The sequence below is a fragment of the Eptesicus fuscus genome, chromosome 21 (genome assembly GCF_027574615.1).
Source record: "Eptesicus fuscus isolate TK198812 chromosome 21, DD_ASM_mEF_20220401, whole genome shotgun sequence".
NCBI lineage: Eukaryota > Metazoa > Chordata > Mammalia > Chiroptera > Vespertilionidae > Eptesicus > Eptesicus fuscus.
In genome coordinates, this window is record NC_072493.1 from 47,720,183 (window position 1) to 47,787,799 (window position 67,617).

Below are 67,617 nucleotides of genomic sequence, written 5' to 3' on the forward strand. Positions count from 1 at the left end.
AACATCACCATCATCCCCATTATCACCATCATCACCACCATCATCATCACCATCATCACATCATCATCAACATCACCATCATCCCCATCATCACCATCATCACCATCATCATCACCATCATCACATCATTATCAACATCACCATCATCCCCATTATCACCATCATCACCATCATCATCACATCATTATCAACATCACCATCATCCCCATTATCACCATCATCACCATCATCACCACCATCATCACATCATTATCAACATCACCATCATCCCCATTATCACCATCATCACCACCATCATCACATCATTATCAACATCACCATCATCCCCATTATCACCATCATCACCATCATCATCACATCATTATCAACATCACCATCATCCCCATTATCACCATCATCACCATCACCACCATCATCATCATTATCAACATCACCATCATCCCCATTATCACCATCATCACCACCATCATCACCATCATCATCACCATCATTATCAACATCACCATCATCATCACCATTATCAACATCACCATCATCATTATCACCATCATCACCACCATCATCACATCATTATCAACATCACCATCATCCCCATTATCACCATCATCACCACCATCATCACATCATTATCAACATCACCATTGTCCCCACTATCACCATCATCAGCATCCCCAACATCACCAACATCTCCATCCCCATCCCTATCACCATCACCACTACCACCATCATCACCACCATCACTTTTCTCTAGTCATGGCACGGGCAATGCCCCCCTCCCCCAGCCCTTCTCACCAATCTGGGACAAAATATCGGAATGAGACAGGTGGGGTCCGAATCTCCCCTTCTTCCTCTCGCCCATCTTGTTCCCCACAAGGGACACCTGGCGTGGGGACCTCAAGTGCAAAGTCTAGCCCTGCTCCGTGGGGGTGGAGGGGAGATCCCTGGGGCAGGTTTCTGGGGACCTCAGCTTTACCTCCAACTGTGACTACCCAGGTGGTGACATCAAAGCTGCAGGTCCCCCTCCAGGGGCCTGTTTCCGCAGGGACCAGTGCGGCCTCGGTGGGACCTGTGAGGTTGCCTGGGCAGTGGCTATAAACCGCAGCCTGAGTGGGCGGGGCGGGGCGATCCCTCTGTACACGGAGTAATCCTTTGGAGAGGTTCTTCAACGCCTGGGAGGGACCTCATGAAGACGGAGCGTGGGCCCCAGCCGGTGTGGCTCAGTGGATAGAGCGTCGCCCTGCGGACTGAAGGGTCGTGGGTTCAATTCCGGTCAAGGGCACCTACCTGGGTTACAGGCTCCTCCCTGGCCCGGGCCCTGGGCGGGGCGGGTGCAGGAGGCAACCCATCCATGTGTGTCTCTCCCACATCGATGTTTTTCTCTCTCTCTCTCTCTCCCTCCCTCCTCCCCCCCCCCTTCCACTCTCTCTAAAAATCAATGGAGCCCTAACCAGTGTGGCTCAGTGGATAGAGCGTCGGCCTGCAGACTGAAGGGTCCCGGGTTCGATTCCGGTCAAGGGCATGTACCTTGGTTGCGGGCACATCCCCAGTGGGGGGTGTGCAGGAGGCAGCTGATCGATGTTTCTCTCTCATCGATGTTTCTAACTCTCCCTCTCCCTTCCTCTCTGTAAAAACTCAGTAAAATATATATTTTTAAAATCAATGGAAAAAATATCCTCAGGTGAGGATTAAAAAAAAAAGAGAGAACTTCTAAAAAAAGAAAAAGATAAGGGACCCTCCTGTTGTAAGCTGACAGACACAATAGCAGGGCCGCCTTGTAGGGACGGGGATGTCGTGGTACCTGCTCGGCCGGAGGTGGGCGCCCTCGCGGAGGGGACGGAAAGCTGGGGACCTCCCACGGCGCCGCAGTGCCCGCCGCGGCCGCCAGGGGCAGCACCGAGCCCGCCCGGCGCGCCTCTCCTCCCTCTCCTCCCTCTCCTCCCCCCAATCCCCGCCCCCCGCCCCCTCCCTCCTCCGGGCCCCGCTCCCCTGAGCCCCGCCAGACCCCGCTCCGCCCGCGCCCCGCTCCGCCAGCGAGGCTCCCGCGGCCCGGCCTCAGCCCCGCACGCCCTCCGGGGGCCATGGGGGAGCCCCCGGGCTACCGACCCTCGGCCTGGGTGCATCTGCTCCACCAGCTGCCCCGCGCCGACTTCCAGCTCCGCGCGGTGCCCAGCGACTTCGCGCCGCGCGAGCAGGGGTACCAGCAGGTGGGAGCCGCCGGGCGGGGGGCGCGCGGGGGGCCAGCTGGTGGGTCCTGGGGGCGAGGGGGCCCGGGTGACAGACCGACCCCGGGGCTCTCGGGCGGTGGGGACTGGGCCCCGACTTCGGGGTGTCTGAGGGAGGAGGCGTGTGGAGCCCCAATTCCTGGAGGTTCCCCTGGGACAGGCGCTGGGGGGACCAGACCCTCCCCCCCCCACCCCGCTGCTTACATAAAGGGAGGGGTCTTGGGGTCCGGACCCCTGGGTTCCCGAGGAGGAAGGGGACTGGGGGCCTGAGACTCCAGGGTCTGGGAGATGTCTGGGGGGACCTTGGGTGGGGGGGCAGGCGCCCTAAAAGTGACCCCTCCCTCCTGGGATGGACAGTCGTGCAGATGGGGCCGGGAGAGGGGAGCTGATGATGGTGGGGAGGGGAGAGGCTGGGGGCGCCGGGTTCTGGTTCTGGGACAGGACTGAGCCCTGACATGGGAAGGGGGTGGGGGTGAGGGCTGGACTGGCGATGAGGTGGGGGTGTGGGAAGAGGAGGCTGGGGGGGCGGTCAGGGCGCTGGAGGGGCGCGGGCGGGTGAGCTGGGGGCGAGTGGTTTGGGAGCGAAGGGACGCACACGGTCCGGAGGGTGGCTGGGGTGGGAGGCTTAGGGAGCCCCAGGTCCCTGGGAAAGGGGGCCGCGCCCGTAGGGGCCCCAGGACCGTCCCCTGACCCAGTTTCAGGCAAGTCCTTGACTTTGAGATTAGCCGCCAGCTTGGCTGAGCCGCCGCGGGGGTGGGCGCTGGCGGGCGGGTGGGTCCTGGGCCCTGCGCGGTGGGTCCAGACCCCCGGGTTCTGCTCCGGGAGCTCCTGGGACTTGGGTCGGAGCTGGAGCGCTTAGGGGGGTGGGTCCCAGGACGCGGGGCGGAGGCTGTGTGCTCCCAGCTATTTGGGTCAGGGCCGGGCCCCGGGAGCCGCTCCTCCCTGTGCTGCGCGCGCCCTCTCCCACCGAACCGAACCGAACCGAGGCCAGCCCCTCTCCCGCCGCCTCCGGTTACACAATCGCAGCCCCAGCTCCCCCCGCTGCTCAGGGCCCCGGAGCCCGGCCCCCGCGGAGCCCACACAGCCACGCGCGGGCGGACCGGTACCGCCTGACGCACCCAGCGGGCTCCCCCCCCCCCCACCCACACACACACACACGGCGGGGGGGGGGCACTGCCCCCAGGGAGGTCACCGCAATGGCATGGCTGGGACACAGGGACTGGATGACACCGAGCTGGACACACACACATACACTCAGACACACACACACACACACACTCAGACACACACATACACTAAGACACACACACACTCACACACACACACATACACAGACACACATACACTCAGACACACACACTCAGACACACACACATGCACTCAAGCACACACACATACACTCAGACACACACATACACTCAGACACACACATACACTCAGACACACTCAGACACACACACACGTACACTCAGACACAAGCATACACACATGTTCACTCATGCTCATGCAGATGCACATACACTCCTACATGCACAAACATTTTCACACTTACATGTACACACATACACAACCACACACATATTTATACACATGCATGCACATTGACATCTACACACACTTACACACCTATACATGCCCATACCCACACATATACGCTCACACACACTCACATATCCACACATTCTTGTACTCAGTCGCACACACACGCTCACACATACATTCGCACACTCATGTTCATATTTACACATCACACACCCCCTACTCACACACACTCTTTCTCTCTCTCACACACCCCACCAGAGACCCACTTACACTCAAGGAAGTGTGCCAGCAACACACAGACACCGACAGATCACTCTCACACCTGAAGGCACACACACACTCTCACCCCCACACACACACACACCCACTTAGGTGTATTATTAGCTCGTGACAGACCGAGTCAGTCAGAGAGAACACACCCATAACAGTCAGAAACACAAGCACGCCCCACAATATCACACACGCGCGCGCGCACACATACACACATGCACGCACACACGGCGAGGACAAAGGCCGAGGCCTGCTTCGCGGGGAACAGCATCACTGAGCCCCGAAGCCTGACTCTGCTCGGGGTGGGGTCCCCCCTGTGCTGTGTGGCCCCAGGCGAAGCCCTGCCCCACTCTGGGCATCTGTGACGCAGCCTCCACCGCAGAACCCCGCCCCGCGGAGCCTCGGAGCAGCCCGTTCCCCCACGGGCTTCCCACCTCACACGCTTTCCTGCCCTGCTCTGCTCAGCCTTGGCTCAGTCTCCACCGGCCTCCGTCTGTCTGTCTCCCCGGCCTCTGAGTCTCTACCTCTCTCTCTCTCTCTCTCTCTCCCTCTCTCTCTCTCTCTCTCTCTCTCTCTCTCTCTCTCTCTTTCGGCCTGCCCCCTGCTCCCTGCTCTGTCTTCACTCTGGCCTCCCAGCCTCTCTGAGTCTTGCACACACGCACTCCCTGGGGGACAGACTCACCCGTGGCGGGTGTGCAGAGCTCAGCAGCAGGGCACAGAGAGCGAGCCCCGAGTGGGGAGGACCAGCAGGGAGGAGGGAGGAGAAAGCCCCCCCCCCCAGCCTCACTCATCTCCAGGAACAGGCGCCCCACCCGCCCCCCATCCCACCGTCCCTGGGAGATGCTACATCCAACTACCTGGTCGAGGAGGGACCTGAGGCTCAGAGAGGAGAGGGGAGGGCCCCGCCCAAGGTCACACAGCCTCGGTGGGCAGAGCAGCGCTGGCACCCAGGACGTGGGCCTCCCCCCAGGACCCCGGTTCCCCAGTGACAGAGCCCAGCCGCCAACCTGGGGGACTGGGGACCCCATCGCTCCCCACAAACCTGGACACCACGGGCTGGGCCGGGCTGGCCCCCAGGCAGCCAGGGTGCCTTCCTCCCCCACTGACATGGCCCCTCCCCCAGGCCCTGCTGCTGGTGGCGGCCTTGGCCGGCCTGGGCCTGGGCCTCAGCCTCATCCTCATCGCTGCCTACCTCATCCGCGTCTGCTGCTGCCGGCCCCCCGAGCCCCCCGGCGCCAAGAGCCCCCCGCCCGGGGGAGGCTGCGTCACCTGGAGCTGCATAGCTGCCCTTCTCGTCAGCTGGTAATGGGGCCCCAGGGCGGGTGGGTGTGGGCCCGGGGCTCCCCAACTCTCTGTCAGGCTTCCGCTGGCGACCTCCCACCCCGCCCTAGCGGCCGACAGCACTGTCCTCATTGGACGGATGGAGAGACTGAGGCTCAGGAGCCCCATGCTCTGCCCCTTCATGGCTGTGCCGCCTGGGGGAGTGACCTAGCCCCCTCCTGGCCTCAGTTTCCACATCTCTAAAATGGGTATCATGGCAACACCCACCTCCTGGTGGGAACCGCGAATGGGAGAAGGCACAGCGCCCGGCTCACGGCTGTACTCGGTTCATGTTCACCAGCGACGTCACTCATGAACTCATTCATTCAGCCACCTCTCCCTGAGGACCTACTACGTGCCAGGAGATGCTGACTGAGCAAGCCTGGCCAGGTGGCTGCCCTCAAGGCGCTGATGCTCTGGTCCCGGAGACAGACAACGCTAGGGGGGGCCCAGACCACCCCCTCCTGGCCCAGACCTGAGCCGGTCCCCCCGGAAACCCTGCTGGACTCGGGGATGTTACCCCCCAGTTCTGAAAGAGGAAGGCTCAGCCCTGCCCGGTGTGGCTCAGTGGATAGAGCGTGGGCCTGCGGGCCAAAGGGTCCCGGGTTCGATTCCGCTCAAGGGCAGGTAGCTCCGTTGCAGGCTCCTCCCTGGCCCCAGACCCTGGTCCAGCTCCTGCAGCAGGCAACTCTCTCAATGATATCCCTCTCCCTTCCACTCTCTCTAAAAATCAATGGGAAAACATCCTCGGGTGAGGATTACATTTAAAAATGAGAGAGGAAGAAAGAGGAAGGACCAGGCCACATCTCACGGCCACGTGGCCCAAGTGGCAAACCCGTGGGGAGCGAGGGCCAGCCCCCGGGGAGCGAGAAGGAGAGCGCCTGACACCCCATACGCCCCAGGGGCCAGCCGGGCGCACAGCCTGCGGCAGGGCCACCCCCACCGGCCGGACAGCTGTCCTGTCCCCCAGATTAGGGCCCGGGAGACAAGCCCGGATCCGGGGGAGTGGCCGGAAGCCAGACTCCCACCCCTGGCCCTGGCCGCTCTGCCTCTCCATGGCGCAGGGACAGTCTGTGTTTGGGGTGGGGGGTGGGGGGGTTGGATGTGGGGGAGGCGGCTGGGTGGCCTGCGTCCAAGCTCTGGGGGCTCTCCTGAGTGGGGGTGGACGGGGAGGCGGACAAAGGCCCGGTGGGGGAGAGCCAGGGCCGGCTCCGGGGCCGGGAACAAGGGCAGCTTTGTGGGACGGGAACAATGGGCGGGGGCGGGGGGGGGGGGGTTGCGCGCGAGGGGGCGGGAGGTCCGAGGGCGGAGGGGGGGGGGCCTGGGCTGCGAGCCTGGGAAGTGGGAGGGCGGCCGGCTCCCCCGCCTCGGTCTGGCCCTGGCCCGCCGTGGAGGGACTCTGGGGTGCGGGGGATGGGCCCCGAGGCCGGCCCACAATGGGGCTCTGTGTTGGCCGCGGAGGGGCGGGGGCGCCCGGCCCGGCGGCCCACATTCTCTCGCTTGGCTCCCAGCTGGCCAGAAGCTTGGGTCCCGGGGTGGGGGATGGCCTGGTGGGAGCTTCAGGCTCGGGTCCCGCAGCAAACCCCAGGCTGTGGGGAGGCGGGGGCGGGGGGCGGCTGGACGGCGGAGGGACAGGTGCTGAGGACCCTGGGTGCGTGGGAAAGGATGGAGAGGGTGGGGGTGGGGCAGCTGTCACGGGTGTGTGTGGTGGGGGAGGGGGGCGTTGGGCGTGACGGGGTTCCGCTCCGTTGCCGGTGCCATGCGAGTTAAATCTGGGCCCCCCTCCCCTCGCCACCCCACCTACCATTAGCATCACAATGACGTCCCTCGGGCCGGGGGTGGGAAGCCTTCCCGTTGCCGTGGCAACCGGGCTGGAGCGGTTCTTTTCCCACGATGGGCTGGACCAATAGGTGTGGGGGGGTGGGGCGGGATTGGGTGTGTGAGGACGTGGGGGGGGGGGGGGGGGCGCGGGAACCGCGGTCCTTAGGGTCCCGGGACCCGTTGTGATTTCCCATCCCTCCTTCTCCTAGCGCGGGCATTGGCATCGGTTTCTATGGCAACAGCGAGACCAGTGATGGGGTGGCCCAGCTCAGCGCCGCACTGCTGCAGGCCAACCACACGCTCAGCGCCGTCGACTACCTGGTGAGGGGCCAGGCGGCGGAATGCAGACTCAGAGCCTAGACCCCAGACCTGACGTGCAGGGCTCCCGGCTCAGAGCTTCAGAATCCAACTGTACGGCCGAGCCCACCCTGACTGTGCAAATCGGGGCCTCCCACGTGACTCCTTGGGAACCACAAACTAGACCCCGCACTCACACTTCAATTCAGAGCCCAAACCAGGCAGAGACCAAACACCAGGGACCCCCCCACCCCCCCCCCCGCTCCCGCTCCCAGGCCAAACCGAGACTGATGCTCAGCCCAAATGCAAACTTAGGGACCCCAGTGGTGAGTCCCAGGGGCCAGACCAGGGGCCCCACTCCCGGCCCAGCCCTAGGATGAGGCCAGCCTGACCTCACACCTCAGATTCCTGTCCCCAGCAGACCCTGCACCGCGGAACCCAGATGGGATCGCAGACTCAGAGAGGCAGGTGTGAACATCACACCTGGGACCCACTGACTTCTCCTCCCGGCCCTGGGGCTCATGCCATGGCCCCCCGAGAGCTGGAGAGCCTCCTCTGGTCCTTCCTCAATCACAGTCGCCCCAGGTCCCGGTCACCAGCCATTGCTTATCCCTGATCCTGGGGCTCAACACTGAGGCCCCCAAGTTTGCATTCCTCCTTCGCATCCCCGCCCCCCACCCCTGGCCCCCAGAGCACGCCCGCCCCTGACCCAGCCCCGCCCCTGCCCCAGGTGTCGGAGACGGTGGAGAGGCTGGGCGAGGCGGTGCGGACCGAGCTGACCACCCTGGAGGAGGTGTTCACGCAGCGCACGGAGCTGGTGGCCGCCACGCGGGGGGCTCGGCGGCAGGCGGAGGCCGTGGCCCAGCAGCTCCAGGGGCTGGCCTTCTGGCAGGGGGTGCCGCTGAGCCCCCTGCAGGTGGCCGAGGACGTGTCCTTCGTGGAGGAGTACAGGTGGGCAGCAGGCTCTCCCCTGGTGGGGGTGCCCCAGCGGGCAGCGGGCAAGGTCTGCAGACACGGATGGTGGGCACACGTGGGCGTCTGGCGGGGGGAGGCCCGGGGTGCTGCTTGCTTAACACCCCACAGTGCGCGGGGCGGCCCACAGCCAGGGTGGCCCGTCCCTGTCCGCAGGGACGAGGTGAGAACGGCTGTGGAGAGACAGGCGAAGGCAGTGGTCGGCAAACCGCGGCTCCGGAGCCACATGCGGCTCTTTGGCCCCTTGCGTGTACCTCAATCAGATTGAGGGCGTTATTTTTAGCAAAGGCCAGCTTAGGAGGACCCTAATTAAGTTAATAACAATGTGCCTACCTGTATAGTTTAAGTTTTAAAAATTTGGCTCTCCAAAGAAATTTCAGTCGTTGTACTGTTGATATTTGGCTCTGTTGACTAATGAGCGTGCCCTTGTCCGGAATCGAACCTGGGACCTTTCAGTCCTCAGGATCAATGTCTCTCTCTCATGATGTTCCTAATTCTCTATCTCTCTCCCTTCCTCTCTGTAAAAAATTAATATATATATATTATTGATTTCAGAGAGGAAAGAAGAGGGGGTGAGGGACAGAAACATCAATGAGAGAGAGAATCATGGATCGGCTGCCTCCTGCACACCCCACCCTGGCGATCGAGCCTGCAACCCAGGCGTGTGCCCTGACCGGAATCGAACCGTGACCTCCTGGTTCATAGGGTGATGCTCAACCACTGAGCCACGCTGGCCGGGCTCATGGCATCTTTGGAAGTAGTTGCTGTTGTCTCTCTTCCCCCATCCCAGGCAGGGAAACTGAGGCAGAGTTACTGAGACCATGTCGCCCACAGCTAAGCAGTGGAGGCCGGGCAGGCTGCTGCAGGCACCATACCCTTAGGCTGTGCAGCAAACAGGAGGCGGGGTGGGGGTTGGGCTCCTGAGGCCGGGCCACACGGGCAGGGTCACAGGTCACGGAGCTCCTGCGTGGTCCATTCAGGCCATGGTCCCAGGTGCCCCGACCCCGGGTCCTGGGCTCTGGAGAGAAGGCGAGGGTGGCCCGCCCCCCGCGCACCCATTTCACGGATGAGCTGGGCAGTGGCCTGGGGCCCTGGTGATGGCCTGGGGGACCATGGCCTCCCGCCGGGCCTGGGGCCTGGAGCTGGGAGGCTGGATTTGCTTCCTCAGCTGCACCCCCTCCCTCCCCAGGTGGCTGGCCTACGTCCTCCTCCTGCTGCTGGAGCTGCTGGTCTGCCTCTTCACCCTCCTGGGCCTGGCGAAGCAGAGCAAGTGGCTGGTGATCATGTGAGTCAGGGCGCCCTCGCGGGCTCCTGTCCCAGTGCGAGGGGAGGAGGGGAGGGGGGAACAGAGCTCCATTCCTCTGTGCTCTTGAGCGAGGGACCCCCAGCCTCCTCCTCCGGGGCTCCCACTGGCTCCTTCCTGCATCCCATGAGCCTCCATGACCTCCATGGAGTTCCCGGGCAGGCGGCGGGCACAGGGACAGAAACCAGACCTGGAGCCGCCAGGAGGAGCCGCGGTGTGGATGAGGGACCAGAGGCGGGACGTGACCACGCGTGAGGCTGCGTGGCCTTGACGTGGCTTTCCGGCTCATTCTGTGTGCCCCACGCTCTCCTGGAACCCTCGCGCCTACCCCAGGAGGAGGCACTTTTCTTCCATTGAACGGGGGAGGGGTGGAGATTCGGGCTCAGAGAGGTTGGGCCACTTACCCAAGGCTGCCCAGCCAGGCAGTGCTGGCGCTGGGGTCCGCTCCCTCGGCCAGCCTGTCCCATTTGGAGGAGCCCTGCCTCCTGCCTGCCCCTGGGCTGCTGTCCCCAGTGGGGAGGAGGCTGTGGTCTCCACTCTCCCCCAGGGGCTTGAAGATGGTAAAACCTGGCCCTGGTGGGTCAGGGCATGGATTGGCCCCCCAGATGCCCCTCATGCCTGCTGCCCTCCCTCCAGTGCTACAGTGCTAACCACTCCCCCCTGCCTCTCCGCAAACCCCATCCCCAGAGAGAAACTGGGAGGCGATTTCAGCCCTGGAGCCGGAGTCATCTCCACTCCTGGGAGGAGCAGTCTGGGGGGCAGGTGGCTACCCAAGGGAGAGCCTGGGGGTGGGCTTGGGGACAGCGGGGTCCAGTGAAATTCACAGCCGGGAAAGGAGGCCCACCGGTGGGCAGGAGTCCCCTCAGGGTCCCAGAGGGTGGGGCAGAGCTGGGCTGGATCCTGCCGGCCCGGGGCTTTTCTCACTGCCCCCCACCCCTGGGCAGGGACCAGATGTTCCGTCTGACATCAACGACCACAGGCCCACCTACCCCTCCAACTTCTCTGCCCCTAATTCTGACCCTCCAGGCTCCAGAGGTCAGGGTAGAGCTGTGATGGGATTTAAAATATATATATATATATATATATATATATATATATATATATATATATAATTTATTTTTATTGTTTTTTTACAGAGAGGAAGGGAGAGGATAGAGAGTTAGGAACATCGATGAGAGAGAAACATCGATCAGCTGCCTCCTGCACGCCCCCTACTGGGGATGTGCCCACAACCAAGGTACATGCCCTTGACCGGAATCGAACCTGGGACCCTTCAGTCCGAAGGCAGACGCTCTATCCACTGAGCCACACTGGTCAGGGCTGTGATGGGATTTGGGGTGGGGAAAAGGACGAGGCCAGGTGGAGAGATGGAGAGATTCAGAACCCCAAGTCCAACCCCTCCCCGCCCCCCGCCCCCCAGGATGACGGTGATGAGCCTCGTGGTCCTGGTCCTGAGCTGGGGCTCCCTGGGCCTGGAGGCAGCGACTGCCGTGGTGAGTCAGAGGCCGGGCTCCCGGATCTGGGGGCATGTGGGGGCCAGGGTCACGGGTTCTGAGGTTAAGGAGCTAGTTTTCTAGGTCCTGAAGGCCTGGACCCCTGGGTCTGAGGGAGGAGGGGCTGGGGGCCTGGGCTCCTGGGTCTGAGGGAGGAGGGGCTGGGGGCCTGGACTCCTGGGTCTGAGGGGGAGGGCTGGGGGCCTGGACCCCTGGGTCTGAGGGAGGAGGGTTGGGGGTCTGGACTCCTGGGTCTGAGGGAGGAGGGCTGGGGGCCTGGACCCCTGGGTCTGAGGGAGGAGGGGCTGGGGGCCTGGGCTCCTGGGTCTGAAGGAGGAGGGGCTGGGGGCCTGGACTCCTGGGTCTGAGGGAGGAGGGGCTGGGGGCCTGGACTCCTGGGTCTGAGGGAGGAGGGGCTGGGGGCCTGGGCTCCTGGGTCTGAGGGAGGAGGGGCTGGGGGCCTGGGCTCCTGGGTCTGAGGGAGGAGGCTGGGGTCACTGAGTCCATGGGGGTGTGGCATTGGGGCAGCTTCTGGTCTGAGCCCCCCTTTCCTGCTGCCTCTCCCAGGGCCTCAGCGACTTCTGCTCTAGTCCCGACACCTACATCCTGAACCTGACTCAAGAGGAGACAGGGCTCGACTCAGGTGACCCCAGTGGTCCGGTGCACCCCCTGGATGCTCAGGCCTCTGTGTCCGGTCCTGCCTGGGGTTGGGGGTGGGGGGTAGGGTGGTGCCACGCTGTCAGCCCGGCGCCTCCGGTCCCTGAAGCTCTCAGCACCTCCGGGTGGGCTGGAGGAGTCGGAGGAGACAGAGGGGTGAAGATGCTGGGCTCAGGAGGGGGGCGGGGCCTGAGGGATGGGGCATCTGGCCACTGGGAGAAACTGGGGGTGCACAGTGTGGTCCAGCCAGGTCCTCAGCAGCAGGTGGAGTGTGGAGACTGGGCGAGTGGCCGGTCTCCGAATGCCAGGCCCCTGGGAGCTCAGGGGGGGTCCTGAGCTGGGGAGGGGGCCCACCCGGCTCAAGGCCTTCCCTCTTCCCTCCCGCCCCAGACATCCTGAGCTATTATTTCCTCTGCAACCAGGCCATCGCCAACCCCTTTCAACAGGTGAGGGCTGCGGCCGGGGAACCGGGTGGCGGGGGCGGGGCTGGGGCCTGGGGCCTAGACTTCGAGGTCCTGGGGGAGGATGAAGGCGCCAGGGACCCCAGTCCTGTGTCCGGTGGGGGAGGAGCGGGCTGGGGGCGTGGACCACGGGGTCCTCCGCCCTCTCTGCCTGTGTTCCCGCAGAGGCTGACCCTGTCCCAGCGAGCTCTGGCCAACATCCACTCCCAGCTGCAGGGCCTGGAGCGAGAAGCTGTGCCCCAGTTCCCTTCCGCGCAGGTCAGCGCTGCGCTCACACCGGGCTCCCAGGGAAAGGGCGGGGCCCGATCTGTGGGTGCGGGCGGGGCCCACCGAAAGGACGGGTCAGTGGGCGTGGCCCTGAGACATGGGCGGGGCCACGGAAAGGACGGGGGGCACCGAAAGGGCGTTTGGTGGGCGTGGCCCGGGTGTGGGCGGTGCCAGAAGGGTCGATCAGTGGGCGTGGCCCTGAAACATGGGCGGGTCGGTGGGCGTGGCCTGAGTGTGGGCGGGGCCGCTGAAAGGGCGGGTCGGTGGGCGTGGCTGTGGGTGGGGCGTGGTAATTAATGGTCTGGGCGTGGCCTTGAGGTGTGGGCGGGGCCCGGAGGGTTGGGTCGGTGGGCATGGGCGTGACCTGAATGAAGGGGCGTGGCCTGTACGTGTGGGCGGTGTCTGAAGAGATGGGCGGGGCCACGGCCACGGACAGGTCCCAGGTGGGATAAGGACCCCTTCCCACCACAGAAACCTCTGCTGTCCCTGGAGGAGACCTTGAATGTGACGGAGGGAAACTTCCACCAGTTGGTGGCGCTACTGCACTGTCGAGGCTTGCACAAGGTGACCCATGACCCCGCCCCACCTCATTCTCTGCCTGGACCCAGAAGGCCTGCTCCCTCTCTCCCACCCGGCCAGTCTTTTCCCAGAAATCCAGTTATCTGTCTTAAACTATTGTTTATATATCATATACTATTCTCTACCCATTAACCATCTGTCCATCTGTCATCTAGAATCCTTCCTTATTTTGTCCTCCTCCCTCTCTCCCCACCCCTCATCCTAGCTCTGTCCTCATCCCCCACTTCCCCCTCCAGCCCTCCCACTCTCCTCCCCTCTCTCCCTCCCTGTCTCCCCATCTGCCTCCTAAAGGCTGTGCACTTAGTGAGCTCTGGGGGGAGGCGGCCTTGGCTCCACCCTAGCTCTGGACCGCAGGCAAGTCACCGACTTCTCTGTGCCTCAGTGTCCTCACTTACAGGGCCGGGATTCAGGGGTGAATGCCTGCCAAGCTCTCGTGTGGCACGTGCTGTCATCCTGCCGAGGCAGGGACGGGCAGGACACCCAGGAGAGAGGGAGCCCGGGGTCCCAGACTCCGGCAGTGTGGCCCCGGCAGGTGCACCCCCTGAATCTCCGCCTTCTCACCTGTGAAATGAGGGCGTCAGGACCTGCTTGGCCTGGTGGTGTGAGGGTTCAGGAAAATCAGCCGTCCCCCGCATGCCCGTGGGCTTCACTAAGTCGGGGCTCTGGGCTATTTTAGGGGTGGTGACTCACCGGGCCCTGGAGCCCTCGTTAGTAATGCCATAAAGAAGAAACTGCTGTTATTGTCTGTCTTGCAGACTTGGATGAGAAGGTACACAGGGCTGGGTCACCCGAGGTCGCGGCCCCTGCAGTCCTCGGAGGCAGGGACCTGGCACCAGGCTTCCCCCTCTCGTCCCCCATTCCTATAGCCCCCCAGCCAGGCTGTCCCCAGTCTTGTCACTTCTGCCCCCTGAATGTTCATCCACTGTCACTCCACCCCCAACTCCAGGCTCTGCTGCGGCTCAGGACAGAGACTTGGCCCGGGGGACACAGGGCAGTGCATGGGGGTGCATTTGGTTGTCACACTGGGGCGGTGCTACTGGCATCCAGTAGGTGGGGGGTGAGGCGGGGAAGAGGGTTCTCAGACCGGCAAGAGGCCCAGATTCAAGGTCCTACCTGTGGGTGTGATAATGACAGTGACCACAGCCCCAAACGCTTCCCGTGTGCCAGGCTCTGTGTGAGCATGTAGGACAGGAAGGAAACTGAGGCACAGAGAGGCTGAGGGACTTGTCCAGCATGGCACAGCCGGCATGGGGGCAGTGTGAGTGGCGTGTGTGTGTGTGGCGGGGAGAGGGGGCCCTGCCCGCTGATGGCCTCCCCGCCCCCACCCCCAGGACTACAGCGCCGCCCTGCGGGGCCTGTGCGAAGACGCCCTCGAGGGCCTGCTCTTCCTGCTGCTCTTCTCCCTCCTGTCCGCCGGGGCCCTGGCCACCGCCCTCTGCAGCCTGCCCCGCGCCTGGGCCCTGTTTCCACCCAGGTCAGGGGGGGACAGAGGAGGCGGGAGGAGGCCACAGGGTGGGGGTGGGGGTGTCCTGTTGGAGAGACAGCCTCCTGATGCATTACCCATCCTCCTCCTCTGCCACTCCCCCCCACACCCCCCAGTGACGACTATGACGACACAGACGATGACGATCCTTTCAACCCTCAGGTACTGGGCTCCTGGGTCTGAGGGAGGGGCTGGGGGCCTGGACTCCTGGGTCTGAGGGAGGAGGGCTGGGGGCCTGGGCTCCTGGGTCTGAGGGAGGGGCTGGGGGCCTGGGCTCCTGGGTCTGAGGGAGGAGGGCTGGGGGCCTGGGCTCCTGGGTCTGAGGGAGGAGGCTGGGGGCCTGGGCTCCTGGGTCTGAGGGAGGAGGGGCTGGGGGCCTGGGCTCCTGGGTCCGAGGGAGGGGCTGGGGGCCTGGGCTCCTGGGTCTGTGGGTGGAGGGGCTGGGGGCCTGGGCTCCTGGGTCTGAGGGAGGAGGGGCTGGGGGCCTGGGCTCCTGGGTCCGAGGGAGGAGGGCTGGGGCCTGGGCTCCTGGGTCTGAGGGAGGAGGGGCTGGGGGCCTGGGCTCCTGGGTCTGAGGGAGGAGGCTGGGGGCCTGGACTCCTGGGTCTGAGGGAGGAGGGGCTGGGGGCCTGGGCTCCTGGGTCTGAGGGAGGAGGCTGGGGGCCTGGACTCCTGGGTCTGAGGGAGGAGGGGCTGGGGGCCTGGACTCCTGGGTCTGAGGGAGGAGGGCTGGGGCCTGGGCTCCTGGGTCTGAGGGAGGAGGGTCTGGGGGTCTGGACTCCTGGGTCTGAGGGAGGAGGCTGGGGGCCTGGGCTCCTGGGTCTGAGGGAGGAGGGGCTGGGGGCCTGGGCTCCTGGGTCTGAGGGAGGAGGGCTGGGGGCCTGGACTCCTGGGTCTGAGGGAGGAGGGGCTGGGGGCCTGGGCTCCTGGGTCTGAGGGAGGAGGCTGGGGGCCTGGACTCCTGGGTCTGAGGGAGGAGGCTGGGGGCCTGGACTCCTGGGTCTGAGGGAGGAGGCTGGGGGCCTGGACTCCTGGTCTGAGGGAGGAGGGCTGGGGGCCTGGACTCCTGGGTCTGAGGGAGGAGGGCTGGGGGCCTGGACTCCTGGTCTGAGGGAGGAGGCGGGGCCCACACTATGAACCAGATTCCCATGTCCTGCCTCCTCTGACCCCAAACCCCCAGGAATCCAAGCGCTTCGTGCAGTGGCAGTCATCTATCTGAGCCTCTTCTCCACGCCAGACGGGAGCCTGTGCCCCCTCCCCGGTGAGCGAGAGAGTGACCCCCCGACCCCCACTCTTGGAGCCGGCCCGCCCTCCTCCCCACGCCGGGCATGGGTGGCCTTCCCGCCAGCCCCGTCACCGACTCTCTCTCTTGCAGTTCCTTCCCCGGCTGCCGGAGAAGACCCCACTAACCCAGCCTGACGGGGCTCTCACTGCTAACCACGGCCCTGGCCACGGCCACCCAGACAGGACTGCCTCCCGGCCCGCCTCATCCTCGTGCCCGTAGCCCGTAGCCCCGGAGAAGGCCAGGGCCCGGGGCTGGCCGGAAAGGGGCCCTCCTCCTCGGCCACCAGGGCCAGCCCTGAAGGACACGAGCACCCCCCCCCCCCACGCCCCGGTGGGCGGGCGAAGGGTCTCTCATCTCAACGCGCGGCACTAACTTGGGAATGGGTTGATTTGAAATAAAAGGGAAGACTTTATTTTACAAGCAGCTCTCTCCCCTTCCTTTCTCCCCCCTGCCCGATCGGGCCTCCTGGTTGGGTGGGGAGACCCGCCCCTTCAGCTCAGCCTCCTGGCGTTTCTGTCCCCGGCCAGGCTCTGCAGGGGTTCCGAAGGGATTGCTACACACACACACACACACACACACCCCACTCCCCGTGATTCTAAAAGCAGCGCACGTGTCCTGACACAGGAAGACAGCCATCCCTGGGCGGGAACAGAGAGTCTAGGAATAGGCCTGGGGGGGGAGGGGTGTGAAGATGGCAGAAGGCGCTTCAAGGCAGGCGGGAAGGACCGGATGGTGCCACGGCGCCGGCCGCTAACACGATCGGTCTCCATCTGGCAGAAAACACCCCACACGCAAGAGGGGTGACACATCTAAATGCGGACCAGGGCGGCGCCTGCCAGGGGAAGGCGGGTTCTGTGTATCTTGCTTGGGTCGGGTGGATTTTAAAGATTTTTTTTTTTTTAAGAGAGAGAGGAGTGTCGGCCTGTGGACGGAAGGGTCCCAGGTTCAGTCCCGGCCAAGTGCACGGACCTTGGTTGTAGGCTCCTCCCCAGCCCAGAGGCTCCTCCCGGTGCTGGAGGCAACCAATCATGTATGGCTCTTACATCCATGCTTCTCTCTCTCCGTCGTCTCTCCCCCTCCCACTCTCTCTAAACATCAATGGGGAAATATCCTAGGGGGAGGATGAGAGAGAGAGAGAGAGAGAGAGAGAGAGAGAGAGAGAGAGAAGCTTGGCCAGCATGGCTCAGTGGCTGAGCATCAACCAGGAACCAGGAGGTCACAGTTTGATTCGAGGTCAGGGCACATGCCTGGTTATGGATTTGTTCCCCAGTGGGGGGCGTGCAGGAGGCAGCCAATCAATGATCCTCTCTCATCATTGATGTTTCTATCTCTCTCTCCCTCTCCTTTCCTCTCTGAAATCAATAAAAATATATTTTAACAAAAGGAAAGAGAGAGGAAAGGAGAGGGAGGGAGAGGGAGAAACATTGTTGTGAGAGTGAAACATTGATTGGCTGCCTCCTGCACGCCCCCTACTGGGGATCAGGACTGCAACCCAGGCATGTGCCCTGACTGGGAATCAAACCCATAGCCTTTTGGTGCTTGGGAAGATGCCCAACCGAGCCACACCAGCCAGGGCTGGGGTGGATTTTAAAAAAGATATCCTAAAGCCAGAAAGGAAAGGTAATCTACTTGATAAATTATGGAATTAAAAAAAAAATACCACAAAGGGGCAAGCTGATAGTCTGGGGGAAATGATATTCTTTTAAAAAATACATGTGGCAAATATATATATAATTCTTAATCCATGAATGTAATCTACAAAGCTTCCACAGAGAAAAAGGCCACCCAACTTCAAAACTTCCAATGAGGTGATCATCCCAACACCAGTGAACAGACGAAAATCCATTCAAACCCGGAATATTAGGAAGTACAATTTGAAACAATTTTCCCCCTACTACCCAGTTCTCATAAAATTAAGGGAGTGCTAACGTTCTGTGCTGGCAGGGATGTGGGGGGCTGGGGGGCTCAGACACGCTGTTCCTGAGACTGTGAATTGCAATCCTACAAAAAAATATAATCTTATGTGAGATAAAATCAAAATCTTATGTGGAGAGAGCGTCGGCCTGCAGATTGAGGGGTCCCAAGTTCGATTCTGGTCAGGGCACAGGCCTGGGTTTCGGGCTTTGTTCCCAGTAGGGGGCGTGCAGGAGGCAGCCGATCAATGATTCCCTCTCATCATTGATATTTCTCTCTCCCTCTCCCTTCCTCTCTGAGAGCAATAAAAATATATTTTAAAAAAACTACACAGACCCTGTGAGCTGCTGGCCCTCCTGCTTTTGGGAGTCAGTTGATGAAAACAGAGGTAGCTAACTCAGTACATACATCGAGGGCTGTTTGCTGCAACAAAACGTTGACCGGCTACACTCTAGCAACCAGAGTCCACCGAGAGAGGACGAATCCATCAAGTCACTCACTGTGCCGCAGGGTTATCCGAAACATGACGGTGCTCGGCTGGGTTTGGGATTTTAGGGGAGAGGAGAAAAGGCCTGAGAAAGACTTGAGGTGGGTGTGACAGACGGGCAGGGGCGCGGACAAAAGCTGATGAAGCCGTGGCTGAGGGAGGCTGCCTATCTGCCTGGTGGGTGGTGTCGCCGGCAGCTTCTCGGTCTGTCCGTCCTTCCTCTCGATCCTGGAACCTACCCTGGCCGGTACCGCTCTGTTGGCTGGGGCTTGCCCTGGGCAGTGAGAGGTCGCCAGCTTTGATGTCTGGTCAGGGCACCTGCCTGGGTTGTGAGGCCCGATCCCTGGCAGCCGATGGATGGTTCTCTCTCATGGATGTTTCCCCCTCTCCCTTGTTCTCTAAAACAAACAAACAAACCCCCCCCAAAACAAACAAAACATATTATTTAAAAAGAAGATAAATATCACATGATCTCACTCATTTGTGGAATATAATGAACAACATAAACCGATGAACAAAAACAGCTCCAGAGACAGAGAAGCATCAATCAGATGCTCAAACCCCAGAGGGGAGGTAGGGGAGGGCGGGGGTAAGGGGGAGAGGTCAACCAAAGGACTTGTATTGCATGCATATGAGCCTAACGCAGTGGTCGGCAAACTCATTAGGCAACAGAGCCAAATATCAACAGCACAGCGATTGAAATTTCTTTTGAGAGCAGAAAACCGACTTCTGCGCATGGGCCACGAAGTTTCAATTGCACTGTACGTGCGCGCCCGCACGTGGCATTTTGTGGAAGAGCCACACTCAAGGGGCCAAAGAGCCGCATGTGGCTCGTGAGCCGCAGTTTGCCGACCACTGGCCTAACCAATGGACACGGGGTGAGGGGCAATGAGGGGATATGGACACATATGTAATACCTTAATCAATAAAGAAAAATAAAAAGTGGAAAAAAAAGAAATTTCTGAAATCCAAAGAAGGGCCGCACCTGACCCGCCCTGCCACGGGGTCACTCAGAGACGATGTCCCCACCTGGTGGCCATGATCGGCTGCTTCCTGCAGGGACACGGATGGGGACGCTTGCACGTGTCCTGTCCTGCAGGGTCCTGAGGGGACGAGGTGCTGTGGACTATACACCACGTTGCCCCTTTAAACTGAAAAACCCCGGATCCCAACACGCACACGTGGGCGTTCCGGGGGGTTCCAGGTCAGGGCTGGCTGGTCCCGAGTGCCACGGCCATCGGGCTGCTCCAAACCTCCTGATTATTCCTAGTTTGCAAACTGCAAGGGATGTTCAAGGCAGCTTTCCATGTGAGGGCCTGAGGCTGGGAAAGAGAAACCCACTACGATTTCGGGGGGCCGGGGACCTGGGGGCTACCTGTATGGACTTCCTTCTCATGACTGTGCCCTGTGACCCTGGGGGCCAGCCCTGTGCTATTGGGGCTGCTTTGCTCTCTAACACTGCCCCCTAGTGGCTGAGACCGGGTCCTGAAGCGGAAGCGTGTGCTGACTGATGTTGGCAGGATGTTTGCAAACTACCCAGTGATTCAGGCGGCCTGGGCCTGATTTCCTGCCAATGAGCCTGCCAGTGATCTTTACTCCCGAAGGACACTGGACAGACCTTTACAAAAAGTAAATCTTTTGCCCGGCTGGCATGGCTCAGTGGTTGAGTGTGGACCCAAGAACCAGGAGGTCATGGTCTGATCCCTGGTCAGGGCACATGCCAGGGTAGCAGGCTGGATCCCCAGTGTGGGGCGTGCAGGAGGCAGCCGATCAATGACTCTCTCTCACCATTGATGTTTCTATCTCTCTCTCCCTCTCCTTTTCTCTCTAAAATCAATAAAAATATAAATTTTTAAAAACCCAAAAAAGGAAATCTTTTTATTTTAAAATGATAACATATGAGCAGTTTCGCTGCCAAGCGAGATGAACAGGGACTTGGATTTGCCCTCCTTCCTGAAACAGCCCCAAAACCAGACGAAATGTGTGCAGCAATGACGGTGCTCACGACTCCGGGCGTCAGTCCAGGGCGGAGCGCGATCCCGGAGGGAAGGGGAACGTCGAGCTGAGCCCTGAAATCCCCACAGCCCTGCCATCAGAGCGTTCCCGCCACGGGACTTGGGAGGGGAACGGAGCCACGGCACCTCCAAAGGCCCGGTGAAAACTGCTCTAAAAACCAAAGTCTTAGTTTTTAAAAACGCTCAAACCAAAAGAAGGCAGGAAAAGAGGAAAAGGCGCCCAGTTGGGGTGGCTCAGTGGTTGAGCGCCAACCTTGAACCAGGAGGTCACGGTTTGATTCCCCGTCAGGGCACACGCCTGGGTTTCGGGCTCAATCCCCAGGAGGGGGCGTGCAGGAGGCGGGCGATCCATGATTCTCTCTCACCATTGATGTTTCTCTCTCCCCTCTCCCTCCCTCTCTCTGAAAACAAAAAAAACAAAACATAAAAAAAATAAAATAAAAAGAGGAAAGGGGAGCAAAGGAAGGACTGTGTAGTAGCTCACTCTGTCTCACTGCTTCACTAATAAACTCTTTCACTTTAAACTCTAAAATAAAACAGAATAAACAAGAAACATGACACATAGAAATCCTTAGCAAGTCGATAGGTTTAAACGTAATCACACCAATGATCACCTTCAAGAACGGTGACAAACACTGCTTTTAAAAGGCAGAGAGCCCTAACCGGTTTGGCTCAGTGGATAGAGCGTCGGCCTGCGGACTGAAGGGTCCCAGGTTCGATTCCGGTCAAGGGCATGTACCTTGGTTGCGGGCACATCCCCAGTGGGGAGTGTGCAGGAGGCAGCTGATGGATGTTTCTCTCTCATCGATGTTTCTAACTCTATCCCGCTCCCTTCCTCTCTGTAAAAAAATCAATAAAATATATTTTACAAAATAAAATAAAAGGCGGAGATTGCAGGCTTGGGGGAAAAAGAAAGCTCCAACCAAATGCTGGGGACAAGAACCCACCTTAAATACAGGGGGACAAACTAAAGGGACCCTAAATCCTGAATACACTGTGGTACCCTGGGTGGGACTCATCCACATCAGTGGGAAAAGTGGCGACATTCACATTAAGTCTGCTGTCTAGTGCCAACGTGGGCTTCTTAGTTGTAACAGATCCTACAGTCACGGGAGGTGAGGGCATCGGGGACCCTGGGAGGAGGGTTTGCGGGGCCCCGCACTCCCCCGCAGCCTTTCTGCGAATCTACAATTACTCTAAGGGCGACAGCAGGGGACGCGGGATCAATGGGAACGCGGGTGACAGCAGACACTGGGGAGGAATGCTGCTCCGCCACCTGCTGCTGCCGCCGCGACCCGTCCCGCACCCGGACTGGGTGATCTTATCCGGGTCCTGGAGGGAGACACTTGCAAGTTTCGTTACGAGAGAAGTTTAAAAAAATAGGCCTGTTTACAGAGATGGTGCAAATTCCTCAGCCTACATCAGCGGCCTCGCAGGACCTGCTCCCTGCCACGGGCCGGCCCCCCGCCCCCCGCCCGCCTCCACGGACCTGCCTCTTCACCAGGACCCCACACCTGTATTTTGCCGTCCCCCCTCTATGCCCCCCCAAGCGGGGCCTGTCTCCAAGCGTTCGCACCCGCCGTCCCCTCCGCCGCACCCGCCGTCCCGTTTCAGGGACTAAGGCAGCGTCCATTTCCGGTGGGGCCTGTGTTCACCCCTTTCCTTTGCGCTAGTCATTCCCTTCCCCAGGCCCCCCCATCCCTGGGCGGACGGCGGGCAGTCCCACAAGTCCCATCACCCTGGTTTATGTCTACAGTCGGAATAACAAATGGCTACCACGAACGCAGCCAAAACTCGGCTAAAGGACGAACGCAGCGCCCAACTCGGTCGCGCGTGTCCCCTCGGGGCCACCGTCCCCACCCCGACTTCCGGATTGTCAGGAGCGCCCGCCCGCTGAGTGCGTAGGCGGGAGGGCGGGCTCAAAGCCCAGATCGCGACGCCCATTGGCTGAGAAGCGTCGCCTGGAGGGAGGGGCGGGCGAGGCCTGCGGCTGACGTCAGGACGCCGCGCTCCGAACGTCGAAGCCCAAGGAAGAGCGGAGTCAGCCAGCTCGCGAGCCTCCCCTCGGCGGCGGTGTTGTCGCCTTGGCCCGCAGCTGCCGAGTCCCCGGGGCGAACGGCGGAGGTGGGTGTGAGGGGCGGGCAGCCGGCGGGCGGGCCGGCGCGGCGTCTGCTTCCGGCCTCACGCCCCGCGGGCCCTGAGGCCTTGGTGGCTGTCACCTCAACGGACGCGGCGCGCGAGCGTCCACAGGGTGTGGCGGCGCGGGCGGCACTGCGCCTGCGCGGACGGGTGGGGCGCGCGCGACGGCGCACCCCAAAGCCCGTGCTGTCGCTGGCCGCTGCCCGCCGGTCCCTTGGAATTTCTGGGCCCCCCGCGCCCCTTGTCTCCTATTGGCTGGGCGGTTCCAAGGGAGACGACCGCGTTGTCCTGGGCGACGGGGCGCCCGCTGCTTCCCGGGAACGCGGTGCGCAAGCGCGGCGCGGCCGGGGCGGTGGCTCGCGGGCCAGGTGCGGGGGTCGGGCTGGCTCTTCCTTTCCCCCCCGCCCCACCCACCCCGACTCGGCCCGCTGGACGGCCCGGTGTCAGGTGCCCCCGCCCTTTCCACCTGCCCAGGACCCCGCCAGGCTTTCCCCAGCCTCCTTCCGGGGCCCACCAGGCCCCCCCTCTGTTTCCTCTTTAAGACTTTTCCGAGGGTTCCCAGCGCCAGGCACCTGTTCCCGTCCCCTCCATTTCCTGTAGGATTTCCGGGTTCTCCAGCAGGCTTCGCCTTTCTTGTCATTATTCCTTCAGGTTTAGACACCCCCCCCCCCGTCCTTGTCTCCTAGACACCCATTCATTTTCCTGTGTCCTCCCCACCCCACTCTTACCTGCCGAAAGGGTTCAGGCACCCCGCAGCTTTCTCTGCTGATCTCCACCCGCAGGCCTCCCCCTCCCTCTAGGTCAGGAGCAGAGTTCCTGGCCTTAGGGAACCTTTCTGAAGTGGTTCGTTCTCTCTCTCTCTCTCTCCCTCTGAAATCGTTCTCTTAAGACCAGGGTGGGGAGCATCCGGTCCGAGGGCCCTGCCAAGGCATTTGGGTGTGTGAGGTTAAATGTCTGACCCAACGGAGCAGAGCAGTTTTTAAGTGGATAGTTCTGTACGGCCTCGACTGTTGTCACACAAATCCAGATGTCCCTCGGCAGGAAGAAGGTCCCCCACCCCTGTCCTGAGCGCTGTCTAGGAAGCCATTGCTTCACGTTGACATTGTCCTTGGGCACCCTCTGCTTCTCCAGAAACCCCCTTTTCTCTGTTATTTTGTTGTTGTGTCCCCTCTGTTTTTTGGCTCCAGGCTGGGTCAGACCCTGCCTTCTTTACCGAGTTCTCCCAGGCCTGAGGGTCCACTCAGGCTCATTAGAGCGTCCCCTCTCTCCCCTGCTGCTTCTCAGGAAGTCACAGACTCCTCACCCTTGGCCGCGGTCCCCACCTGCCCTCTCCCCTCCCCGTCTCAGGGTGTCTCCCGAGTCCTTCCCTTTCATGTGGGTTTCAGATCCTTCTCCTTCCCTCTGGTTCATGTCTTTCGTTTTCCACCCAGGGCACTGCAGGAGGCCAGGCCCTCCCCTCCCCTCCCCTCCCCTCCCCTCCCCTCCCCTCCCCTCCCCTCCCCTCCCCTCCCCTCACGATGGCCCTTTTATCCCACACCCAGGGCTGTCTTCAGACTCCACCACACTCCCCTTTCCTGCCCGGCTTCTCCTGAGCCCATCTGCCTCTCGCCCCCACTTTGTGACGTTCCTTTTGCTGCTGCTTGAGTCTCCCTGATTGACCCCTCTTCCCGCAGACAGTGAAAAAGCAGTCTGGCTCCCGAGGTCCACCCCTCACACCCCAGGGTCCAGATGGCGGCCAATGTGGGTGATCAGCGCGGCACAGACTGGTTAGTGGGCAGAGGGACAGGCCGGAGGGGTGGCGGGAGGAGCAAGCCCCAGCGCCCTCCTCCTCCTCGGGGTGGGGCCTTGGACGGGGTCAGGGCAGGGCTGGCCCACTGGCGGCCGAGTGAGGGAGCATGGGCTGCAGGGTGGGGGCGTCAAGCCTTCTGAGCCCTCACTTCGCACAGTCCAGCGCTGGTTTGCGAAGTCGCATGCTTCATTCAGTGAACCGCGATTGGGGGGCAGCCTCCGACACTTAGCCGTTTATCTCTTTGCTAATTGTTTTTTTCTAAAACTGTGGTTATAACCGGCTGAGTGGGGTGGTGTCGGGCAGAATTCATAGTTCCTACACCACTTAGACCTGCGCGGCACCAGCTCCTGTGTTAGGTTCTGCAGTTGCTGTGTTTGCTTTATATTTACCAACTGCTTGTGCCCCAGGCCCCCGCACAAGTCCTTTAGGCAGGCAGTCTCATTGCTTCCACACAGAAAACCGAGACACACCGGGTGGCCGCCGTCCTAGGTTGGAGAAGCGAGGCTGCAGTAGACAGAGAGGGGACCTGTGATCCCACAGGGTGGAGGCCTTTCCCACCTCGCCCACACGCAGGCGGGACCGCAGCCGGCTCTGTGCTCTCCGCAGGTCCTCCCAGTACAGCATGGTGGCCGGGGCGGGCAGGGAGAACGGCATGGAGACGCCCATGCACGAGAACCCGGAGTGGGAGAAGGCCCGCCAGGCCCTGGCCAGCATCAGCAAGGCGGGCGCTGCCGGCAGCTCCAAGGCCAGCAGCAACGGGCCGGTGGCCAGCTCACAGGTGAGGAGGGCACAGGCCGGGCACCCTGGGGGGGGCTGCTGGGGGGGCGGGACACGCTTGGTATCCTCTCGTGTCACCTCCAGTGCTCCTAGAGTGGGGAGGCAAGGACTGTCCTCAGAGCGTCCAGGGGCCACATGTCCCGGTCCCTGAGGGTCCTGGGTCTGAGGGCAGAGGCGTGGCTCTCGGTGGAGAGACGTCCTCAGTTACTGGGCAGTTAACCTGTTTGCCGGTTAACGGGGGGCCGTGGCCATGGACGCCTGCTGCCCAGGCTGACGGCGTGTGGGCCTCTCCCCACAGTATGTGTCTCAGGCGGAAGCCTCGGCCCTGCAGCAGCAGCAGTACTACCAGTGGTACCAGCAGTACAGCTACGCCTACCCCTACAGCTACTACTACCCCGTGGTGAGTGCTCCTTCCCGGCCCCCCGCCCCGTGCTCCCTGCACAGACCGCCACCCGCCACACCACGGCCACGCGCGCTCCGCGGCCACGGTGCTTCCTGTGGGCCCAGCCTCGCTGTGTCCCCGCGCCTCCGGAGGGCGCCTTTCTCCGAGGAGCTTTGTTATTTAAGGGCGTGCCCCCTGCCCTCCGCTCTGCTTCTCTCCCTGGCCTTTTCTCCCGCAGCACTCACCGCTGGACGGGTTACTTTGAGTGCCAGCTTCATTCGGGCGTGGGTTGTCATCTTTTAGTTTTGTTCTGTTGCGGGGCTTAGAAGAGCTGGCACGCAGCAGATATTTGTGGAACAGGGAGAGAATTCTGAGAACGAGCGCAACTGGGATATAGGCTTATAGAGGTTTTAATTTCATTTAATGCTTTTCTTAACGTCAGAGAATTTGGTGCATTTGTGTGGTAGAGAGAGAAGCAGAGGGGTGAGCGATGAGGGGAGGGTCAGGACCGCGTTGGCTGCTGAGCAGCAGGAGGAGGGGAGCCGGCCTGCCGCTCACCCTCCTCCCTGCCTGTGCAGAGCATGTACCAGGGCTACGGCTCCCCCTCCCAGTACGGGATGGCCGGCTCCTACGGCTCAGCCACACCCCAGCAGCCAGCAGCCCCCCAGCACCAAGGCACTCTGAACCAGGTAACGCCCAGCCCGTGTCTGCGTCAGGTTCCGGCTGGGGATGTGGTTTGTGAGTGTTGTTGAGCCACCCGCCTCCTGCCGAGCAAGTCCTGCTTTGAGAACGAAGAGGTTTTGAAACTAGGATGGGTTTGGGGCTTGGCAAGGCCAGGGCCTGGGCTGTTGGGGTGATGGTGGGGGCAGCCTGTAGTGTGGCAGCTTGTCTGTGTGTGCCCCCCGCATGTGCACTCGTGCACAGCTGCACACATGATCTGGCCTTGCACGCACATGCACCTTGGCGGAGTGGTGGAGCTAGTGCAGGGAGGCGAGGGACCCGGGTTCGAATCCCAGCACCCCCTCTGGGGTGTGAGTACAAGTCCTGCGACCTGCTGCTCAGCCAGCTCAGTGGGAATGGTGACTGGGTTATTACAGAGCTGCTGCGAGGGTGTAATCGTGTGTGTGCCATGGCTGATACGGGACACGTGCTCTGACCATAACCACTGGGGGCGGCGGGGGGGGCAGCTGCTCCACTTAACCAGCTGGGGCCATGGGAAAGGAGCGCCTGTCTGAGCCCGTCTTCTCAGCCATGGAAGGGTAGTTAGGAGACCCCGTTCCCCAGCGGAGGGTCACGGCCGTGCTGAAAGCTGAGTGATGTGACATGAGTGTGAGTGAGAGCAGCCGGAGACTCTGCTCCCGCCCTCAGCGCCACTTCCTCCGACAGCCCCCCGTCCCCGGCATGGATGACGGCATGTCCTACCAGGCCCCTCCCCAGCAGCTGCCAGCAGCTCAGCCCCCTCAGCCCTCCAACCCCTCGCACGGGGCTCACGCTCTGAACAGCGGCCCCCAGCCTGGGACAACGCCCGCCACACAGCACAGCCAGGCGGGGCCCACCTCGGGCCAGGCCTACGGGCAGCACACCTACACCGAGCCGGCCAAGCCCAAGAAGGGCCAGCAGCTGTGGAACCGCATGAAGCGTGAGTGGGCGGCGCAGAGAAGCCAGGGCGTGGGCTGGGCATCGGCCTCGGCAGGAGGCACAGGGTGCAGGGATGGTCCCAACCTGGAGCTGGGCCTGCCCGTCCCAGGGGCCTGGGGTAGGCCTGACGCCAGCTTTCGCTGCTCCCCCACCCCCAGCGGCCCCCGGGACTGGTGGTCTCAAGTTCAACATTCAGAAGCGGCCCTTCGCTGTCACCAGCCAGAACTTCAGCTCCACCTCGGAGGGCCAGCACAGCGGCTTCGGCCCCCAGCCCAACCCCGAGAAGGCCCAGAACCACAGGTGATGGCCCTGGCCCGGTCCTCGGCATCCGAGGGCCCCCGTGCAGGTTCTGCTGCTCCAGGGGGCGGGGGGGCGCCCTCGGGAAGCTGTGAGCGTTAAACGGGAGGGCAGGAAACGCCGGAGTGGTGCCTGCCTGTGCGGCAGCTCACGGAGGGCGGTGGGGACAGGCTGTGCCGGATGGGTGCTCCCAGCTGAGTCCCCGCTTGTGCCCCGGTGCAGGGGGAGCCTGTCGGGGAAGCCGGACGACTGGCCGCAGGACATGAAGGAGTACGTGGAGCGCTGCTTCACGGCCTGCGAGTCGGAGGAGGACAAGGACCGCACGGAGAAGCTGCTCAAGGAGGTGCTGCAGGCCCGGCTCCAGGATGGCTCCGCCTACACCATCGACTGGAGCCGGGAGCCTCTGCCCGGGTGAGTCCAGCCTGGAGCTGAGGCCGGGGCGGCCTGCGTGCCGGGGGGTGGGGTGGGGGGGCCGGGGCGGAGCTGAGCCGTGGACGCAGGTGGGGGAGGCATCGGGTGGAGTGTCCCTGGGGCAGGTGGGGGCGTGGGTTGGTGACGTCCTGCTCTGTCCTCAGGCTGACTCGGGACACGGTGGCAGAGAGCCCCAAGAAGAAGCGGTGGGAGGCCCCCAGCAGCCTTCACCCTCCCAGGGGGGCAGGCGCCACGACCAGGGGCGGGGGTGCCCAGTCACAGCGAGGGACGCCAGGGGCTGGGGGTGCTGGCCGAGCGCGGGGCGGCAGCTTTGCCAAGTTCGGCAACCGCAATGTCTTCATGAAGGACCACAGCTCCTCCTCCAGCACAGAATCCCGTTCCCGCTCCTCCTCCCGGTCCCCGAACCGCCACTTCCGCCGCAGGTGGGTGCCGGCTCCAGGCGGGGGTGGGCCTGCGGGGGAGCCAGCTCGGGCCTCACCTTCCTGCTTCTTCCACACAGTGACTCCCATTCGGACTCGGACAGTTCCTACTCAGGGAACGAGTGTCAACCTGTGGGTCGCAGGAACCCGCCCCCCAAGGGCCGGGGAGGTCGGGGGGCCCACATGGATCGGGGCCGAGGCAGGGCGCAGAGAGGGAAGAGGTGAGCCTCTGGGTGACCAGGGAGGGTGCTGTGCCCTTGGGCGGCGTAGCAGAGGCCTGGTGGTGCTCGATGCCTGTCTCCTTTACCGACCCTCCTCCCTCCCCGCAAGGCACGATCTAGCGCCCACCAAGCGCAACCGCAAGAGGATGGCGGCGCTGGAGTGTGAGGACCCCGAGCGCGAGCTGAAGAAGCAGAAGCGGGCGGCCCGCTTCCAGCACGGACATTCCCGCCGCCTGCGCCTCGAGCCCCTGGTGCTGCAGGTGGGCGGCCTGGAGAGCAGCGGGGGTGACCCTGACTGGCAGGAGCTGCAGATCGTGGGCACCTGCCCCGACATCACCAAGCACTACCTGCGTCTCACCTGCGCCCCCGACCCGTCCACAGTGCGCCCTGTGGCGGTAAGTGCTGGGAAGGGCAGGGCCTGGCTGGCTGGATGGGCGCTCGGAGGGGGAACTGAGCACAGCTTGTGCCTCCGAACCCTGAGTCCCAAGCACACAGCCTTGTCGGGGGGCTTGCTAGGCCTCGGGGGACAAAGGCCCCAGCGTCCTGATTGGGACAAGGCCGTGAGTGTTCCTGTCCCGGGTGCACGCAGGCCGGGTGCTGACTCGGGACTGGCTCAGGAGCTCTCCCGCAGTCTGTGGGTACATCCTCACGGGTGGGCCTCTAAGGGGGTTTGATGCCGCAGCCTTCATTTCAGACACCGAGTTAGCGGGCTTAACGGGGTTTGGGGTGTCCCTGCTCTGCCTGCTGTCACTGAGCTCCATGTGACGGCCTTCCAGGTTTTGAAGAAGTCGCTGTGCATGGTCAAGTCCCAGTGGAAGGAGAAGCAGGACTATGCCTTCGCCTGCGAGCAGATGAAGTCCATCCGGCAGGACCTGACGGTGAGGGGCTGGGGCTGGGTGACCGGGGGTGGGGGTGGAGATTGGGGAGGGGGTGTGTGCGTCCCGCCCTGCTCTGGCCTGACTCCTCTCCTTGCTGCCCCAGGTGCAAGGCGTGCGCACTGAATTCACGGTGGAGGTGTACGAGACGCACGCCCGCATCGCCTTGGAGAAGGTGCGTGGGTGCTGGGCTCCTCCCGGGCTCCTGGGCTCCTCCCGGGCTTTCTCCCCCGCCTCACTCTGCGCCTCTCTCCCTGCATGCCCTGCCCCCCGCCAGGGTGACCATGAGGAGTTCAACCAGTGCCAGACGCAGCTCAAGTCACTGTACGCGGAGAGCCTGCCCGGCAACGTGGGTGAGTTCACCGCCTACCGCATCCTCTACTACATCTTCACCAACAACTCGGGAGACATCACCACGGAGCTGGCCTACCTGACGCGGGAGCTGAAGACGGACCCCTGCGTGGCCCACGCCTTGGCACTGAGGGCAGCCTGGGCTCTGGGCAACTACCACCGCTTCTTCCGGCTCTACGGCCACGCGCCCTGTATGTCTGGCTACCTCATAGACAAGTTTGTGGACCGGGAGCGCAAAGCCGCCCTCAAGGCCATGATCAAAACGTATGTTCAGCTGAGGTCCCCGCGTCCCCCCCTCTTCCTCCTCCACTCCTGGCGAGCAGGCCTCTACCTCCAGTCCCGCCTGTCCTGGTCCCTCTGCCTTTCTCATCCCCTCTCCCTCTCCCGTCCTCCTGCTGTCCCTCCTGCTCCCCTTTGCTCAGCCCTCTCTCTGGCCTCTTCCCCCCTTCTTTTCTCCTCTCTCTCTCTCTCTCTCTCTCTCTCTCTCTCTCTCTCTCTCTCTCTCTCTCTCGGTTCCGGGGTCCCTCCACCCCCTGCTGATCGTCCTCCCACTCACATCACCTGGGACCCTGGCTGCTCTGCTCGGGGCTCCTGCCTTCGAGGCCTCTGCCTGCCTTTCTCTCGTGGCTCTCCTGCCGCAGCTCTTGCTCTAGAGACAAACGAGAAAACAGCCCTGCTCCGGCAGCTTCTGGTCTGACGGGCCAGGGCCCCATTCCCGCTTGAGTCTTTGGAGGGTGCCACATGTTAGGGAAGCGGACGAGATGCCAGGCAGGCTGGGCCTGTGCCCCACACATTGAGTGCCCGCATGTGCTTGAGAGTGCGGGGACTCTGTTCTTAGGGCAGTGAGTCTCCCCCGGGGACAGGGGACAGGGACGTGTCAGGAGGTGCCTTTTGTTGTCACAGTTGTCACAGCCGGGGCTGCTCCTGGCCTGTGGTGGGTAGAGACCGGGGTTGCTGCTGACCAGCCCACAGCGCATGGCGCCCCACAGCACTGATGAGGGGGAGAGCCCCTGCCGGGTTGGTGGTACGAGGCCTGGAACACCATGTCTGTTACTGTTAGCTTCGACCCACGTGGATGGCTTGGAGCCTGGGAAAGGACGGTCGAACTGAAGGTTAGGGCACTCCAGGGCCACAGAAATAGAGGGAACGTGGGCAGAAACGTGGGGTGAGGATGCACGGGAGCTGCTAACTGACCGGCACCCTCTGCAGCCCGCCAGGCCCCTGTGGGGAGCTCCCAAGCTTCCTCCAGCTCAGGTAGCTGGGCCAGCGACTCCTTGTTAGCGTGTGTGCTCGGCCTCGGGGCACAGATGGCTGGTGCCTGTGGGAGGGCCTGGCCTGGCACTGCCTTTCCTCGGCAGACAGGTCCTGCAGGGTGGCCGGGCCGCCAGCTCAGGCGGGGCAGCAGGCTCTCCTGGCTCCGTGGACAGCAGGGCTGGGGCCACACATGGGCTTGGGGCAGGGCCGGTTCCGAGTCCTTTCAGCCACCAGCTTCCTAGGTGACACGCCGGGGCTGTGCCTGGCCCTGCGGTTCCCGGGGTTGTTTGTGAGGGTAGATGGCTCAGCCTACAGGCCAGGGTTCGCTCAGGCACTGAGCGCTTAGGACAGCTGCTTCCGGCACGGGCCCAGTGCTCAAGCTGTGTCTCTGGTTGACAGCCGGAATTTCCTGTGTGGGAAGTGTAGGGAGTGCTGGCACCTCTGCCCAGGGCGTCCCTGAGGCGCTCAGACCCAGGGTTGGGGTCCTGTGAGGGCCAGGCCCCCAGAGTAGCACTCAGCCCTCCCGTCCTGTGCCTGTCCCCATGGGCCACCTGCCGGGCCCCTGCCCTCGGCCGCAGTGGCCCTCTTCTGAGGGACTGCTCAGGCCAGGGAGCAGTGGAGGAGCCGGTGGGGCCCCTCCCTCCCTCCCCTCCTTCCCGGCCTCCCGCACAGGTAAGTGAGGGTAAAGGGGGCACAACTGGGGTTGGGGCTGTCAGCCCCATCTGAGGGCCCCCCAAGCTCCAGAGGTGGGGAGGTGGGGGTGAGGGGTGGGTACCAGAGGTCAGCAGGTAATGTGCTGAGGAAACTCTCTGGGTGTCGGAAGGGGGGCACCCACTCCCTGTTCGTGGGGCCCCTGCCTGCTGCCCGCCTCATCACATTCTCCTCTTGTTTCCATAGCTTCCGCCCTGCGCTGCCTGTCTCCTACCTGCAGGCCGAGCTGGCCTTCGAGGGCGAGGCCGCCTGCCGGGCCTTCCTAGAGCCCCTGGGCCTGGCCTACACGGGCCCGGACAACGCCAGCATCGACTGCCGCCTCAGCCTGGCGCAGCTGTCCGCCTTCTGAGCACCGCGCCAAGGGGGTGGGGGGCAGGGCTGCGGCCCCCACGCCACCTCTGCGGATTTTGTTTTTGAGCCATGGACTTGGGTTGTAAATTAATTGTGGGGAGTGAGCTCCAGGCAGAGCCACCATCCCTGCCCCCGTTTTCCTACCGGGGAGTCTGTACAGAGATTTTTTCTACGTTTTTATTTTTGCCTCAGAGGGATGGGACGGGGAGGGGGCGGGCAGCCGGGGTTGGGGGCTTGGTCTGTCCACCCTGCACCTCTACTAATGCTGTCTCAGTGTTTTCTCTCTCTCTCTCTCGAGCTCGTACTCCGGTACCAACTCGGCACCCTGGCCCATCTCACGCCAGGGGGCCCGCAGAAGAAGACAGGCCGCTCCGCCCGTGCCCGCTGCGGCGGGGGCACCAGCACGCTGCCCGCCGCTCATCGCTCGTCGCCCGTCTGCCTACCTCACCAGAGACTCTTGTTGCCCAGCCCTCCGGGGCCTCAGTGCTCGGGGCGCGGGGAGCCGTAGAGACTGTGTCTTGCCCTCGGCTCCCGCCCCAGAAATGCCACCGCCACACCAGGCCACCAGCAGATCCTCGTTGCCACCTGTACCGAAGACTCCGGAGGCCATCGCGGGACCTCACCGGCCGGGCCGCCTCGTCTGCAGTTGTATTAAGTTGTCTCGTGTCCCCTCCTCCCGCCACCCCAGTGTTTCTTCTAGTTTTTTTCCCCCTTCCCTCCCTCTTCCCCCTCCTGCTCCCTCCTCCCTTGGTTCAGCACAGGTAAACGGTTCCCCTCCCCGCCTTCATGGATCACCAGCTCACGTCACATCTCCTTCTCGTTTCTTTTTGTGTGTTTATTTAAGTTATTTTCCCTCCTTCCTCCCCTTTTCTTTTCCCCTCCCTCCCTCTTCTGCCATGTAATTGGAGGTTGTGCAATGAGTTTGCAAACAGCTGGACTGTCAGGCTGCCTTTTTTCCAGATACTCCTTCTCTGCCTCCCCTCCCCTCCTCCCCCCTTTCCTTCCTTCATTCTTCCTTTGGATCACTGAGCACGTGTGGAACCTTGAGAGAAGCCACAATTAAAGAGAGAGAGCGAGCGTGTGCTTTGTCCCTCCTGCTTGGGCTGGATCTCCTCCGTGTGTGGCACTGAGGTCCGATTTGTCTGCCCGGAGAGGTGTGGGGCTGTCAGCCCAGGGGGATCTCAGCCAGGGGCTGGTAGGTGTCCCCTGCCCTCCCCATGCGGCACAGCCAGAGTTGTCTCAGCAGCTGGCTCCCCAGCTCCTGCCCTGGGCTGGACCCAGGCATGGGGAGGTGGCCCTGAGAGCCCCGGGGGACCTTGGCCAGCGTGAGGTGGGGGTGCAGCCCCCCTCGGGGCTGTAGCACTCTGAGCCCTTCAGCCTCCAGCCTCCGGCTCAGCCCTTGGGCCATGTTTTCCAGGGAGGGGGAGGGGGGCGCACAGAGCACGTGGGGGCCCAGGAGCACCAGCTGCCTAAACATCACCTGCGGAGGTACCTCAAGTCCCGGGTCGGAGAGGGCGCGTTTGAGCGCACTGATGGCAGCCGCTGTCTCCCCGGGGCCCCCCAGCCTCAGCAGGGCCAGCGTCAGGTGCAGGGCCTGCGGGGGCACCAGGAAAGCAGCGCACGAAGGCGCAGCTCGGACCAGCTCTTCCTGGGCCTTGGCCACCCCCGCCTGCAGCCCGGGCTCTGTCACCATGAGGGCCACAAAGTGCGTGGGACGAGGCTGGCGAGGGGCTGTGGCCGCGGTGGCCTCTCCGCCAGCTTCGGGCCAGGCCTCCGTACCCCACTCCACTTGACACCCCTCTTTTGTCTCAGAGAAGTCATCGAGGGGCTGCCCTGGGGTCGCCACGGTCCGCGCCTCTCTGGTCCTGGCTTTGGCGGCCAGCTTCCGCGCCCTTTCTGGCTCCTTCGCTGGGGAAGCCGGGCTGCTGGCCCCGCCCAGCTCCTGGGCCTCCACCGAAGTCCCCGCCGGCACCAGGCTCTCGGCTTCGGGGCCTGTCCCAGGCGGCTGTCCGAGCCCTCCTGCTGGGGCGCCAGAGGGGGGCGCAGCTGCGCAGTCCTCTGCTTCCCCGGTCCCAGGTGTGTCCTCGACCCCCTGCTCATCCCCGCTGTCAAGCGCCTCTCTGGTTCCGGGCGCGTGCTCGTCACCGTGCGCGTTTCCGGCCTCGAGCGCGTCCATGTCATCCTGCACTTCGTCCCCAAGAACTTCGAGCGCGTCCAGGATGGTGGGCCCGCGGCCCTCCGCGGAGCCGGAGCCAAAGACGTGGTCCGTGCGCGAGTCGCGATCCCACACGATGCGGCCGCGGAAGCGGAAGTAGCGGATGCGGTGCTGCGGGACGGCCAGCGAGCCGGGCCCGAGCGCCGCCAGCGGCTCGTCCCAGCAGAAGGCGCCGAAGGGCTCCTCCACCACGCCCAGGAAGCGGTCGGTGTAGCCCACCGCGAAGTCGGCGGGGTCCAGGCGCGGGTCCCAGCGGATGCGCTGGATGACGGCCGCGGCGGTGCGCAGTGGCGGCTTTTTGGTCTCGGCCTCGGCCTCGGCCCCCGCCCCGGCCCCGCCTCTAGGCTGCGCCGGCGTCGGATCCCCGGGGTGGGGCTGGCGGCATCGGGCACCGAAGCGGCAACGGCCCTCCAGGAAGAAGCGGCAGGCCGGCGGCGGCGCGGTCTCCGCGGCGGGAGACTCCAGGGTCGATGCGGGCTCTCCGGCCGCCGCCATAGGAACCCGGGCGGTGACCCGGCTGTGTCGTCAGCGGCGGTCGCTCCGACCGCGCCCCGATCCGGGAAGCACGCCCTCGCGCTCGCAGGGACTGACTCAGGCCCACGTGGGTCCGCTCCCCGGGGTCACCGGGGAGTCTGTCCCCGCCCCCTCCGCGGTTTACAAGTGTGGCCCCGCCCCCGTCCCCACCTTTTACCGGTGCAGCCCCTCCCGCCCCGGCCCGCGGCGAGCTGGCCCGGCCCCGGCTAGTGGTTTACCTGCTCGGCTCCGCCTCTCTAAGCCCTTAGAGCCCCACTCCGTCCCGCCTCCGGCCCCTCCTCGGGAGCTGCCTGTGCGGCCCGCCCTCCGCGGGCGCGGGGACCGCGAGGCGCCTGCAAGATCAAACCGAACCTCGTAGCTCAGATTTGACGCCGCTGCCGTCCTCGCATTTGAGCCCACACACCTTGGGAGGCCAAGGGGCCCGCCTCCAGGGTCCACTGCACCCCGCCCCGCAGCGGGAGCGGGTCAGGCCGCCTGGAGCCAGCGGCGCTGTCAACAGGACGAATGAATGGGCCTGAGGGCGTGGCCACGTCAATCGGACCGGTCCGGTCTCTGGGTACCGGAGCTGCAGGTGACACACCTGACTCTCAAAGGCGCCGGGACCCCATCACCCTCTCTCACGTGCACAGTGACGAGACAGAAGCGGGCACAGGCCTTAGTCGTTTATGTAGAGAGAAGTGGGGTGCGGGAAGGCAGGGCGCGGGGAGCCGGGAGCCTACAGGCCAATGACGTCGTCCAGCTCGAGGTCCGCGTTGGGGCGGCAGCGAGCCCTGGGGTGCTGCGCCCCCGAGCCGGGGTCCGCGTCGGGCTTGGCGGCAGCGGCCCCGGGACGCTCCGCGTCCATGACGCCCAGCACCGCGTCCAGCATCGAGGGGCCCAGATCCAGGTGGAAGGACAGCAGCGGGTCGGCGGGCGCGGGCGCGCGGAGGGCGGGCGGCGGGGGCTGGGGCACGGCGGGCGGCGGCGCGGAGCGCGGGGCCCCCGCGGGAGGCGCGCGGGGCTCGGGGGGCGGCCCCCCGCCGTGGCGGCTCAGGAACGAGGTGTCCCCGAAGGCGTCGCCGCCGCGCCCCACGTGCAGCGTGTGCCGGAAGTCGCCCAGCGGCGCGGAGATGGAGAGGGCGCCGCGCTCCGGCCGCTTCTTGGGCTGCGCGGGGCCCAGCTGCTTCAGCACCGGCATCTGCGGGGGAGGGGGCGGGTCAGCGGGGCCTCCCCTGTGCGAGCCGCACCCCCAGCCCTGGGTCCAGTCAGACGCCTTCCAGAGAGACAGGATGATGGTGCGGGGATCACTCCCATTTTACAGGCGGGGAAAACCGAGGCCCGAGGTCGCAGCTGCTTGGTTCACATCTCACTCAGCTCTGGGTCTGCCCGGGACCACCACGCGGTGCCGATTCCAGTCAGAACAAACATGTGAGGTGCCTAGAGGCCAGGCAATGAGCCACCCTCGGGGGGGGGGGGGTGCTCCCCAAACTTGGCAAAAACCCCAGCTCCTCACACATGGGATCCCTGAACCCGCGGCCGTCGGCGCCCGTGGGGGCAGCAGGCTGGGAGCCTGGGGCCCACACATCCGGAGGGAGGCCGGGGAACATGCTGACCTGTTTTATTTATTTTTAAAATGTCTGGATTATATTTGTGTTTAAACCAACCCAGTCGCAAAATACAAGTTCATCTCTAAGGAAGGGGCCTGGCCTGAAGATGCTAACCGGGAATTCTAATCTTTTTTTTTTTTTTTTTGATTTTTTACAGAGAGGAAGGGAGAGGGACAGAGAATTAGAATTCTCTATGAGAGAGAAGCATCGACCAGCTGCCTCCTGCACACCTCCTACCGGGGATGAGCCCGCAACCAAGATACATGCCCTTGACCGGAATCGAACCTGGGACCCTTGAGTCCGCAGGCCGACGCTCTATCCACTGAGCCAAACTGATCAGGGCTAATTCTAATGTTTTTAGGGCGGGCCTGGGAATCTGCATCGAGGCACAGTGTGTCCTCCTGAGAATGGCTGGAGTTTGAAAGAGACCATTTAATGTCTCCGTTTCTGTAAGAGGGTGATGATAAACACATTTCTCTGCGTTACAAGATTGGCCAAAGGGCAGGCACGGGGGCGGGCAGCTCCCACACTGGAAGCGAGGTGTCCTCTGGCCACGTGGACCCGCAGGGTTCATGTTACAGGGAAACGCCTGCCAACCTTTGCCCACATCCTGCAGCCCGGCTGCTTTTATGCATCTTCTGGGCGGGCCTTTGATGACCTCGGCCTTTGTGCCAACAGTCGTTATGACTATGACGAAGGCCCTGTGTGAATGGAGGCCCGCCCTCTGCCCTCCGCAGGTCTGGGACCTCGCGGTTTCCTCTGTAAAAGGGATACAACCTCACCAGCTCCCTCCCAGGGCACAGGAAAACCTCAAAGAACTCGACATGGAGAACCGTATTTGTAAGCGTGTCGGCCCATTGGGAGCGCTCGTGTTGGGGGGCCAGGTACGCGTCCCCAGCAATCACGGAGGAGCGAGATTTATAGGTCTGATCGAACCCTTTGAGGAAGGCAAGCCAGCATTGTTCTTTCAGCAACGAGCATCCTGGGAAAGACCAGCGATCAGCTGGAGGAACAGTAAGGCCGGAAGAACGCAAAATTGTGGTAGAAGGACGTGCGTGAGAACTGCCCTCCACCCTGCACACACACACACACACACACACACACACACACACACACACTCACACACACACACACACACACACACACTCACACACACACACACACTCACACACACACACACACTCACACACACACACACACACTCACACACACACACACACACACACACACTCACACACACTCACACACACACACACACACACACACACGCGCTCTACATTGATTTCTCTGGGAGAACCATTCTTGATTCACCACCTCAGCTGTGTTTCTCAGACTTCCCTGACCTCAATCGAGATGAATAAACATTTTTATTGCAACCTGTGCAAACATTCACCCCCCTGCCTCTCTGTCGTCTGCAAGTGGAAAAATGTACAAAACAAGATTTACTGTTAAAACACGCGAAGCACTTGAATGTTTTCAATTCTAACCTTTTTTTTTTTTTTTTTTAAATGCTGACCTCCGCTCACGAACGAATCTCAATTCACAGTTTAAAAGACAAAATCCCTGCCCTGGCCAGGTGGCTCAGTTGGTTGGAGCGTCATCCTGTACACCAAGAGGTGGCGGGTTCGATTCCCAGGCAGGGCACATACCTAGGTTGTGGGTTCCATCCCCAGTTGGGGTGCATTCGAAGCAACTGGTGTTTCTCTCTCCCTCTCGGTCTGTCTCTCTTCCTCTCTCTAAAATCAATTTTTAGCCCTAAATGGTTTGGCTCAGTGGATAGAGCGTCAGCCTGCGGATTCAAGGGTCCCAGCTTTGATTCCGGTCAAGGGCATGTACCTTGGCTGGGGGCACATCCCCAGTGGGAGGTGTGCAGGAGGCAGCTGATCGATGTTTCTCTCTCGTCGATGTTTCTAACTCTCTATCCCTCTCCCTTCCTCTCTGTAAAAAAAAAAAAAAATCAATAAAATATATATATTAAAATCAACTTTTAAAAATCCTCTCTCAGTGCCCATTATTACTCAGAAAGCCAACTGCCCCGGTCTGGATCGGCCTGTGCCCTTTGCTGTGTGGCTTTGGGCAAGCGACTTAACCTCTCTGACTTCATCTCCTCATCTTGAAAATGGGATGATACTCACATGATACTTCAGAGTCTCCTTGCAAGGACAGGCGAGATGTGGGCCATGAACTTAGCCAGTGCCCGGCACACGGCGGATGCTCAGCATGTGCTCAGGGCAGCCCCACCTCGGGTCACTGTGCCCTGCCCCAGACCAGGAAGCAGACAGGCCTCGGAGAGAATGCGGCTCGCCCAAGATAACAAAGCCGGCTCCGCGGGCTCCAGAGTCCGGAGTTACCGCCTCGACTGCCTCCAGCCCGTTGCTCCGAGGCCTCCCTGGGCAGCTCACGGCCACTGCTTCTCCCTGCCCGGCCCTAGCCGGCCCTCACCCCACCCGCCTATGGCCTCATCACCACCATTTTCCCAAGGTCTTCCTTTCTGACCGCACACACACCTGGGCTGCTATTTCCTGTCTGTGGGACCTGAACCCACTTCCCCACCCTAAACCTCCGTGGACTCAGTCAAAAGACGGAGCAGAGTATTTAAAAAAGAAAGAAAGAAAGAAAGAAGAAAGAAAGAAAGAAAGAAAGAAAGAAAGAAAGAAAGAAAGAAAGAAAGAAAGAAAGAAAGAAGGAAGAAGAAGAAGAAAGAAAGAAAGAGAAAGAAAGAAAGAAAGAAAGAAAGAAGAAAGAAAGAAAGAAAGAAAGAAAGAAAGAAAGAAGCCGAAACCGGTTTGGCTCAGTGGATAGAGCGTCGGCCTGCGGACTGAAACGTCCCAGGTTCGATTCCGATTCCGGTCAAGGGCATGTACCTTGGTTGCAGGCACATCCCCAGTAGGGGGTGTGCAGGAGGCAGCTGATCGATGTTTCTCTCTCATCGATGTTTCTAACTCTCTGTCCTTCTCCCTTCCTCTCTGTGAAAAATCAATAAAATATATTTAAAAAGGAAAAGAAAGAAAGACGGAGCAGAATGCCAGGGTGCAAGGGGTGGTCGACAGGTACTCTCGCGATGCTGACCGTTTCCTCCCCAAGCACTTGTTCTGGGCCAGGAGGGGAAGTCCTGTACCCCTCACACCGTCCCACCCAGGGGGAGACCACTGTATCTTGTCTGCTTCACGGCGGTGCAGGCCGAGGCTCAGAGATGGGGGTGCCTGGCCCCGGGTCACACAGCAGCGACGTGGAGGGCTGGGTCTGGATGCCAGCAGGCGGGCCGCAGAGTCTAAGGGCGGCAGGAGGTGGCCGACAGCCCCATAGGATGGGGCGGGCTGCGAGCTTCCCCGTGGAAAAAAGGATGTTCTGGTTTGCTCTAACGGCCAGGGATTTCCTATACCCTCCACCAGGATTGTTTGGTTTTTCCTTTTGTTTTTTTCCATTCCAGATGAGAACATTCACAGAAATGGCTTTTATGGGTGTGTGTGTGTGTGTGTGTGTGTGTGTGTGTGTTAATCCTCACCCGAGGCTATTTTCTCCATTGCTTTTTAATTTTTAGAGAGAGTGGGAGGGAAGGGGGGAGAGAGAAAAACATCGATGTGAGATGAGACACACACACCGATTGGTTGCCTCCCACCTGCGCCCTGACCAGGGCCGGGCATCAAGCCTGCCACTGAGGTGCGTGCCCTTGACGTAGAATCGAACCCAGGACCCTTCTATCCACTGGGCCACACCGGCCAGGGCTGTGTTTGGTTTTTAATGCCACCTCTCCTCCTCCTACCAGCTCTGACACCTCGGGGTTAAGTCCCTCCACTTCTCCGAGCCTCCTGTCCTCTTTCCTTAAAAAAATTTTTGTATGGATTGATTCGAGAGAGAAAGAGAAAGAGAGAGAAACATGGATTCGCTGTTCCATGTACCGATGCATTATTGGTGGATGCTGGTATGGGCCTCACCGGAGATCCAGCTGCAATGACCGTCTAACCCACTGAGCCCCCGGCCAGGGCTCCGGCCTCCAGACACCCGCCCTCCAGCAAGCTCTGCGCTCCGTGCAATGAGGTCAGGACCCTAAAAAGTCTGTCCCTCCTCGGCCCAGGCTCCCACAGAGGGGCCCTTGTTTGGGGCAAAACGTGACGCGGCCAGAGGGGCAGGAGCCAGGACGGGACCCGCCCGCGCGCCCCCTCCCCTCCCTGCGCTCCAGCTGCGGAGGCGGGGGGAGGGGGGGGGGGGAAGGAAGGGGGAGCGCACAGCTGGTTCCCCTCGGTCCCCTCCGGCCCCGCTCCAACGGGACGGAAATAACAACCCGCTCCGGATCCGGCCCGACTGGTTCCCAGCCCCGTGGGTGCGGCGGCGCGCGCGGCGGGGGGGCCCGGAGGGGCAGACCCGGCTCCTCGGGGCCGCGGGGCGCGCTTCCCGGGGCCACGTGGCCGAGGCCCGGGCGCTCCGCCGCCGTCTCTCCCCGGCTGTCGGGCGCGTCCCCCTCCGGCCCCGACCCGGGACCCCGGGACGCACTGCCCCCCACTCACCTCGTGGTCCTCGCCGGGCGGGTCCGGCGCGCTCGGGCTCGGCTCAGGCTGGGACGCCCCGTCCGGGGTTCGGGGCCCGCGCCTCCTCCCTCCTTCCTCCGGGCCGGGCCTCACCTGCCGGAGGGAGTGTCAGGCGGATCCTGGAGGGGGGTCCGGCCCCAGGCAGGCGTCCGGGCCCCCCGGGCCACCTCCGCAGGCCCCAGGTCCAGGAGTCCCGGCTCCCAGCGCGTCCCCCTCAGCCCAGGAGTCGGGGGTGTCAGCCCCCCTCGTGTCCCCAGCGGTCAGGGCCGCACCCCTGGCCTCGGTCCCCTCTTACCTGCACCGGGCGGAGGGGTCAGCCCCTCTCGGGGGCCATGGTCGGAGCCCAAACGGGCGCGAGTGGCCGCCCAGCCCAGCTGCGTCCGCCCGGGGCGCACAGGGTTAAGGCGCAGGCCCCGCCCAGCCTTCCTGACCCCCCCCCCCCCCCTTCTCCTCCCCAAAAGTTTGCCTCGAGGATTTAAAGGACTAGAAAGCGGCGGTGGGGACGCGGGGCCCCTCGGGGCTGAGTGTGGGGGCGGGACGGGGCCGGGCCTGGGTGAGCGCGGAGGACACGCCGAGGGGGTGGGGGATGCGCGGGGCGCGCCCCCAGCGCGGCCTCTCCCCCCCCCCCCCCCCCCCCCCCCCCCCCCCCCCCGCCTCTGCACAGCCTGGAATTTCCTGAAACTGGGGAAGTCTGGCTGTGGGGCCAGTAATTTCTTCCAGATTGCAGCTGCTGGAGAGTGTGTGTGTGAGTGTGTGTGTGTGTGTGTGTGTGTGTGTGTGTGTGTGTGTGTGTGTGAGAGAGAGAGAGGGGGGGGGTGGGGGAGAGGGAGAGAGAGAAAGAGACAGAGAGAGAGAGAGAGAGAGAGAGAGAGAGAGAGAGAGAGAGAGAGAAGGCCAGGCAGTGAGACCCAGCGGTGGAGGCGGTTTTCCAGGGCAGCTCGGACCCTGTACCCTGTGGTGGGGGCTTTCCCGCCAGGACATCCCGCCCTGAGCCGCCCATCCCCACACAGGCCCTGTGTCGGCCGGCGTGCCTGCGGGGACAGCTGACCGCAGAGGGTCAGGCCTGGGCGCGAGGACGAGCCCCCAGGGGCCAGTGTGAGGGGGGGCCTGACCTGGAGGCCTGACCTGGAGGCCCGCAGGGGCCCCAGCAGAGAGGCCGGCTCCGTGGGAGCGGGAGGCCAGGGCTGGGGGAGGCCGGCTCCGTGTGAGCTGGGGCTGGGGTTGCGAGGCTTGGGAAGAGAGAGGCAGTTGAAGGACAGCAAGGGGGTGCGGCTGAGCCCATTCTGGGAGGACGATGAAGACGGGAGAGGAGGAGCGCGCTCAGAGCCGCTGGGAGGCCGGGATGGAGTCCCCTGTGCCTGTTCCCCTGGAGAGATCAGCCCCGGAGCCACGGAGACTGTGGGACAGGCCAGGGCAGGGGGTGAACGGGAATGGGGGTCAGGCGGTCAGACCCAGGTGCCCAGGTGGTGGGAAGTTCCCTCCGGGTTCGGTGTGGGGGATGGACGGGAGCAGGGTTGGGAGTTTGGGAGTTGCAACCAGGGCAAACTTTAAGGTGGGGGTGTGGGGGGGGGGGTCGCCCAAAACTGAGTAGCCAAGATACATAATATGTTTAAGTCACAAATCTGTATGAACTGTTTTTATTGATGATACAGTCACATACCATAAAAACCATTTAAAGGTGGAGTGTGAGCCTTGGCCGGTTTGGCTCAGTGGATGAGAGCGTCAGCCTGTGGACTCAAGGGTCCCAGGTTCGATTCCGGTCAAGGGCATGTACCTTGGTTGCGGGCACATCCCCAGTGGGGGGCGTGCAGGAGGCGGCTGATTGATGTTTCTCTCTCATAGATGTTTCTAACCCTCTGTCCCTCTCCCTTCCTCTCTGGAAAAAATCAATAAAATATATATTTTTTAAAAAGGTGTGGTGTGGTACCTTCCCAGTGTTGTGCAACCACCACCCATATCTAGTTTCAAAACAGTTTCCTCACCCCCAAAGGAAGCTCCATGCCCATCAGCAGTCTCTCCCGGCCCCCCTAGCGCCTCCCTCTCCCCTCCCGCCCGCCCGCCCCCATGGTGGTTGGTCTGTTTCCATCTCTCTCGATTTGCTGTTTCTGGACGCTTCCTATCCTCAGACTCCTCTGATGTGTGGCCCTGCCAGGCAGTATCACCTCTTCCACGTTCATCCTCCTCACAGCACATGATTATTTGTTTTTTTAAATACGTTTTTATTGATTTTAGAGAGGGAGGGAGAGAGAGAGAGAGAGAAACATCCATGATGAGAGAGGATCACTAATCAGCTGCCTCCTGCACACCCCCTACTGGGGATGGAGGACGCAACCAAGGTGCATGCCTTTGACTGGAATCAAACCCGGGACCCTTCAGTCTGCAGGCCGACGCCCTATCCACTGAGCCAAACTGGTTAGGGCCCAAAAGGACTTTGAAAAAGCCCATCTGGTTTCTTCTCCAGAGATGGCCCAGCTCATACCATTGGGCGAGAGACAGATCCATGGTACCAGCCACTACGAGGTTTCAACCTCAGCATGAACAGAAAACTTAGGAAACAGCTGTGGGCAATTGGATTGTGAGAAGAGGGACCCTCTTGGCAAAAAGGGCAAGAGGGGCCAATATAGAATGCTCAAGTGCCTTCCTAGGGGGCCTTCCACACAGTGGAAGGGATTAAATTCTTTCATGTCCTTTTTATATTATTGCCAATCCAAAAATTAGTTTGTTAAGTTTGTTTGGAATAATTGTACAATACGCTGTTATAAAGTATCAAAAATTATAATGACATTGTAGAATAATATCATGTAAGGATATTCTTTGCTCTAAGCCATGACAATTCCATTTCAAACTGGCTGTCAATTTCTTTTTGTATAGACAAGGTCTAATTACATTTTCTACATCTCTCCCAGAAGCAAGTAGTGATAGTTCCCGACTTCCTTGGTGTCCACGCAAGCCAGAAACCTCTCTTTAATTTTACACACAAAGGAGCAGTGATTTGATTTTGTGTCATACAAAAGGGAAGCTGGGTGGCGACACCTGTGTAATTATACTTCCTTGCCCCACCCATGTTCCTCCTGGATGAACCAAGGTGTTTGGTATTATTGGTGACTACATTAGGTGGGGGTCAGCCCACATAAGGGTTCTTACCCATAAAGGGTCAGGAATATAAGTCAAAAATACTTCCCCATTTTCCCCATTTACCCCACAGCTGATCACTACTAGCGTGGCAAGAAAGATGTTCTCAGGAGTCAGTTTTTACCATGCCCCAGCTGGTCTCCTGGCTGTTTGTTGTCCGGCTCCTCCTCCTCCTGCTCCCCATCTTCAGTGGACTGCTTGGAGTTGCTGCTCTCTGTGGCTGAGGTAGTTAATTGTCTGCAGCTGCCTGGTGTGGCTCCAGGCGCAAGGTCCTCGTTAGTCTGACTAGTTTTTCTCTTGGATCCCTGTTGCAGTTTAATATTTCTAGCAGGAATCCACATGGGTTTGCAAAAATTCTCTGGAAATATACAAGCATACCCTCTGCCAAAGGTTAATAATGGATCAGGTCCCTTCCATAAACCAGATTCGGATCCTTCCATTTAACTAGACAATTTAAAGTAATTAAGGCTTAGTGTGGCCTACCCACAGGCGATTTCTCCATCATCCCCCATTTTTGTTTTTCAAGTTGGGATTTTAAGAAATATTTTGCCCTCCTTATAGTCCAAAACCTTTATAACATCTAAAAATAAACTATAGTTATTAATTTTTATTTGATAAGGCTTTCCATGCAATCTCAAGTATATTAGATCAGTTAAATTTCAAAAAGATTTCCTTTAAGAAGAGAGAACAAATTTCCTGTATTACTCTGGGCCCTTGGAGCTTTCCAAGAATCATCTCTGTTAAAGCCTTGAAATTTTAACATGGAAAAATGAAATATATATATATATATATATATATATCCATATATGATAATTACCACAACTATATAATTTCTCCCAATTTAATTTGCACTTTGTACTTTTAAAACTGGCAAGTCAAACATTTAGCAGTCCCTAGATTAATAACAACATCCTGCTTACTTCCGGGAAAGTTTCAGCAACAGATCTGGCCGAATTTCTTTTCATGCTTAATAGATAAAGACAGATCTTAAATTTTTTTCCTTTCCTTCTTTATAGCTTTCCAAAGCAATAATTAACACCCAATTTGGCCAAAATCTGCATTTCCCTGCGAGTTCTTTCATAATTTTTAAACAATACCTTAAGCAATCTCATTGCGGGAGAGCAGATAGCCTTGCCCTCCCCTACCACCTTTGAATTTCTCCGCACCAGAGACGGTTTCATCAGTAGAGTTTCACTTATTACAGATTTTAAATTCCAAATACCAATTAAGATTTTAATTTGAACAAGAAACCACATTATTTTATAACCTAATTCTTCCCCATTAGCCTGGCTGAAAGAGACGTTCCCCCACCCTCCCCTTCCACCCCCCACTTACAGATCCTGACTCTGCAGTTAGTCCGTGGGCTTTGCATGCAGTGAACCTCCTCACCTTTTTCTCGGTGAATTTTTCCCACAAAATTCTTGGTGTATTTTTCTTGGTGTATTTTTCCTCCTTCGCTCTAGGCGAAAAATATCTTCTCCAGACGCCCTGCAGTCAGGCACCAAATGTGGGAGCTCCTTTCACGTCCCGCGTGGTTCAGGGTTCCAGTTCAGGGTTCAGGTTCTGGAGAAGGCCGCACACAAATGAAAAGAGACTAGAAAAGATTTAATTTGGGAAATGGGGGCCAGGCGGTAGTCCAATCTAGTGGGAGGACGACTCCTCGCTCTGGCTTTTTCATCCCTTTTATTAAGATTAAAAAGATAGGACACACCCTTATCCCCTGGGCAGGAAACTCCAATAGAAGCCAATCAGTGAATTGAGGACTAACAGGTGGGGGCTGCTTCAACTACCAATATCTAGTCATTAGCTCTGACCCTTCAGAGCAGTTAAGGTCGACCAGCCCTCCGGATTCCCTGTCCACAGCTCTCTTATTAAAACAATGATCGGCTTCCGGCAATGTAATACTTTAAACAATAAAGAATAAAAAATAAAAATATATCCTGAGAATCCTGAAGCACTAATCAGAAAGAACGCATGCGCCCCTGTGTTCACAGCAGCATTATTTACAAAAGCCCAAATCTGGGAACAGCCCAAGTGCCCATCAGCAGGTCAGTGGATTAAAAAACTGTGGTGCAGCTACACAATGGAATACTATGCTGCTGTGAAAAAGAAAGAACTTTTTCTATTTGCAACAGTGTGGTTAGAATTGGAGAGCATTATGCTAAGTGAAATAAGCCAGTCGGAGAAAGAGAAATATCACATGATTTCAGTTACATGTGGGATATAATGATCAACATAAACTGATGAACTAAAATAGATCCAGAGACAAATGGCAGGGGAGGGGGGTTAGAGAGCAACCAAGGGACTTGTATGCATGCAGATTAGCATAACCCAGAGGTCGGCAAACTCCTTAGTCAGCAGAGCCAGATATCAACAGCACAACGATTGAAATTTCTTTGGAGAGCCACATTTTTTCAACTTAAACTTCTTCTAACGCCACTTCTTCAAAATAGACTCGCCCAGGCCGTGGTATTTTGTGGAAGAGCCACACTCAAGGGGCCAAAGAGCCGCATGTGGCTCGTGAGCCGCAGTTTGCCGACCATGGGCCTAACCAATGGACAGAGACACTGGGGCTTGGGGGGTTGCCTGGGGTGGGAATGGCTTTGTGGCTTTGGGGGAAAAGGAGACATATGTAAAACTTTAGACGGTAATAATAATAAAAAAAGCTGTGGTATCTTTACACCAGGGAATGCTACGCAGCTGTTAAAAAGAAGGATCTCTTACCCTTTGTGGACAGCATAGACCAGCGGTTCTCAACCTGTGGGTCGCAACCCCTTTGGGGTTCGGACGACCCTTTCACAGGGGTCGCCCAAGACCATGGGAAAACACAGATGTTTACATTATGATTCATAACAGTAGCAAAATGACAGGTATGAAGTAGCAACGAAAATAATTTTATGGTTGGGGATCACCACAACACGAGGAACTGTATTAAAGGGTCATGGCATTAGGACGGTTGAAAACCACTGGCATAGAGGGACCTGCAGACTATTATCCTAAGCGAAACAAGCCAGTCGGAGAAAGACAAGTATCACCTGATCTCACTTTTATGTGGAATCTAAATAGCAAAACACACTGATGAACAAAATAGAACCAGAGGCATGGATGCATGGAGCAGACCGACAGGTCTTGGGGGGGCGGGCGGGATGAGAGGGACTGGGTGAGAGAAGGTGAAGAGAATGGCATAGCCGTGGGCACAGACAGCAATGTGGTGAGGGCCAGAGGGAGAAGGGGGTGGCTGAAGGGGGGGGGGTCAAAGCAGGGGAAATGGGGGACATCTGTAATAGTGCCAACAAGAAAAACAAAGTATAAATATCACGTGATCTCACTCATTTGTGGAATATAATGAACAACATAAACTGATGAACAAAAGCAGATCCAGAGACAGAGAGGCATCGATCAGATAGTCCGACCTCAGAGGGAAGGTAGGGGAGGGTGGGGGAAGGGGGAGAGATCAACCAAAGGACTTGTATGCATGCACATAAGCCTAACCGATGAACACAGACACCAGGGGGGTGAGGGCATGAGTGGCAGGGGGTAATGGGCGAATAAGGAAAAAATAAAATAAAAAAATATTGTAATACCTTTGCATGGTGACAGATGGTTACTAGATTTAGTGTGGTAAGCACATCGTAAGGTATACAAATGTTGAATCACTACGTTGTACATCTAAAACCAATATTGTATGCCAACTATAATTTAATAAAAATTTTTTAAAAGAAAAAAAAAGTGAAAAAGAACAAAAATAAAGTAAAAAAAAATATTAAAAAACAGAGCGACGAGGGGTTCCGAAGACAGAGAGACCTAGAGACCCAGTCCCCAAACAGTAAGAAAATCAGAGAGAGAGAGAGAGAGAGAGAGAGAGAGAGAGAGAGAGAGAGGGAGAGATATTGATGTGGGAGAGATTACATTGGTCCATTGCCTTCCGTACGTACCCCAACAGGGGATTGAACCGCAACCCAGGTATGTGCTCCGACCTGGAATGAAACCACTAACCTTCTGGTCACTGGACGATGCTCCAACCCACTGTCGCTCACAAACCAGGGTGTTTTTCGATTTAAAAAAAATCCTCACTGGAGGATATGTCTTTATGGATTTCATTATTATTACTGGTGGCCCGGTGCATGGATTCGTGCACATTGAAAGGAAATTAATTAGAAGAAATATTTTAATATTGCTATGCACCCTTCCTCTATAATAGAAGCGTCAGAGGTGAAAGAAAATTAGTAAAAATGTACATGAAAATAATATGTAAATTGATTAAATTGATCAAAGCCGGCTTCTTTCCGCTTCAGAGGTACGTTGTGCCAACAGTTGGCCTTCAGACATATTCTGTCACCGCTGCCGCTTTCTTTCAACAAAAAAAAAAAACAAGGTAATGGGGGGATGAGGACAAATATGTAATACCTTAACCAATAAAGAAATTAAAGTGTAAAAAAAACCCCCAAAACAACCAAATTCACAATGGACAATGACAGATCAAAACACACGCATGCAATTGGCACCAGCAAGAGCTTTATATGTATTGTGCATGCACGAGTCAACGTTTATTTTTAAATTGCCAATGCAATTTAAACTGTTTGGGGTCTGGGTCTCTAGGTCTCTCTGTCTTCGGAACCCCTCTTCGCTCTCTGTGTTTTTTAATTTTTTTTTTTACTTTATTTTTGTTCTTTTTCACTTTTTTTTTCTTTTAAATTTTTTTTATTAAACTATAGTTGGCATACAATATTGGTTTTAGATGTACAACGTAGTGATCCAACATTTATATACCTTATGATGTGCTGGTACATCATATGTACCAGCCAGTCAGTCGGTTGGACAGTCAGATGGACGGTCGGTCACTTAGCCTTTTATATATATAGATTTTATTATTATTATTTATTATTATTATTTTTTAGAGAAAGGAAGGGGAAGAAAGAGAGAGAGAAACTTGGATGTGGAAGATGGCTGCCTCCCATAAGAGCCCCTACCAGGGGGGATAGGACCTGCATTATTTTTGGTGTACAGGATGATGCTCCAACCAGCTGAGCCACCGCGTCCAGGGCCCAGTCTGTTAACGTGTAGTCTCACCCAGTTGCTGGCATCCCAGACTGGGCCCAGGAGGAGTCCTTCTGGTGTAAACAGGGCAGAACTCACATTGTGGGACAGCCTGGCTGCTTCAGAGATTGTGATGCTGAGTTTGGGGCCCGCATCGCAAGCTTCTGAACCCCATCCCTGTTCAAGGTTCTTCGGATTGTGAGGGGAGTCTAGGTCAATGTCAGCTGCTGTCATCTCCTAGTACTTTTCCCATACCCTCCCGCTCTGACTAAATATCTTATACTAGAGGCCTGGTGCACGAAATTTGTGCAGGGTAGAGTCCCTAGGCCTGGCCTCCCCACCTTGCCGCTTCCTCTTTCCCTCACTCCTTCAGTGCCCCACTGCAGCTGCTGGTCACCCACCATGTTCTGCACTGCCCCCTAGTGGTCAGTGCACATCATAGTGAGTGATCGAACTCCTGCTCTCCCGGTCGAAGTCCCAAGCAGACAATTTGCATATTAGCCTTTTATACATATAGACTAGAGGCCCAGTGAACAAAATTTGTGCACTGGGGGGGGGGGGTGTTGTCCCTCAGCCCAACCTGCACCCTTTCCAATCTGGGACCCCCTCGGGGGATGTCCCACTGCCGGTTTAGGCCCAACGATCAGGCTTAAATCGGCAGTCGGACATCCCTTTCACAATCCGGCTCCCAACCACCAGCTTGCCTGCCTACCTGATTGCCCCTAATCACTCCCTTGCCAGCGTGATTGACGCCTAACTGCTCCCCTGTCGGCCTGATTGCCCCCAATCGCCCTTCCCTGCTGTGACCAGTTGCTCCCAACTGCCCTCTCCTGCCGGCCATCTTGTGGTGGCCATCTTGTGACGACATGGGGGCAGCCATCTTGTGACCACATGGGGGCGGCCATATTGTGTGAGGGTGTGATGGCCAATTTGCATATCACCTCGTTATTAATATAGGATTTGACTGCTGCATAGAGGCCATATAGAAGACCAAACACAAGGGCTCAGCGAATGCAAAATTGCCACAGACTCTGACCATGGTGCTGAAATTAGACACCTACAGAGCAATCACAGTCAGTACCACGGACAGCAGCCACAGACCCTGCCCCTCCCTCTCGCCCCTGCTCTCACCCCCCTCCTGGGGATGGGTCCTGATGGTCGAATTAGGGAAGGTGACCCCCAAACACCAATCAGAAAGAATACATGCACCCCATACATTCATAGCAGCCTCATTTACAATAGCTAAGATCTGGAAACAACCCAGGTGCCCATCATTAGGTGAACGAATAAAAAAGCTGTGGGTCATTTACACCATGGAATACTACGCAGCAGTAAGAAAGAGGGATCTCTTATGCTTTGGGGCAGCATGGAGGAGCCTGGAAAATATGATGCTAAGTGAAATAAGCCAAACTGAGGAAGACAAATATCACATGATCTCACTTATTTGTGGAATCGAATAAACAAAATGAATTGACCAACACAATAAGACCCAAAGCACAGAGGCATGGAACAGACTGACATACCTCAATGTGGGGTTGAGGGGACAAGAAGAGATAAACCAAAGAACTTATATACTTACATGCACAGCCCATGGACATAGCAATAGGGTGGTGAAGACCTGGGGGTGGGTGGGTTGGTGGGTAGGGGCTGGGAGGAGAGGTGGAAATAGGGAGAAAATGGGAGATATTTATAATACTATCATCAATCTATACTAATAAAAGGGTAATATACTAATTAGACTGGGCATCTTCTGGACATCCATCCAGATGTCCTTCAGGACAAAGCCACGGTGATGGGGGTCGAGGCAGAGGTGGTTAGGGGTGATCAGGCCAGCAGGGGAGGGCAGTTAGGGGCTACCAGGCTGGCAGGGGAATGCAGCTAGGGGCTACCAGGAGCAGTTAGGGTGATCAAGCAGGCAGGCAGAGTGGTTAGGGGCGATCAGGCAGGCAGGCAGGTGAGCAGTTAGGAACCATCGGTCCTGGATTGTGAGAGGGATGTCCGACTGCCAGTTTAGGCCGAGATTGGGCCGAAACCGGCAGTCGGATATCCCCTGAGGTTTCCCGTATTGGAGAGGGTGCATGTCGGGTTGAGGGACAACCCCTCCCGTGCACGAATTTTGTGCACTGGGCCTCTAGTAAAAATATATATTTAAAAAAAGAATTCGGGATGGTGTCTAGAGACAGGTCCAGAGTTGCTTGAGTCACCCAGAGAAGGAGCCGAATGTTGCAGGAGGCAGGGAAGCTCAACCCGTGGATGAGGGCCAGTGCGGCCACAGAGCGCTGCCATCCAGAGAAGGCACTTCCTTATGTCTACTCAGCATGGGGCCAGGCAGACAGGAAGCGAAAGTGGGAGCAGCCTGGGCTTGGTCTCCGTGCATTCGCTATGGGTGTGCAGCGCCGCCTGCTTCACAAACATGACATCACTCTCCTCCTCGCCCCTCCCCCCCCGCCCCCGATTGCAGGGAAGTTTGCAAATCACAGTGTTTACCATTGAAATGTGTACTATCCCGGTGCACCGAGCATTCCCTTTTCTCCACATCCTCGCCAGTATGTGTTGATGGGAGTGCAGACTGGGTGCAGCCGCTGTGGAAAACAGTATGGAGTTTTCTCAAAAAACAAATCAAAAGACACACACACACACACACACACACACACACACACACACAACGGGACAGTCGTTGGACCTAATAGATCCTCCCTTCCCCCAACTGATGGACGGAGTATGACGTAAACTCCACCTGCAGCCGGACATTCCTGAACACCTTATATTGACTGTACATTGAACCACCCAATCAGCACCTGCCATATACCCTAAACCCCGATTCCTAAATCCCTAGGTGCCTAATCATGTGCCTTACATGAAACCACCAATCAGCGTGGGCTGAGTGCCCTAAGCCCCGTCCCCTCTTTTCCTCCCCTTAAAAGGCGCTCTCTCTCTCTCTCTCTCTCCCCTTTCCCCCTCTGGAAGGCGGCCGGCAGGGTGATCTCCAATAAAGCCTGTGTCCTGGTATCCCATGGTCTCCAGCCCTCTATTTAATCTTTCAGGACCCAGCCATCCCGCTTCCGGGAGTATATCCTAAGAATCCTGGAACACCCACCTGAAGCATTATTTACAAAAGCCAGGATCTGGAAACAGCCCACGTGCCCATCCACAGAGGAGTGGATACAAAATACTCTGCAGCCCTAGCCAGTTTGGCTCCGTGGGTAGAGCGTCGGCCTGCAGACTGAAGGGTCCTGGGTTTGGTTCTGGTCAAGGGCACATGCGTGGGTTGCGGGCTCGATCCCCAGTAAGGGACGTGCAGGAGGCAGCCCGCCAATAATTCTTTCATCATTGATGCTCCTTTCTCTCTCTCCCTCTTCCTTCCTCTCTGAAATAAAAAATAAAAAAAAAACATTAAAAAAATACTATGCCGCTGTGACAGAGAAGGAAACCTTGCCATTTGAGACAACACCGAGGAACATCTGTTATGCTAAGCAGAATAAGCCAGACCTTGACCAGAATCCACCCCGCTCCCCCCCCCTCCCCCAACCCCGCCTGTCCTAGCTGGTTTGGCTCAGTGACTAGAGCTTCGGCCTGCAGACCAAAGGGCCTCAGGTTCGATTCTGGTCAAGGGCGTGTACCTCGGTGGTCCTGTTTGGGGTGTGTGCAGGAGGCAACCAATCGATGTGTTTCTCTCATCAATGTTTCTCTTTTTCTCTCTCTCCCACTCAAAAAAATCAATGGAAAAATGTCCTCAGGTGAGGATTACCAAAAATAAAAAAAACAACTTCCCCTCTCCTCCCGCCTCCAGCCCTCAGTCCTCGGGCCGATGCTCCAACCACTGAGCAAAGCCGGCTGGCTGTTGGGTTCCTTTTGAAAGTTTCAATGTCTCTGGTGAAGGACTCCTGCGGCCCATTGCTCTCTGAGCTCGCCAGCTGAATTGCCTGCCCCATGTTCTCACGCCTCCTCTTCGGAGTATTTTCCGAACCGCAGCCTTGACTTCTCTGTCATTCGTGTCGCCAATTTCCATGTCTTCAGGTGTGTTTTCTGGGGATTTTTCACTGTCTTTTCGAGCTGCCTCACTACCTTGTCACTCAGGGTAGCAGTTGATGTTATTTCTTCTCTGGGCATCCAGGAAGGTGTCTTTCTATTATGCTCCAGTAGGTGGCGCTGGATCACAAGGTGTGTGGGTTTTTTGTTTGTTTTTTGTTTTTGTTTTGTAGCTCAGTGAGCTCGCAGCGCTCTCTCTCTCCCGCGGGTGGGGGTGAATTCCTCCAGGTTCTTTGCTGTTTCAGGCTGGGTAAGGGTGGCCCTGGCCCTCTGCCCCGGTGGCCCCTGTGTCCCCGTCGCAGAGTGTACCCTCTGCCCCGGGGGTGATGTGATCCTGCAGAATTAGCTGCTGGGCGCGTGTCCGTGGGCACGGAGTGCATGGGACCCGCAGCCCACAGGGAGGGCGCAGGGAGGGGACCTCTGGGAGGCTGACGGGCGGTGGCCACGCTGCCTGGCTTTTTTCACTGCGTTGCCACAGCCGCTCCCTCCTGCTGTGCTCCTGTCCGGCTCTCTGGGCTCGGCGGTAGCAATGCTGCGGCCTCTCCGTTCCTCCAGGCGGAAGGGGTGTCAGCAACAACCAGATTCCCGCCACCCCCAACCCTGGGCTGAGCCTCGCATGGCCTCCCCGCTGCCCCGCTGCTTTTCTGGCTGGCTCAGATCCCCCCACCCCTTTTCACCGCCCCCTTTGGATCCACTCGCCCACCTTTATTATTTTATTAAAAGTATTTTTATTGATTTCAGAGAGGATGGGAGAGGGAGAGAGAGATAGAACCATCAATGATGAGAGAGAACCATTGATTGGCTGCCCCCTGCACATCCTTCACTGGGGATCGAGCCCGCAACCTGGGCATGTGCCCTTGACGGGAATCGAACCCGGGACCCTTCAGTCTGCAAGCTGGTGCTCTATCTATTGAGCCAAACTGGCTAGGGCCCACCTTTGTTTATTATTATTTTTTAAAGATTTTAAAAATATTTTTATTGATTTTAGAGAGGAAGGGAGAGGGAGAGAGAGAGAGAGAGAGAGAGAGAGAGAGAGAGAGAGAGAGAGAGAGAGAGAGAAACATCAATGATGAGAGAGATTCATTGACCGGCTGCCTCCCGCACGCCCCCTGCTGGGGATGGAGCCCCCAACCCCGGCATGTGCCCTTGACGGGAATTGAACCCAGAACCCTTCAGTCCACAAGCCAAAGCTCTATCGCATTGAACCAAACCGGCTAGGGTCCCACCTTTATTTTTCAATTAAAAACTATTTTTATTGATTTTAGAGAGGAAGGGAGAGGGAGAGAGAGAGAGAGAAACATCAATGATGAGAGAGAATCATTGATCGCTGCCTCCTGCACGCCCCCTACTGGGGATCGAGCCTGCAACCCCAGGCTTGTACCATTCCCATCCTTGATCTCTTGACTCATGGGTCCACGACTCTCAGCCACGGAGCCACACTTGCCAGGCCCACTCGCCCACCTTGAGATGTGTCCACGCGTGGGTCTCTCAGGCATCTCTGCGTGCTGAGTGGGGACCCCACTGTGGAGATATGGCTGTGCCGATGGCTGTGACTTCTAGGGAAGGGGCGAAGGGAGCCCCCCACGCTGCCATTCCTCTGATGTCACCCCCCACGCTGTCTTAAAAACAGAGCTCTGGCCACCAACGCTGGGCAGACGGCACTTCGTCTCTGTGGTCCTGTGTCTTCAAGGTGGATTCCTCGACAGAACGTTGACTCATTATGCAATCTAGCGGGTTGGGGGAAACGGTCACGCTTCTCATTGCAGTCCTTCCTGCCACATGTGACATAAGCGATGGCTTCCCACATCCTCCCCGCCGCCTTTGTGGCCACAATCGGAAGCGCTCCGATCTGATAGGTCGCACACAGGTTTCCCCTGCGGCTGGTGCCAGAGCGGCTCGTGTCACGGCTGGAGGGAGCCTCTGGTTACAGGGGTGTACACCCTCTGCACGTACTTGCTGTGAACTGGGGCTTAGTATCTCCTCATTTGCCTCACGTTGTGTCCTCGGTCACGGCTTTATTTTTTATTTTATTTTATTTCTTTCAACAACAAAAAAATATTTTCTGACAGTTCTGGAGGCTAGAAGTTCAAGTTCAAGGGGTCAGTGAGAGTTCGTTTCTGGTGAGAACCTTCTGGCTTATAAAGAGCTGCTTTCTCCCTGTGTCCTCACATGGCCTTTCTCTCTCTCTTTCCTTCTTTCTTTCTTTCTTTCTTTCTTTCTTTCTTTCTTTCTTTCTTTCTTTCTTTCTTTCTTTCTTTCTTTCTTGTCTAAAGTTTTACATGTCTTCTTTTCCCCCAAATGACCCCTTCCCCCAGCCATTCCCACCCCGGGCACCCCCCCCTCCACACACACACCGCCCCAGTTGTCTGTGTCCATTGGTTATGCTAATATGCATGCATACAAGTCCTTTGGTTGCTCTCTAAACCCCCTCCCCCCTTCCCTGCCATTTGTCTCTGGATCTATTCTTGTTCATCAGTTTATGTTGTTCATTATATCCCACGTATGAGTGAGATCATGTGATATTGATCTTTCTCCGACTGGCTTATTTCACTTAGCATAATGCTCTCCAGCTCCATCCACGCTGTTGCAAATGGTAAAAGTTCCTTTTTTTTTTTTTTTATAGCGGCGTAGTATTCCATTGTGTAGATGTACCAGTTTTTTAATCCAGTCATCTGCTGATGGGCACTTGGGCTGTTTCCAAACCTTAGCTTTTGTAAAATTGTGCTGCTATGAACATAGGGGTGCAATATATCCTTTCTGATTGGTGTTTCTAGTTTCTTGGGATATATTCCTAGCAGTGGGATTACTGGGTCAAATGGGAGTTCCATTTTTAGTGTTTTGAGGAAACTCCATACTGTTCTCCACAGTGGCTGCACCAGTCTGCATTCCCACCAGCAGTGCACGAGGGTTCCTTTTCCTTGCATCCTCGCCAGCACTTGTCGTTTGTTGATTTGTTGATGACGGCCATTCTGACAGGTGTGAGATGGTACCACATGGTTGTTTTGGTCATGGCTTTATTGAGGCATAGTTCCCATGCCATACAATTCACCCATTTCAAGGTGTAGAATTCAATGTTGTTGTTGTTGTTGTTTTTTTTTTTTTACTACATTTGCAGACTTGTGTGGTATCTTTGCAATCCATTTTACTATTTTTTACTTTTTATAAAATATATCTTTATGGATTTCAGAGAGGAAGGAAGAGGGAGAGAGAGAGAAACATCAACAATGAGAGAGAATCATTTATTTTTCGTAATATACAGCTCCTACTTCCATCTGTTTTTTGTTTTGTTTTGTTTTATTTTTGTTGTTAATGCTCACCTGAGGATATTTTTCCATTGATTTTTAGAGAGGGCGGAAGAGGGAAAAGGAAGGTGGAAGGGAGGGAGCGAGGGAGAGAGAGAGAGAGAGAGAGAGAGAGAGAGAGAGAGATCTATGTGAGAGAGGCACATCGATTGGTTGCCTCCTGCACTTGCCCCAACCAGGGTGGAGAGCTGCCTGCAATCCAGGTACGTGCCCTTGACGGGAAATCAAACCCACACCTCCTCGGTGCCCAGGCCAACGTTCTAACCACTGAGCAACCGGCCAAGGCTGTCTGTCATACATTTTTATATTTTTGTGTATTCCTCTTTTTTTTTCGAACGAGCAATGCATTGTGCAATGAGCTACTGACCATCTGCCTTCTGATGACCCGACCTCGGCCAGCACTCTGACCCCATCTGTCTGGTTCACAGGTGGACGTCCCGCGCCTGGCAAACATCCCAGGACTCAAAGAGACACTGGCTAGACGGCTGGCTGACGGAAAGAAAGGCATTCCCGTCTAGGGAGTTCCTGACAAATGGGAAGTGGTGTCTCCCCGCCCCCCGCACACCCACGGGGCTGACTCAGGGGCGGAACCGGGACCAGGGTCCCCTCCAGGGAGAGGTCAGGGCCGGCAGGCTCAAGCTCCGGGCCGAGGGCACCACGGGTCTGCTCTCCGTTGTCTGCGGGGGACACGGGAGCCCTCGGGCGCACGCTCGCACCTCACCGGGAGGGAGCCGCTCGCCCTCCTGCGAGCCCAGGCATGGGAATGCCGCCCTCTGCCCACATCCTGTGGGTCTGTCTGCTCTGCCAGGCGGCCTGGTTCTGTCCCTCTGCACAGCCTGGTCCAGTGGGAGGCGGTGCCATGACCGCCGCCCCTACGGCCTTTCTCTGCCTTGGTGAGTTCTGGGGAGGGCAGGGATAAACACCCCTGGGGGAGGCGATCTCTTGAAAGATCCCATGAACTGGCCCTAGCCGGTTGGCTCAGTGGATAGAGTGTGGGCTTGTGGACGAAGGGTCCCCGGTTCGATTCCGGTCCAGAGCACATACCTCGGTTGCAGGCTCTTCCCCAGGCCAGGCCTTGGTCAGGGCTGGTGCAGGAGGCAACCAGTTGATGTGTTTCTCACATCTATGCTTCTCTCTGTCTTTCCCTCTCTCTCCCACTCCCTCTAGAAATCAATGGAAAAATATCCTCGGGTGAGGATTTAAAAAAAAGTTATCATTATTTTTTAAAATTTCTTTATTGATTAAGGTATTACATATGTGTCTTTTTTCCCCCGTTACCCTCCACCCCTCCTCATGCCCTCACCCCCCTGTTGTCTGTGTCCATTGGTTAAGCTTATATGCATGCATACAAGTCCTTTGGTTTATCTCTCCCCCTCCCCCCCACCCTCCCCTACCTTCCCTCTGAGGTTTAATGGTCTGATCGATGTTTCTCTGTTTCTGGACCTATTTTTGTTCATCAGTTTATGTTGTTCATTATAGTCCACAAATGAGTGAAGTGATGTGATATTTATCTTTCTCTGCCTGGCTTATTTCACTTAGCATAATGCTCTCCAGTTCCATCCATGCTGTTGCAAATGGTAAAAGTTCCTCCTTTTTTTATAACGGCATAGTATTCCATTGTGTAGATGTACCACAGTTTTTTAATCCACTCATCTGCTGATGGGCACTTAGGCTGTTTCCAAATCTTAGATCCCATGAACTGACCCTAGCCGGTTGGCTCAGTGGATAGAGCGTTGGCTTGTGGATGGAAGGGTCCAGGGTTTGATTCTGGTCAAGAGCACATACCTCGGTTGCAGGCTCCTCCCAGGCCCAGACCCTAGTCAGGGCTCCTGCAGGAGGCAACCAATTGATGTGTTTCTCACATCAATGCTTCTCTCTGTCTTTCCCTCTCTCTCCCACTCTCTCTAAAAATCAATGGAAAAATATCCTCGGGTGAGGATTAAAAAAAAAAAAAAAGGTCCCATGAACTGGAAGGCTCGGGGAAGGGGCTTCTGCTCAGGAATCAGCGGTTTTACCGGGATCTCTCTTCCAGGGCTGTGTCTGGGCCGGAAGGTCTACTGGAAGAGAGGTGAGCCCACCCCCTGGCGTCTCAGGTCCTGCCTCCTCTCCAGGGACAATGTGGGACCCCCCCCGGGGCATCTGGGGGATGGAGGGAGGAGTGGAATTCTGAGCTGATGAACAGGGCTCATGTGTGAGGATCCCAGAGGCTGATCGTTGGGGGAAACTGAGGCACGGAGACTAAGGGGACAGCAACCTCCGACTCTCTTCTAGAGGCTCTGCCCAAACCTACCATCCGGGCGGCGCCGAGCGCTGTCGTCGCCATGGGGAGGCCCGTGAGCATCTGGTGTCACGGGTCTCGGAAGGCGGACCGGTACCACCTGCACCAGAAGTCAGCCCCGCGGCCCTGGAGAACTGTGTTCCCACGGGGACCCAGAGACAAGGCCGAGTTCCCCATCCCGCTCATGACCCACGGCCTTGCTGGGAGGTACCACTGCACGTATGGCAGTCGAAGAGCCTCGTCCGCCCCCAGCGAGCCGCTGGACCTGGTGGTCACAGGTGAGCAGACACTTCCTCGGGCACAGGTGAAGGGGCGGTGCCCGGGAGGGCCCGCTCTTCCCACGGCCACGCCTTGGGGCCCATGTGGGGGCGGGGGTCCTCTCCTTCCGTTGTTGTTGCTGTTTTAGAAAAGCAAGTGGACATTGATTGGCCGCACACTTAGGACAGTGAAACAGGGAAGGGCACAGAAGAAGCCACAGGGGAGCCCAGGCTGGGCTGCCTTGGCTCACTGGGAAGTCAGAGAAAAGGGGCCTTGGGGTTCAGGGGGTGAGCCTGGGATGAGATGCCATTGCCCGTTGCTCCCCTGGTTGCAAGTCTTGGGGGGTCCCTTGCCATTTAGGAGATACGTGCCTGTGTGGGAAGGACAGGGGTAAAGAAATGGCATGGGAGAACTCCTGTGTGTGTGTGTGTGTGTGTGTGTGTGTGTGTGTGTTTAATATTTGTATTGATTTCAGAGAGGAAGGGAGGGGGGGGGGAGAGAGAGAGAGAGAGACATCATGAGCCCTAGCTCAAACATGATGAGCCCTAGCCAGTTTTGCTCAGTGGATAGAGCACCAGCCTGGACTGAAGCATCTCGGGTTCGATTCCAGCCAGGGGCACACGCCTGGGTTGTGGGCTCTATCCCCAGTGGGGGGCCTGCAGGAGGCAGCCGATCCATGATTCTCTCTCATCATTGTTGTTTCTCTCTCTCTCCTTCTCCCTTCTCTATGAAATCAATAAAGAAATATATTTTTAAAAAAGAAACATCAAGGATGAGAGGGCATCATTGATGGACTGCCTCCTGCATGCCCCTCACTGGGGATCGAGCCCACAACTCCAGCATGTGTCCTTGACCGGAATCAAACTCAGGACCCTTCAGTCTGCAGGCCAACGCGCTATCCACTGAGCCAAACCAGCGAGGACATGCTTCACTCTTTGGATGCATCATAGCAGTGGGATCATGCAGCATCTGTCCTTCTGTCACTGGCCCATGTCACTTAGTATAATGTCCTCAAGCACCCTCTCCTCTTTTTTTTTTTTTTTAATATACTTTCTTTAATTTCAGAGAGGAAGGGAGAGAGATCGAAACATCAATAATGAGAGAGAATCATTGATTGGCTGCCTCCTGCATATCCTTGAGTAGAGGCCCCAAGTGGCATCTCTGATGAGGTCAAGGGAAGGGGTAACTAGGAAAGAGTTTGCACTAACACCGTGGATGTGTCTCTCTCAGCTTTACTGCCTCAGGACACGCTGCCCACTCTGTCAGCCCACCCAGGCCCCACCATGGCCCCAGGAGAGAATGTGACCCTGCAGTGTCAGACTGGGAGTTTGTTTGACACATTCCTCCTGTTCAAGGAGGGGGACATCAGTCCCCCTCTGAACTTCAGGTCCCAGTACCAAGACGGGGTGTTTCAGGCAAACTTCCCCATGAGTCCCGTGACCCTGGACCACGGGGGCACTTACAGGTGCTACGGGTCACTCAGTGGCACCCCCGTCCAGTTGTCACGTCCCAGTAATCCATTGGAGCTCAAGGTGGAAGGTGAGGAGCTGTTCGTGGTGTCTTCCTTCCTTCCCACCCCATTCCATCCATCCCGGTGTCTGGATCACCTCCCACAATGAACCACATCTGTCCGTCTTTCCCTCCTTTGCCCTCCTCTGAGTCCAGGCACCACTGTCTCTGACTGGGCTTTCATTTCCATGTGTGGAATGCATCAGCATCAGAAAAGACAAAGAGGTCTTTCTTTATTTTTCCTCTTCTTTTTCTTGTTCTTCTTCTCGTTCTTCTTGTTCCTCTTGTTCTTCTCCTTCTACTTTTTCTCCTTCTCCTTCTTCTTCTTTTTTAGTTAATCCTCACCCAAGGGTATTTTTCCATTGATCTTTTGAAGAGAGTGGAAGAGAGAGGGAAAGACAGAGAGAAACATCAATGTGAGAGAAGCACATTGCTTTTTAGAGAAAATAGAATGGAGGGAGGGGGAGAGAGACACACATGGATGTGAGAGAGACACGTAGATTGGTTGCCTCCTGCATACACCCCAACCAGAGCCCGGAATTGAACACCCAACCCTTTGGCGTGTGAGCCAATTCTCCAACCACTGAAGAATGCCAACCAGGGCATAAATTGGTCTATATTCAAAAAAAATGAATCAATGCATTCTAAAGAATGATCTGGTATCAGTACATATGAATCCACTGTAGATGTTTTAATGACTCACCCGTGCTTGAAGCTATCACCATTATCCAACACCCTAAAGTTTGGTATTTTGTTTGTTTCCAACCATTTTATATTTCAAGCCACCCTTCAATGAGTATCCTCGTACATACCTAAAGCACAGATGTCGATGGAAACGACAATCCCTTACACCGTGGTTACATTTTTAGAATGAAATAGCTTAGGCGGAGGACATGGACACTTATTATGTGATAAAGATTCACAATTTCTTCCTATGGATCACTCCTTTTTACCCCTCAGGTTGTGATTGAAAAATTTTTCTCCAGATAAAACCTTGGCTGGTGACCCTATTCAAATAGACCCTGTCCTTATAACACCTTTCATAATTTTTTAAGTGTCTGACCAATCCTAACTGTATTGTATAATTTTCTTGTTACAGATCTAACTGATCTGCTACATATTTTACTTAATAATATTAATTATACTTTATCTTTTTTCACAGAGACACATGTAGGTAGGTGTGTGCACACCCCCCCATGTATATGTTTTTATACACGTCTCCTTACATTTATATATTTTATATAATGTATGTACTATATATTGTATACATATATGTCCATTATACACATATTATTTATATATTTACATATAAATATGTAATATATCTCATGTAAATGCATATGTGATATACATGGCACGCATAAATGTATACACATCCATACATAAATCTATTTCTACAAAGTCCACAACTATTTGGAGAATGAATGAATGCTTGAAATAACAAAAGAAAATCACTGCAGACTCAGGATTAAGGTGAACTGGCTGAGGTTGGGCAAAGACTGGTTTATTTCTGACCCTCAGGAACCCCTGGACACCCACCTCTCACCCATGGATCCAGGACCTTCATCTAAGGATGAACTCCAATGTTCAGGAGATCAGGTTTAGCTTGGGCTATTGCTACAGACAGATAAGAGACCAAGAAAAAGCTAAACTTCAGCAGTTTTTAAACATGTTCACTCTAAGCCTGTGGCATACGGTGTGGCCAAACCCCACCCTCCTTTTTTTTAAAGACCCCAAACCTAAGTCTAAGTGAGAGGAAATCAGAGACACTAGGGTTGCCCCCTCAACTATAGTTGTACAAGGCATCACCGTGAATGTAGATAAAACATGTTTGTGAGTAGGGATATTCAATAAGGTAGATTCTGAGTCCATGCTGGGCTGAAAGGCTTCCAGCTCCTCACCCTCTCTGGTTTTCTGATTCTCAGGGGATCCTGTTAATATCACCCCATCAGTGCAGACCCCAAATTCCACAAGTGGTAAGTAACCACACATGTTTACCTTGGGGACTGGGAAGTTCCATGGACAGAGGGGCCTACACATCTGATCTGGGTGCTGATTTGAGTGTGATCCGCCATACCCTCCATGACCACTTTCTCCCATTGTCTCCAGGCCCCCAGGCCTCAGACTACACAGTGGAGAATCTCATTGCCATGGGCCTGTCTGGATTGATCCTGGGGGTGCTAGGTGTGTTGGTGTTTCATGCGTGGTACAGCGAGAGAAGGTCTCCAGGGATAAACTGAAGATGGAGCGCACCCATTCCTCAGGCATGGTGACACAACCTTAGACCCAAACCACAGAGGCAAGGTTGTGAGGGCAAAGAAGCTACTGAAAGCTGGAGACACAAGCTGTGTGAACTCTGTGCTGAGGACCTAAAGGAAATAAAACAGTATTGTTAGTGCTGGAGGTGATGACAGTGGCTGGGAATATTCCTCATTGGAGACTCCTCCACCATGACCCTTGCCCTTGCATTGCCCTCTCCTCAGTGTTTGGCTGCTCTTATCCCCCATCTCCATGACCCAATGCTGCATCCACATGAAGAGATTATGTTCATAACTCCGCTCTGTCTCATGCTTGTTCCTACACTGTATTGCACATGTTGTCTTTATCACACCTACATTCCCTGGTGTGAGTTGCTCTGTGCCTTGAGCTCTAAGTGCAGAGACTCAGGTAACGTGGTTGAGGAACTAGATCAATGAACTAATATTTACATCCGGCCCAGAGGGTGCAAGCTGAGAATGACACCCCAGGACCATGTCTGGATTCTGCAGGTTCCTTTCTCTTCACCTGGTGCTTCTCGTATGGCTCCTCCCGCAACATCAGCGCTTGGAATCCACACTATCCTGTGTGGCCTCATGCAAGTGACAGCCCATCTGTGAGCCTGTCTTGCCTTCCTGTGAAGCTGGTAGCGATGATGGCTCCCACGTGGCTGTGGTGCCAATGAAATGAGATTGTGAAATGTAGGACAATAAGCACATGTTTGTTTGTTGTTGCTGTTTGTTTTCATTTTGATATTAACTGCTGGAGAGAGGATGGAGCAGATAGCATCTCACACACTACTGGCAAGTGTACAAATGGTTTCTGCCAATGTGGGGAATTTTCTGTTTTAGAGAGAGTGATTTTCAGAAATCACCATCATCATCATCATCACCATGACCTTCATGATCATCATCACATCATCATCATCATCATCATCATCACTGTAATCATCACTAAAACCATTCTGACCATCACCATCATCATTACCATCATATCATCATCATTATAATTATTATCAGTATCATTAGCATCATCATCACTATCATCATCATCATCATCCCCATCACCACAAACATCATCACCATAACTATTATCATCATCACAATCACCATTGTCACCATGTTCATCACCATCATCTCCATCATTATTATCACCATTACAACCATCATTGTCAACATAGCTATACACATCATCACCACCAGCCTTTTTATCACCATTATAATGATTATCATCTTCAACATCACCATCATCACCATCACCATCATTATCATTATTCTCACCACTCTTATCAACACCATCATCATCATTGCCCTCATCATCATCATCCCCATCCCCATCCCCATCCCCATCCCCATCACCATCACCATCACCATCACTATCATTGTTATCATGATATCATCATCACTTTCTTCACCCTCACCCTCACCATCATCATGGGATGGTGAGGAGAGAGAGAGAGGGAGAGAGGAAGAGAGAAAGAGAGAGAGATGAGAGAGACACATGCATTGATTGCCTCTTGCACCCCAACCCTGCTGGGAGATAAAACCTGCAACCAGGTATGTTAACTTGACCAAAAAATCAAACTCATGACCCTTTGGTGCACAGGTTGACACTCCATCCGCTGAGCCACACTAGCCAGGATCCTTCACTTTTGTTAAATATTCTCCCATAACCTCCCTCCCATTAGGCAATGATCAAAACGTTCTCTCTCCCTATGAGATTGTTTCTTTTCTGCTTGTTTGTTTATTTCCTATTCCACATATAAGTGAAATCATCTCGCATTTGTCTCAGTAACTCTTTTTTAAAGTTAGAAATAAAAGAGGAATAATTAGGTTTTGTAAATATTGAAAAGACTACTATTGAAAAGACAAAGACATAGAATTTTCCCAGTAGATGAAGAGTACAGTCCTTGTGGGAAGCAATATATGCAAAGATTCAGATTGATGCAAAAATGTCAATTGTGGAGAACTTCGTACATTTTAGTTGGGCTTCATTGAGCGGAATAAAGATAAATGATGAGAGTGGAGAATGGAGTTAGCTGGGGAGGATGAAAATATAGGTCTTGGAGATGCACAGAGAGGCTCAGACAATCCCATATGCAGGTAATGGGTCAGGTTCAAGGGAAAAAAATCCATATTCAAAGGCAAAGAGCCCTGCTCACTGCCTCAAATTAAGACATAAGCAAAAGGGATACGCTGATGTTTCTAAGATGGTGGGATCTTCTCAGCTGAAGGGTTCTGACTTGACCTGCTGCTAAGTTCCAGAATCCTGTACAGAGTCCAAAGCCAAGGGAAAGGTGGTCATACAAAGAGATGGAGAGACTGGAGGGTATGTTTGGAGCAAAGCCATTTACACCTCCTTTGAAGCCATGCTGGGAATTGGGATATCTGCACCTTAAATCCTTAAAATGGGAACTAGTCTCTGAATCCAAGTGAACTCTTCCCCTGATATAATGATCTCAGGAAATTCTTGAGGCTTTCCAATGGATTCTGTTTCTCATATCATAGGAGATGATGATGATATGAGAAAGCAAGTGGGAACATCAAGGGAGGCATCGATGTTTCTCCTCCTACTGAGGGGAGGAGAAAGAAGCATGTGCACTATGGAGATAAACTATCTGTGTGAATGTTTGGAAGGGGTGGGGGTGAGAGAGGAGAGGGGAGACATGAGATGAAAGAAGAAGTAGAAGAAAAAGGAGAAGGAGGAGGAAGGGGAAATGAGGAAGAGGAGGAGGAGGAGTTGAGGAAGAAGGGGGAGGATGATGAGAGGAAGAAGGGGGAGGAGGAGAAGAAGAAAAGAGAAGTGACAAAAAGAGAGAAAATGCTCTTGGCTTCCAACATCCTGTCAGCGTCCCACAGCATCTAACTGATCCTGATCTTCCCTCTCCTCTCTTGGAGTAGGAGCCACATCTTGAGGAATTCTGGGTCCTACCTTAGAAAGACAACAATATGCCTTTCCTGTCACTCGTGTAGGGGTGGAGGCATTTAGACTTTAGGATACATGTTTCTCTTATCTGGTTTGGTAAGTTCTACACTCATCATCTGGTGGCTTGGCGCCCATATTTCCTGGGTGATTGAAGGCAGAGTGGGTAGGGTAGCAACAAACCTAATTAAATAGTCACAACATAAATTAGGCACAGAGTGAAATGGTTCGATCTCTACATTTGGTTTAATCCCTGCTTCTTCTTTCCTCTCCCATCTTCTGCTTCGGTCTGAAATTGGAAGGAGAACACAACTGAACCATGATTAATCACCTCCTACAGCAGACCATAGTTCCAGATCATTCCAGGCAATGCCCATTGAAACTAATCCCAATAAATTCAGTACAATTTTTTTAAAAAGGAGTTGAACAATCACAGTAGTTAACACAGTAGTTCTCTAATGGTAGAAACTACATTTGGGCCATCTGAGGTGACCAAGTGAGTGAGACAGAACAAGAACTGAGCATTGGCTGCCTGCCTGGACCTTCCTACATAGGCTCAGGGAGAGCAGAGAGTTCAGGTACCCGTGGCCTGGAGTGGACAGACTGAGCTATGATGTGGGAGGAAGCACGTGAGAATTTTCTGGAGGCCTAAGGAAAAGAAAGGGTCATAACCTGCCTTAACGTGTCATCCGGTTTCATCAACTCTCAAAGAAACTTCTGGAAATTTTGCCCTGGAGGAAGAGTTTATTCTTATTGATTTCTACCTTTGGATTATTATTGGGTAGTGTTATAATTTCTCTAAATCAGACGTATCTTTACAATTCCTGCATTTTCACAAAGTTTTCATTGCTCTCCATGAATTAGGAAATCAGGACTGTTGTCAAGAAGAAAATGTGTGGAGTATTATAAGACTTAGAATAGACTGTGGCCATTTTTGAGTGAATTTTTGGCTATGCAAGAATCTTCCCTCTTATAGATGATGGCTGTTCTCCTCTGGTGGGGGTATTGCATGGAAAATAGGGAGGGAAAGGCAGGATGAGGCATTTCTTCGAAGGCCTTGAATACCAGGGAGAATTTGAATGTGCACATCTTGGGGAATTGAGCAAACACAGGCTGTGGGCAAGGAGGAATGTGTCCGGAAGTGAGAGCAGAGGGACAAAAAGGGAAGTGGATTCAGAAGCCCTTAGAGACTCAGTGATTAAAGTCACCCAACAGTAAAAAAGATCAAATAAGTAATTGATGTACAATTAATGTATAGTAACCAACAGCTCTCATACACACCAATAAGTCCCAGCCTCACCTTGAATGTCAACAACTACGGAAAGAAACATTGTAAGCAATAAATGTGATAAGAACTGGGTTAAATTTACACACATGTACACTTTCAAACATGTCTGAAAGGCACAGCAAGGACTTGTATTAGTGAAGAGATGGTGCATCATTGATCAGAAAGACATCATTTCTCCGCAGGTTAATTGATAAATGCACGTCTGTTCCCAAATACAGCTAGAACTAAACGAGGTGACACTAAACGAGGTGACACTACAGTCTATATGGAAAAGCAAACATCGAAGAAAAGCCAGGAAAACACCAACACAGCACAGCTGTGAGGGCAGAGGTGGAGCAGCTCAAACAGCGCCGAGGAGATGTGTGTGCCGAGGAGAGCAGTGCACAGAGGGATGTGACTGCTGGCTCTGAAGATGGAAGAGGATGAGAGGGCATGGGACATGGGCAGCGTGTGAAGCTCAAAAGACAAGGAATCCCATTCTGACTCCTGAGTGGAAAGATGACAAATCTGTGTTGCTTTAACCCATTAAACATATGGTTATCTGTTATAGCAGCAACAGGAAACTAATTCTCTCTCTCTCTCTCTCTCTCTCTCTCTCTCTCTCTCTCTCTCTCTCTCTCTCTCTCCTTCCCTCCCTCACTCCCTCCCATTAATGGAAGTGGTGATTGGTGATGCAGTTTTTCTCTGTTTTGGCTAATCTGAGATTTGCAAGCTCAGAGTT

At 56.9% G+C, this 67,617-nt stretch overlaps 5 protein-coding genes across 6 annotated transcripts; 3 read left to right on the plus strand and 2 right to left on the minus strand.

Moving 5' to 3' along the window:
* Positions 1–2,041: 2,041 nt before the first annotated feature.
* TTYH1 (tweety family member 1) lies at positions 2,042–16,389 on the plus strand. Of its 2 annotated transcripts, XM_054710358.1 has the most exons (14): positions 2,047–2,204; positions 5,158–5,336; positions 7,385–7,496; positions 8,203–8,423; positions 9,634–9,729; positions 11,168–11,240; positions 11,808–11,883; positions 12,288–12,343; positions 12,524–12,616; positions 13,097–13,189; positions 14,536–14,678; positions 14,804–14,849; positions 15,868–15,948; positions 16,063–16,389. In XM_054710358.1, exons 1-13 carry the CDS (start codon positions 2,079–2,081, stop codon positions 15,904–15,906), a joined length of 1,353 nt encoding a protein of 450 aa, XP_054566333.1. In that variant the 5' UTR covers positions 2,047–2,078; the 3' UTR covers positions 15,907–15,948; positions 16,063–16,389. The 2 variants fall into 2 exon arrangements, with proteins under 2 accessions (XP_054566334.1, XP_054566333.1); XM_054710359.1 differs by lacking the exon at positions 14,804–14,849 and having other exon boundaries at positions 2,042–2,204.
* Positions 16,390–22,374: 5,985 nt separating this feature from the next.
* LENG8 (leukocyte receptor cluster member 8) lies at positions 22,375–32,224 on the plus strand. Its single transcript, XM_008160384.3, has 15 exons — positions 22,375–22,512; positions 24,201–24,293; positions 24,923–25,094; positions 25,392–25,493; positions 26,054–26,164; positions 26,862–27,114; positions 27,272–27,413; positions 27,633–27,821; positions 27,986–28,264; positions 28,342–28,482; positions 28,592–28,877; positions 29,259–29,360; positions 29,464–29,532; positions 29,635–29,972; positions 31,860–32,224. The coding sequence occupies exons 2-15, from the start codon at positions 24,256–24,258 to the stop codon at positions 32,020–32,022; spliced, it is 2,385 nt and encodes a 794-aa protein (XP_008158606.1). The 5' UTR covers positions 22,375–22,512; positions 24,201–24,255; the 3' UTR covers positions 32,023–32,224.
* A 544-nt stretch (positions 32,225–32,768) lies between these two features.
* On the minus strand, positions 32,769–34,741 carry LENG9 (leukocyte receptor cluster member 9). The gene has a single exon (XM_054710349.1). It carries the CDS (start codon positions 34,732–34,734, stop codon positions 33,190–33,192), a length of 1,545 nt encoding a protein of 514 aa, XP_054566324.1. The 5' UTR covers positions 34,735–34,741; the 3' UTR covers positions 32,769–33,189.
* Positions 34,742–35,422: 681 nt separating this feature from the next.
* Positions 35,423–41,436, minus strand: CDC42EP5 (CDC42 effector protein 5). The gene is made up of 3 exons (XM_054710378.1): positions 41,181–41,436; positions 40,865–40,978; positions 35,423–35,950 (listed from the first exon to the last, which is right to left on the minus strand). Exon 3 carries the CDS (start codon positions 35,948–35,950, stop codon positions 35,489–35,491), a length of 462 nt encoding a protein of 153 aa, XP_054566353.1. The 5' UTR covers positions 40,865–40,978; positions 41,181–41,436; the 3' UTR covers positions 35,423–35,488.
* Positions 41,437–58,706: 17,270 nt separating this feature from the next.
* LOC103303407 (leukocyte immunoglobulin-like receptor subfamily A member 6) lies at positions 58,707–62,670 on the plus strand. The gene is made up of 4 exons (XM_054710058.1): positions 58,707–58,941; positions 60,152–60,460; positions 62,356–62,406; positions 62,540–62,670. Exons 1-4 carry the CDS (start codon positions 58,707–58,709, stop codon positions 62,668–62,670), a joined length of 726 nt encoding a protein of 241 aa, XP_054566033.1.
* Positions 62,671–67,617: the final 4,947 nt, after the last annotated feature.

What these genes read in the sequence shown, in the direction of transcription:
- TTYH1 (XM_054710359.1), top strand. Translation starts at nt 2,079, where the DNA reads ATGGGGGAGCCCCCGGGCTACCGACCCTCGGCCTGGGTGCATCTGCTC. An exon ending in GCTGCCCTTCTCGTCAGCTG is followed by an intron (nt 5,337 to 7,384) that starts GTAATGGGGCCC and finishes TCCTTCTCCTAG; the next exon opens with CGCGGGCATTGGCATCGGTT. An exon ending in TCAGCGCCGTCGACTACCTG is followed by an intron (nt 7,497 to 8,202) that starts GTGAGGGGCCAG and finishes CCCCTGCCCCAG; the next exon opens with GTGTCGGAGACGGTGGAGAG.
- LENG8 (XM_008160384.3), top strand. Translation starts at nt 24,256, where the DNA reads ATGGCGGCCAATGTGGGTGATCAGCGCGGCACAGACTG. An exon ending in AGCCGGGAGCCTCTGCCCGG is followed by an intron (nt 27,822 to 27,985) that starts GTGAGTCCAGCC and finishes CTCTGTCCTCAG; the next exon opens with GCTGACTCGGGACACGGTGG. An exon ending in AGGGCGCAGAGAGGGAAGAG is followed by an intron (nt 28,483 to 28,591) that starts GTGAGCCTCTGG and finishes CCTCCCCGCAAG; the next exon opens with GCACGATCTAGCGCCCACCA.
- LENG9 (XM_054710349.1), bottom strand. Translation starts at nt 34,734, where the DNA reads ATGGCGGCGGCCGGAGAGCCCGCATCGACCCTGGAGTCTCCCGCCGCG.
- CDC42EP5 (XM_054710378.1), bottom strand. Translation starts at nt 35,950, where the DNA reads ATGCCGGTGCTGAAGCAGCTGGGCCCCGCGCAGCCCAAGAAGCGGCCG.
- LOC103303407 (XM_054710058.1), top strand. Translation starts at nt 58,707, where the DNA reads ATGGGGAGGCCCGTGAGCATCTGGTGTCACGGGTCTCGGAAGGCGGAC. An exon ending in GCTGGACCTGGTGGTCACAG is followed by an intron (nt 58,942 to 60,151) that starts GTGAGCAGACAC and finishes TGTCTCTCTCAG; the next exon opens with CTTTACTGCCTCAGGACACG. An exon ending in ATTGGAGCTCAAGGTGGAAG is followed by an intron (nt 60,461 to 62,355) that starts GTGAGGAGCTGT and finishes TCTGATTCTCAG; the next exon opens with GGGATCCTGTTAATATCACC.